The sequence below is a fragment of the Sinohyriopsis cumingii genome, unplaced genomic scaffold, assembly GCF_028554795.1.
Source record: "Sinohyriopsis cumingii isolate HCF-2022 unplaced genomic scaffold, ASM2855479v2 utg002323l, whole genome shotgun sequence".
In the NCBI taxonomy this organism is placed as follows: Eukaryota; Metazoa; Mollusca; class Bivalvia; order Unionida; family Unionidae; genus Sinohyriopsis; species Sinohyriopsis cumingii.
In genome coordinates, this window is record NW_028316185.1 from 112,411 (window position 1) to 184,499 (window position 72,089).

Genomic DNA, 72,089 nt, shown 5'->3' on the forward strand with positions numbered 1-72,089 from the left:
ACCATCCATCCATCCATCTATCTATCTATCTATCTATCTATCAATTTATCTCCAAACATCCTTGAAAACGATTCTTTGAATCTCTTTCCCGACAACGTCAGTTATTTATCCTCATTTTAATAGTTATGTCCAGTTTGAACCTGTCAAGATCGCCATTTTAACCCATTCAATTATTAAATCCACATTTCTCCACGTTTCTTATAACAGACATTCTTATTTATCCAAAATCAATTTAACATAACACATTCCTGGGCACAATTATTTGCTCTGATTTTCAGAATAATAATTAAGTCCTCTAGAATCTATTACGGCAGCAAAGGTTCTAATGTATGTCTTTTGAATTTGTTTTCGGGAATGTTAATCATCCTTAAGATATGTAAAATACTATACAAGCATCATACTGTGTAGTAAAGATCCACCTAAATTCATATTTTTGAAATTTTCACTCAATAAATTTCCAATATGACATTCATTCTTTCTTTTAATCGGTGAAGAGAAACAGAGAGACTATTGTACATTGTTCTCATTGATAAAAGCATAAAGGTCATATGTTCAAATAAAGTTTATAGCCAATCTGCATTTAGCTAAGGTTATATACATGATTATCTCCAATACATTGATAATGCAACGTTAAGCATTTATGCATATGACTATTGAACAGACATAAACCAGTGAAAGTGTAAGGTTTAGAGAGTTATCTAGTAATTATGCTTGTAGAATTTATATGTATATTGTGCTTAAAAACGCATCTATCTATCTATCTATCTATCTATTTATCTATCTATCTATCTATCTTTATGTATATATATCTATATAAACATAATGCCGTCGCAAACCTATTCTAATTTACATCTTACTTAACCTTTATCCACAAATATTTCGATATGATAACCGATCTACACCTCGGAGGAGGGACCCGATATTTGAGTGCTTTGCACTAACGACATCTATTGGATTTCAATAGTTGCCTCCCTTAGTTTGTAATGCCATCTAACCAACAGAATAGCGTGCAGCATAGGTGCATTGTAAATAGGCCGAAAAAGGTGGAGGCAGCCGACAGGTCGCCATGTTAAGCGCAGTTATTTAAATTTTACAACATTTGGAGGAACCTGGGATTGTTTTCGGCCACCAAATGTCTTGGAAGAAATGTGTTTTGTCTGATATTTAGGTACAATATTCTTATTATATCCGTTATATTTGTTGAAAATTATTCTTGAGGTAAAAGAAAACAAAAACTCTGGTTCTAAAGAAAATCGCCGCTCCCTACGTTTCCCAATCTCATACACAGCAAACACAAAGTAAATAGTAGGTCCATAAGTGCGTATAAGCTCTAAATTGTTTCATTGATGACAAGGTAGATAAGTTTTTGTGGACAGCCATTGACAATGGCGTGTTAGGAATGGATCCTACTCTGAAATATGTTGACGCTTGGGTCATTAATCACACATTTCAGACGTACAATTAGGAATTAATTGAAAGGCATCTAAAATCACGAGAGTCCCATCCCCCAGGGGCATCATCAAAATGACAAGGTGTTGGAACAATTTACACACTTAACACTATCATTGACTGTGGTTTCATATGTCTAGCTTCAACGATGTAAGATATAGCACGTTTACTAATGAGTTACATTGCTAATGGACGCATTGATGTGTCACACGGCATCTTCATTATATATTGCTGAATATATTTCAATCCTTAAGCAAAATATGCTTATTATTAACATGAAAACTAGTTCTTCTGTTGGATCTAAAATTAGACACGCTCCGTGCGTCGGGCTCTCAGGTTAGCACTGTCCAGTATTTGTAAAAGATAATCACCTGCCAGAAATATTATCTTTTCATGTGTCTAGAATTTAACATGATTTTAAGTTTTAACTAAAGACAAAAGTGGTCATTTCAAAATGTCCTTGCCATCGGACTAATGAAATTATACAATTACCAGTCAGACATGAAATTTATTTGGCTTGGGGTAGCAAACTGACGAAAATTGTAAGCCTCATTCCATATATATATATATATATATATATATATATATATATATATATATATATATATATATATATATAAACTGAATCAGGTTTCCAAAATTTCAATGTTGTTGACATTCATTGAATACAAAAATAGGTAGATATGAGTATGTCATGGCTTGAAATCAAGGATGAATATAATTCATTCTCTGCTTGCATAAATTGCAAAACTCTTCAAGAAAAATGTTTGAACTTGGAAATGGATAACAATCTTTAGAACAACTTTATTAGAATATGCCAAGAAAAAAGTTATTAAGTCTTGCATTGTTTATAAACGATTATTTTTGGTATCAAAAATTGTAAGTAATAATGTCTACCATATATATTACAAGACTTGCATTGAACTTTGTGTTGTCATTTAAATTACGCTTCATTTATTCTGGAATCAACCTGTACCACAGAAACATAATCAGCATTGTGGCTTTACCAGGGTTCCTACCACTACACTATCATGCTGTAGTTATACTGGAATCAATAAAAAAGGACAGGTTTCCAACATAGTGGCAGGCATATTCAAATAAGGCCTATACCTAAGATTATAATCTATGATAAGCATTACAAACGCCTGTTTTCCTCTATATTTATTGAAGCTTGTGCAAAAATAGTAGACAATAATGATGTAAACTACATGCACTTACAATTACATCATATATCCTTTGCTGGGATCAACTGTTAACCTATCCTGTTTACATACGTCATGGAGAGCTCACTCTACATGCTCAAACTTTGCTCATTAATGATTATGTATTTTCAACAGGTACAAATAACAATAAACTCAATAACTAAATCAACGAAAAAAAAGTGGAAGTAATGAATACAAGTTTACAGTAGGTTTGAAACACTGTTTATCATTATTGCTAGAAACTTTATTAATCAAAGTAAAACATTGGTTCATATAGTTGTACAATACATCGCTAGTTTGTATCCTAATATTTAGAAGTTTATCAGAGTGCAACAGGGTACTGTGATGTTCTGATATGCTTTCAACTTATATTGAAATTGCAATTTTGTACACAAAATATAATTCATTTGATGTCACATTGTATCTTTCTTAAACGAAAGTATAACACATTCCTGGCATAATTGCTGCACATAAAGCAAATAAAGGAGACTTAGTGGGTGCATGATCTGGATCATATCTAATGAATTCTTTAAGAAGAGTCCAGAAATTCAGGCTGATCTACAGCCAGGCACGCTCTGCAGTCTGAGGAATCCCTCACAGACATTTTCTCCAGCATGAGGAAAATTCTTCACATATTTTTCGTTTGTCCCTAGAGACATTTTACTTCATTGCATGACAGAAATCTATTTGGGATGATACTGTCAAATGGTTAGCTACACCCTCTCGTATCTTTCAAAATTGTACACTTTTAGATGAAATACAAGAATGTTCGTTTGAAGTACATTGAACCGCCACTTCTTGACATCCCGTTTCAGAATAAAACCAGCATATTCCCATGGTTTCTGTATGGTTCAGGTAGCATCCGCTGAAATAGATTACAGCAACGTATACAGCCGGGATAAAAAAGTGACTGTTTGGCAAAACAACCTAAGCATTTAGTTTAGTTCAACTTTCCAAAATCACTTCAGATGACTTGTAAACATATCTAAATGTAGTATATATAATAATAATAATAATAATAATAATAATGATAATAATAATAATCCTAGATATAAAAAATTGAATTATTGGAAACTGAAAATTTAAACTTCATGTTCCATCTAATATAACTAATAAAGTTAAAAATGTATACTTTACACAATTTTAAACTTATGATGTTACAGTAAATTATTGTTATTTTTGTTTTACAAATCAAAATGCATTATTATCAGATGGAGATATTTGAAATAAAAATAGTTTTAAAGAGAATAGTTTGAATATAAAAAATTGCAATTAAAAACTAATTTTAAAATATACTTTTAAACTGTAGTATCTTTCAAATTAAATCAAAACGTGAACAGCTTAAACAAGGGGATGTTGCAAATTTTAATGTTCCAGATTGAAATAATACCGTTTTCAGCATACCTGGGGCATAAATGGAATATTGCGTATTATTTCCATGTCAGGCATATGCATTGTACATATGGGATGAAAGCAGGATTTACTTTCAGCGTTATAGCAATACATTCTAGGGATCTAACATGTTCTGAAATTATAACAGTTCAGCATGACTTCAGCTTGCATATTGAAAACAATTTCATGCAGGAAATGAGCATCAGCAAGTGTTTATGTCCGAAATGTACTGCAGTACTGCATCATATCTGCAGTATTTAACCAGCATTAAGTACATAATTAAAACTTTTAAAGCCATATATAAATTACGATCACCAGTCACAAATAGCTTGCGTGAAGACTGGTTCGCTGACTGCTCTCCACTCGGTTATGCCTTGCATCGGATTCAAATCACAATTATTTTCCTATATAGTCTCTACTTTTTTCTGTTAGTACTAAACTTGTCCGCTGCACTAAAGTTTCTTCAAACATACCACATGGTGAAGTTCTTGCCATTGTTTATCAGGCATATCTTTCAAATAAAATAATGTGCATTTGTTCCCAGATTTCATTACCTCTGTACACTGGTGCCAAAATACACATAGAGACCCATACCATAGTGGTTATATTCTGAAGAATAAGTGATTGATTTTAAAATCAATACCAGGAATGTCTAACTCCAGCTCCCTTATCATCACCATAGGGGGACCAGCGCAAGGTGAAGTCGTCTGAATCAGCATTATGCTTTCATTAACTGTAAATGCATTTTTTCACATATCCTACTTGTGGGGATTGTATATGATCTATGAACACAGTTGACTAAAATAAGTGCTCCATGCACTTGAAAAATAACCCTGAATTAATAAAACAAAAAGTCTGTAACTATTAAAACAGGGAAGAAAAATTTTCCAAAGTAGAAATACCAGCTTCAAGTGTGCAATGAATGAATTACAATATATATAAAAATTAGAAAAATGTTATCGGCTCCCTTATTTTACAATTTACCTCTAAAGTTCAGGAAGTAAAAATGACCAAGCAGAGCTAGCAGTTTTTTTTTATAGGAGTTCATCTGCCCAAGCATTATACTCAAGAACCCAAATTACATCCATCAATCTTACACATAAATAAAGGGAATTAACAGTTCTTTTAACGATATCTGTGATATACAAGGTTTGCTTTCAAATAGCCTTTATAACCAGTGAAGGAATGAAATTCCTTTTACATAAAACCCTACCTATGCAAAGAATGCAACTTTAGAGCACCACCGTTCAGAGTCACTGAAGATGCGTTGTCAACTTATTGAAAAAGTAGTCATATTCTGTTGTCAATTGCAAACAGTTAAGTTTGATAAATATATACTTGGAATGTCCTTCCAAAATGACAATTACACATTTAATTTACTACCTCCCTATAAAGAAACTCGAATGTAGCTTCATGACTTCAAGAAAGGATTGTAATATCATTGGGACAGGCTATATTTCTGTCTCGAAGGAAATACATTCAAGAGAAAATGCTCTCTGAAGTACTATATTTATTTTTCACTTCAAACAGTAAATAATGTATTAAGAGTATGTCCTGAGATATGGACTATTATTTGGTCATTTTTACAGTTAAATATAGGGAGAAAAGAGGAAATGATTCCCCAAATATTGAAGTAAATGTCCAAAAAGTAAATTTCTCATGTTAATAATTACTTACATAATTTGAAGAAAAAAAATTACTATTTTTCTTTTGTATTTGTAACCTAATTTGTACTAATGTTTTGATACCAATGTGTTGAAATAAACTATCAAGGGGAGTTAACTCCTATTGAGACCATTGGAGGCGGAAGATAGTTCTTGAATACATTCATAACAATCATGATGGATTATAATGAAAATTAAACGACTTAACTACTTTATATGGTCAAATAAATAGAAACCTCATAACTTGTAGACCTTTTTAAAAACTGGGAGGGGTGAGTCGCTTCTTAATAATTTCAAGCCCAAGCCTGTCTATTCTATCACATCATGAGATCCATCATAACCAAAAACAATTGGTAACTACTACATCAACCTACTTTAGTCCTCACAAAAGAAAACACGGATGCAAGAAGAGCGAGGAAAATATCAAGACATTTTCATGAGTTTATACCACACAGGAGAACTACGGTGTATAGGTATCCAAGATTGACCAATCTAGCTTGCGATCTGTCTCTGCCTCCCCACGAATAAAGCGTCCAAGATATGATGTATCCGCAGACTCACTATCTTCCTGTGGCCCACGTCAACTGCCATCCAAGTTCTGTCCTGAGAAGAAGAGACAAAATTAAATGTTCTTCATTGGCTGACATGAGGCAAACGGTTTTCATGACACAAATGCAAATATGATTATAAACATATCAGTATTAAATATTATATTGGAAACATTATGCAAAATGCATGAAAAATGTGGAGATTGTAAAATATACTATTCACATATGGGTATAAACAAAACAAAAGGACTTTGTACTTTTTTTAAAAGTGAAATGTGCCAAATGCAATCTTTATGAATCAGAACATGCTGCCTTTCCAGAGACGGGTATACACCTTAATCAAACAAGAACATATGATGCTATATAAATGTTACCTGAATATGAAAAATAATAAAATATCATGATAATTAAATCTTTCTGGTTTTGTCATTATCCATACATTTTGATTTGTCAATACAAAAGAGAACCTGTCCAAATTATCTAATTATTCAAAGAAAAACTAATAACATATTAATTGAGAAATGTGAGATTCCCGCAAACATTTCTTAAAACAACTGTCTATTATTACACACAGGTTTCTATTTTCCACTGGTCATTACCATGTATTGCACAATTGCAAGGGACATAACTCTTCTTAAGCCTACCTGCAGCCTCTTAGTCATTGTAGACTTTTGGAATGAAGAAACTAATTTAATTTCTAAAATGCAATGAAGATGAACAAAATGAGTCAATAATAATAATACATAGAAAGTATTTTTATTAACTTCATGGCTGCAGATTCTAATTCAATTTATGGTGGGACACTCTATTGCTATTACTTACTTTTGAGAGCGTGACAGGTGCTAGGCGAAGTTGTTGAATTTACAGCATGAACAATGCAGCAAATGTTGGCTTTCATGCACTGTGGCTGACATTGTTTTACATATTGTACTTATAGAAACTGAACATGATCAAAATATACAGTTGACCAAAATGGCTCATCCCATGTGCTTGAAACATCAGACTGAATTAGGCAAGCGTACACTAACTTCAGCAGTTTTTAAAACAGGGAAAATGTTTTTGCCAGATAGGAAATACCATCTTCAAAAAGTGCAATGGATGAATCACAAAATATGTAAAAAAATAAAAACGGTATTGGCTCCTTTTTTTCTTACAATTTACATCTGAAGTCCAGGAATTGAAAAATGGCCAAGTGGAGCAAGAGGGTTTTCTTATGAGAGTACATTTTAAGTAAGCCTAAGCAGTGTACACGAGAACCCAAATTACACCCATCAATCATACACCAAAATAAAGGACATTCATTGCTCTTTTACCTAAGTTATTAAAGATCGTTTTTAAATAGCCAGTATAATATAGTGGAAATGCTGGGAAATTATTTTTCATTAGGAATCTAAACCTATGCAAAGTACAAAACTGTAAAGTTCCACCAAAATGAATGTGGAAAATAATTTTTCAAAGAATATAGACCGGAACTACATTCGTGGTTACTGAACTTAAAGTAATAGCTGTGACCAAAGGCCAATCAGGGTTAGAAACATTCACATGAATGAAAATATACTTTATCTGGGATAAAATAAATGTGTCTGAAATACTGCTGCAAAGTGTCAACGAATGTGATTCAAACGTACAATGGTTTTAGACTTGAATCTGACTAAAAAGTTTAGAAAACATGGACATTCAAAATGGCCAAATCACAAATACACAATTTTTAAAAGTTTAACTATTATTTTAGTTAGATAAATACATGAAATAAGCTTTAATTAGTATTTGGTATTTGTTCACATCTAGACATTCCTTTCAATTAAACCTGTATATTAAACTCTCCTATGAGAGTCAGCTGGGAAATACTGTTCAGGTTTTTATTTAAAATTATGAATTTAAATGTAGCTTTCATAAAAAGTTAAAAATTGATGTTGATGAATTCTGTTATTTTACAGGAAGTCTCTTTATTCTTGATAAACATCAATAATTTTCCTTATTCGGTAGCTCCTGCTATTTGGAAACATCTGAATACCCTAGTTAAAGGTAAGTAACTAAGGCAATGATTTCATGTTCACCTATACATTGTATAATCGTTAAGAAATTAGGGTTCCAGTAGAATTTAAAAGTTTGGTGGCGGTAAGCTTTTCTTGGTTATAGAAGATAGAGAGGGGATACTTATTGTACTTTTACATGCACTGATTGTAACAAGGAACCATGAAATGGTACATTACGAAGAAGAAAACCTTTTTGAAAACGAGGACTGATGATACTCTACCAAGTTCCAATTCTGCATCTGCTCATGTGATTAGAAGAATGGAAATGAGAAAGCCAACATGTGTGGGTCTCCAGTCAGTTGTGGCATAAGACTGTACTGGTACATTTAGATCTTCCAGAAGCCTACAGCGGTCATTAAAAACAAGACTCGCCCTAAAAGAGTCATAAGTGAATTAGCATGATGGGACATGTATGATCTGCTTGAATAACAATGTTGAAATGTGGCATGATATCATTCAGTATTCCTTGGCCATATCAAAAGACCCACGTGAGCTTGACAGAAAATGATGAAAATATCTTCGTGGAACTAATGAAAAAAAGGAAACTATCTTGTGGTCGTGTACAAAGACAGGAACGTAACACAAACATGCCGCAATTTCAGCCTGTGTAACGATATTTGAGTGTCTCATTACAAAGAAATGTTAATTGTTCAAGATACTATGAGATGGAGTGCTTTTAATAAAACCCAGATTCAACAGCAGACTTGGATCACCAACGAAAACAAAATCAAAACACTTGAGAGGTATATTTTTGCCAAGGACTCTGAGATCGCTGGAACAAATAGTTTAAAAAGTGTACATACCATGCGCTGTATCAAAAACACACAGAAACCAAGAAAAATGTACTTGCAAGATGGGGAAATATGATGCAGGTTTATCTGGAGTACAGAACAGAACAGAGCAATGGAAGTCTATCTACTGAGCAGTCTTTTCAAGAGAGTTCTCTAGTACACATACATTTAGCAGGAACCGAGGACAATGCAGACAGAAGGGCTGCTCTTCTTCCATGTGCAGAATGAAGGTGTCCAAAGTCCACAGAGAACTATAATGAAAGAAAACTGTTGTGGGCAAATCATTAGGTAACACAATGCTTGTTATGTATTGTTGTGTTGCTACCACCTCCGGACGAGACTACTAGAACAGGTCAAAATCCTCTTATAAGAAAATGAACATAGAATTAAAACTTTTAAAACAATCAATATTTAAAAATTCTAAATCGTCGTGAAATGAATGGCTGACTGGCTGAATGGCCAGCTGATTAAACGAGTAAAATAAACACGCGAATTAATTATTCAAGATAAAGCAGAGTGAAACAAAACAAAGACCACCTTCCTTCTTGCTTCTATTCACATTACTGAGCATAAACAATCCACTCTGCATCCAACCATCCACCTACAAATCAATGACCCCCTTCCAGTTTATCATTGCAACCAGCAAGCCAGCCATATCAAACCAATGCACATTTTTGTATGGATGGGTATTTTAGGTTGGTGTTGTTCTGGTTATGATTTCATATTTTAACGTATGATAAGCTACATGGCGGCCATGACAGCTGAAAACCCAAGTAAAAACCAACAATCCGCTGTTAGCTTTCTCACCTACCCACACAGGCCAAGCTCACGACTTGAATTCACATGAACAAAGTTGAGATGGCAGCGATTACTAAAGGCGATTGCTTTAGACCAGTCTCCTAACACAAGCCTTGAATGGTGGGTCGCATGGAGGAAATATCACCATACAAATCATTATCCCATATCATAATTTCTACTTTTGCATGCAGTTTCTAAATTCACTATGCCAAAAACAATTCACATATCCTCTGGAGTATTATCTATTCATTTGTAGATACAATGACATTCACAGATGGGGTGGTCAACATGCGAACACAAACTCTTGTGGAATAAGTGGGATGCATGGAACTCTATTTGGACTGTTAAGACATCTCATCTATGCCATTAAAGCCAGTCCATGGACACATTTCTTTTTCCAAGTATGTCCCAGAGTATCTACATAACAACAGTCAATATGTTTATTTGACTCTGTTCCTTTTAATACGGTACATAGTAATGCTTTTTTTTCTTTTTACAATTGCATAGAGACTGGAAATCTTAAGTCTGTCAAAATGTATTATTGAAGACACAAAACACAATTTATTTAAACTGTGCAAAATAAACAATACTTATAATACAACTGATATCCTCATATTCTATACGTTTGTTTTTATCCAGCTATCAACATGCATGTTATTAATAGAGAGGAACACCATTTTACCAATCAGGCATGAAAACATCTTTGAGTAACATGTTACTACTTATATGTTTTAACGCCATCCATGAATTATATTATCAGGTTCAGAGGAAAATAGACCAGATAGAGAAATCCAGTATGTTAAATTCAAGAAGGATGCAGTAAATATAAAATTATTTGCTCTAACATTATTTTTGTATATGTCTCATTCTTGTAGAAGCATAGTAATGATATGTTTGTCAACATTTGCACTTGATTTTGGAGTGATAATTTAAGGTTTGGTAACCATACAAAGAGAAGGCGTCAAGGCCAGGATCAATTTTAAATTATAAAATTTAACGGCTGGAAAGAAAAAATGCTACGCTAAAACTAGTTAATTGCATGGCTCAGTACAATGTTATTTTTACATCCCATACATATTCAGTATTTCAGGTATCATTAAGATACAGTCGGATCTAAGACCTCAATTGTAAAGTTGAATTTCTTGGTCTTTGTTACGTATACCGGGAATATTTATAGTTTCCATGAGAGTGAAAGAGCAGGAGAGAGATCGATCAGAAAGAGAAAAATAGAAAACTTACCGAAGAGATGATCACTCATAATTGCTGACCATTAATGCTAGATGTTGCATGATATATTTAACCAGATTCGCAGTAATTCAGGAGGTGTAGGTTTGCAACTGATTTAATTATTTTATCTCCTCGAAAACAGGGACGTGATCCCTTTGTGCCTTAGTAGATTTACTCTTTAGGATATTTTTAAAAAAGTAGTTTAAGAATCTAACGCAAAACAACCGATATAATCTTTGAGTCTGTTGAAATAGTGATATCTTGGTACATACGAATTTGGCATTTGGCTTCTTAATAGGTAAAACTGACCGCTGACAAGCAATGGCTTCTCCCAGTTTATAGTTTTATGTCCTTAAGTGCTAATGATGAAGCGGAGCTAGCAGTCTTTTAATACGTGCACAAATGAGGTAATGTCAAGTTCTATACTCTCTGTCCAGATTGCACCAATGAGTCATAATTCAAACTGAGGTGATTTAAACAGTATTAAACAATGCCTATTGTATATAAAGTGTTTTGTATACAATCAGGATCGTCAATGCATTAGATGTACGTCTTTCGATGATTGGGATAAAAGAGAATCAGACTGGTTTGAAACCCAACTTTCAATTCACGTCAAACATAAAATGAACTATATAACCAATACCATTCTGAACTCTAACGTTGATACTTGAAAGACATGTCAAGTAAACTCGTCGTTTAAGTAAGTAATCTTATTCGATCTCGAGAGATTTGCAATCTCAAGAATACTAATCATATGACCTACGATTGTATTATATCTTGTATCAATCTGGACATTATTGTATTTGAAGGTTATAAACGGTTTCCTCACTTGCTAGTGTGGCATTTGTAGTTCCGGAAATCACTTCGCAACTCGAATTACGATCCTTGGAATCTATAGCTTACCGTACCCCAAATTGATAATTCCATACTAAATTGGTGTGCACGTAAAACATTTATCAATCATTAATTATTATAGAATCAATGAAGGGAATGTCATACAAAATACAAATCATTCAATGATGTGCAGCCATTCTGTTAATATAGAAAAACGCCAGATGCTAGTTGCACTGAGGTATATGAAAAGATAATCATTCTTAGGTTAGCGTGATGCTCCAAGCGTACAAGCAGTATCCACTGAAACTCTTTAGTAGAAAAACCACTGACTTCAGAATCTTTCCAGTAAGAGTCTCAACGTGTTCATTTGGAAAAACATAGTTCGTTTCCATGTGGTGTCTGGCGGTTATGGATTATGATGGCAATAATTACATGGAGGTTAAATTGGTATCTGAAAGTTCAGAATCAATGACCTGTCACGGTTGTTGTTTTTTAATATTTTTATTCGCATTTATTAAACAATATGAGATTGTAAATATGGTGTACAAGTGAATAAGGTCCTTTCCTCAGAGGTACAAAAATGATTAAGAATGAAAATCATTTCCACGAAAATTATGACGCATCCAAAAGCCAGGTTACATATTTTTTATTCTAAAAGTCGTGAAGTATTTCAAATGAAAAGGGAAACAAAACACATATAGGTATGAACTCAAATAAACAGCTATATGTTGCTTAATATACATTTGTACATATTACAACATTCAGTTGTGTGGATAAATTCGCACTATTCACAAATATGAGAGTGTTCAGTAAGATGTATATGAAACACTTAAACATTAGAATCACTTCATAATACTTCATATGCTTACAAAATGGTTCACAGAGCAAGGCAATGAATTAAAACTGAATACATTTGTAACACAAATAAGCCCTTTGCCGTCCTAGCCAGATACTAACGTGAAATCAGATTCAGCAATGGAAAACAACAGTGTTGTACAATGTAAGCAATTTGTGTTGCTCCCTTGCAATTCCATTCACTGGATGAGTACCTGTACAGAAAATAGAGACAACTCTTGTTACAGTCTCTTTTGTCCATTTGGTTGATGCTTTCTGGATATTTTCTTAATTTGAATTTAACCTACAATACTATGTGCATCTTATCACTAACCTTTGGTAGCACTTTGCTATGGTACATTTCCACTCATAGCCATTTACAATTTGAACAAGTCAAATTTTGGCACAAGTGTACAAAGGACATATTGTTTTTCGCCCACATTATGCTTCCAGTGAATGGATATTGGAAATAAGGCATGTTTCAGAAAGATCTGCTTAAAAAATATGGGGAAAATTGTTTCTTTTATGTGCCAGTGGTTTTTTGTCATTTATGTAACCCGAATATTAAAATATCTCATATGTTGGGTGCCCTCTTATTATCGCTTCTTCCGAAGTTAATAGTTTTAACTGTCTGTACATCATGTTTTAATTATGTGCCTATTTGCAATTCAGGCGTTTGTTAATTTTGCCAGATTCATAGTAAATTGTTTAAGTAAACTTCAGACTCAACCAATACATAGCTTCATGCGTGATAAACATCCTTTATTGTACTCCTTTGCTTTTGAGAATAGGTTGGAAGCCACAGTCAATACAAGTTAAATATATTGAATGAAGGAAAGACGTCTTTTGTTTCGTCACAAACAAATTATATTCAAGCATTTTATTGATCATACATATATATCTTCTACTGAACCAAGCAATATAGTACAACGAATATTATCTGTCATGGTTTTAATGTGTTATGTTTGCTTTTGGATAGTTGCTAGTGAATATTCTTTAAATGCTTGGAAACATCTTTGAAGACCTTGTCTGCACTTTTAGTCGGATTCCTTCTTTTTTTCTAACCTAGGGTATATCGTTGTATCATCATCATCTTTCCATGCGTACGAATAAGACTGAATTAATATATGTCTGTCTGTATTTCTCGTACATTTTCTGAGGTTTGTGAGTACATTTAATACACTCCTTTAGTATATGTGCATTTTTTCTCATTTCAGCGAGCTTCCTGCTAGATTGTTTTTCTTACTTTATGATCAATTTGTATACCAGGTTATTGGGACAATTATGGAAACAAACTTTCCGGACACAAATAATTTAGATATGGAGATGGAAGTGACAGAAACTGCTCCATCAGAGATGGAGTTCGAGGTAACAGAAAGAGAGATAGCTGAAATGGAGGTAGATGTGGTGGCAGAGTCCGAGACAATTGATATGGAAATGGATGAGTTGGATGACAATGAGATATCTATGCAGATAGACGAGGTACAGAGCAAAATTCATTAGTGGAGGTAGAGAAGATTTAGTACACATCATTATTATCTGAAATAACAGGATATACAATTAACATCATACACATTTATGACACTCATATGAGTCATGTACATGAAATTAACATAATTTGAGAAATGGTTAAATCAGTCATATTTACATTTTGATGATCATTGTGGCTAATATATTTCAGACTTTATATTCTCATCAAAACTTTCACATATGCAACAGCAAGAAAAAGATGAACTTTATTTGAATATGAGCGCTTGTTTCCAGAAGTTCCTACACTAACAAACAAAATTGTCAATGACGATGAAATTGTAAATTCCAAACCTGAGAAACAACACCAGTACAGAATGAACCCTCTCAAACAGAATACTTGCAAAAAGAAATTCAGTATTTTCAGAAGAATGATTTCATAGACCCCAATATTAGGTGTTATCAATGTATACGTGTTCAGAAACGAGATAAACCTTTCCGTATGTGCACTGAATATAGGAATGTGAATAGTTTGCCAAAAACAGATTCATTTCCAATAACAAGAATCGATGACTGAATTGATAAGATCGGAAATGCCAAGTATGTCACAAGATTTGACCTTCTGAAAAGATTTTGGCAAATTTCACTAACGGAAAGAGCAAAGTAAATGTTAGATGTCATCATCTACAACGACACCTGGAAAGAACATTTAGCAATAATTCGGAAATTCTTTGACAGACTCACAAATGCAAGTTTCACAATTAATTTATCCAAAAGTGAGTTCTGTCGTGCTAGTGTAGCTTTTCTAGTACATATCGAGGGACATCGACAAGTTAAACCTATATATGCTAAGGTGAATGCTATATCTGATTTTCCTTGTGTCTGTTAGTAAAAAGCATCTGATGGAATTGTTAGGTATGGCTGGATACTATGGGAAATTTTGTTCCAATTTTTCTACAATTGCTGAACTTCTGACAAATTTATTGAGTTAGAAAAAGAAGTTACTTTGGACAGAAAAATGTCAGGAGGCTTTGGATAAGTTAAAAGTCTTACTTAAAAGAGTTCTAGTTCTTACAGCTCCAAATTTCAGCCGGTCATTTAAATTCTCTATTCATGCAAGTGATGTTGGGGTTGGACCAGTATTGATTCAATAAGATGAAAATGGTATTGATCATCAAGTGTGCTTTTTTAAGACATTAAATAGGCAGCAAAGGCATTATTCAACAATAGATAAGGAATGTTTGGCTTTGATATTGGCATTGCAACATTTTGAAGTTTAAAGTAGTTCAGCTCCTTCTTTGATTATTGTGTTTAGTGACCACAACTCCCTTGCTTTCATCGGCAAGATGAAAAATAAAAATCAAAGACTACTATGGTTGAGCTTGTTGTTACAGGAATATAATATTGACATCAGGCACATCAATAGTAAAGGTAACTTAATATCAGATGCACTTTCCCGTGTATAGAAATGTATTATTTCATGTACACTTTGATTAATTAATATATGGTAAAAAAGAAAGCTTTACCATTTAAATCTTTTTTCTTTATGAGGGGTAGTGTTATGTATATTTGATTCAATTTATTTTTGTTTTATGTTTAATTGTTGTTTGCTAGTTTTAAATTATTTTATTCCATTACATGATATAGTAATGTAATTTTGTTTACTTGAATTTGACATTTTCCAGAAATTAGTTTGACCAGACTGTTTTTTCATAAACAACTAAAAATAGAAATTTGTATCTTCGCGCTGACCTAGTTCATGACCGTGTTTCAAAATTTATATAAATTGATATGGAAATGTCTGTAAGGATATGATTCATGTTTAATCACACATCATATAACGTTACTTTGGCTATTTCTGTTATCTGGCTAAGACGAGGGTCCAAATCTATATCTCTCTCTCTCTCTCTCTCTCTCTCTCTCTCTCTCTCTATATATATATATATATATATATATATATATATATATATGGTATATTTGATTTAATTAAATTGTTACTTTTTTGAGCTTTACATTTTTTCTCAATAACTCCTTGTAGTAATTAATTTTATTTACTGGAACATGACATTTTCCAGAAATTAGTTTCATCTGACTGTTTTTATCGTAAACACCTAATAAGAGAACTTTGTATCTTTATGCTGACCTAGTTTCTGACATTGATTCAAAATTAGTAACAGTTGAAGAAACCAATTTTTTTTACAATTTTTTAATTCCTTCCTAGTGTGGGATTTTAGGGATGAATCGAGGTTGTACTGGGTGTACATGACGTTTTACATGTAATAACCGCTATTTCGAAAATCTGTTTTTATCCAGAATTGCGCTGTTGTCAAGCTTAATGCTGATGTTTTGAGAAACAATCTCAGTCGGGCTTTTAAACACTTGGACGTAGGGTGTTTTTCTGTTGTGACCAGTTGGAGTTTAATACTTTAATTTTTCTTAAAATTATTTGGATTCTAAGAGATTAATTCTTTTCCATGGGAATGTTCAAGTACTCGTACACAATTCTTGTTCAAAGACATTTATTGAAATTGTTTTCGGAAATTCAAACACCGGAATATTATTTTCTGTGGATCAATAAAGAACTCTTGACACAGTGATATACTGAATACGTTATACGTCATCGCCTTCCATTTTTGATTTTAGTCTGGACTCGAACTCAAATTCATTAGAACATTTTATTACTAGGACTTTTGATTTTTAATTCTTCGATTATTCTAGGATTATTTTTGGATTTGATTCTAAAAACCGTAAGTCCTTTTCCTCATTTTTTACCTTGTTTTTCTAGGGAAATAAATGATTTGCTAAATTTTACAAAGCTTGTGGACTTAACTTTTATCTTGTTACTGTTTATGAGAGCCTAAACACGTGACAAATAAAGTTTGGTTGCTCGTCCTTGGATATATGAACTGTGGCGAAATATTTTAAAAAATTGATTTTGAAATTTGACTTCCCCTAGTGTTTGAATTTTTTCAGTTCCCAAGTATTATTTTACAATTGTGAACTTTGATGTGAATCAGCAAGCTTTTTCTACAATATAATCAAAAGTGGAAATCTTTCGTTGAAGTCCTACGCACCAGGAATAACTAGACCCTTTGAAAAAAGACAAATTGACTTAACGTGCCTCTAAGTGGCAAAAGTTTACTTATCGAAGTAAGAAGTAAAAAATATTTTGATCCAATATTTGGTAGAAAAGAATGTTTTGAATAAAAGTGCTTTGGTTGCGGTCAGTAAGTCTGTATCAGACTCTGATATAAAAGTAAAGGTATTAAAATTAAAATACCAGATGGAATTAGAGTTAAGGAAGCTGTAATTTCAGAAAGAAGAAAAACAAATGCAGGTACAATTTGAGAAATAGGAGAGAGAGACAGGAAAGACAGAAATAAAATCAAATGCAATTTGATAAGGAAGAAAGAGAGAAAAAATACAAGTGAATTTACAGAAAGATTAAATATATTTACAAGGCGAGAGGGATGAAAAGGAATTTCAAGTTCGGTTAGAAGGCTGGCAAGTAAAAAGCACATTCCCACTTCAAATTGAATATTAAGTTATGATGTTGCAAGGAATATTAGGTTAGTGCCCCTTGCAGAGAAAGAGAAGAATACAATAATTTTACTTGTTTTTAAAAGTTGCTGAAAATTTGAAATGACCAAGGGAGCATTGGACTCAATTATTATCATGTGTACTTATTAGTAAAGCTTGTGATATTTACCATTCACTGTCAGTTCACCAAAGTGGTGACCATGATGCGGTTAAAGAATGTATTTTAAGGGCTTTGAGTTAGTCCCTAAGGCTTATCGGAAAAAATTCAGAAACTATAAAAAAAGAAGCTGGACAGACTCAAGTCGAATTTGCTAGAGAAAAAGAACAGTTATTTGATAGATGGTGCTTAGCAAAGAAAGTTGAAGAAGATTATGACAGTCTCAAACAACTTGTATTACTTGAAGAGTTCAATAACTGTGTCCATAGTGACATTAAGACTTATGTTGACGAGCATAAGATCAAAACCTTGGAAAATACTGCTCGTGCTGCTGCTGAGTAATCTTTAACTCATAAAGTTCCTTTAGTAAGCAAATCTTCCACTCAACAGTCTTCTGGCAGAAAAGTATTTCAGCCTAATACAAGCCATTCTAAATCTCAAACTGGCACAACTTTTAAAAATCAAGCTTCATATAAGCTTCATCAAAGATCCTTGTCTATTCCTACTTGCACCTATTGCAAGAAGAAAGGACACGTTTTTAGTCATTGTACAAATTGACCAATATCACCAGAATCAAGACAGACCTATTCCAAATGCTTTTATTTCTATGAGGTCAAGGTTACGGTCATGTATTGAAAGCAATTCATTGGTTGGGTCTAATAAACCCCAGTCTGATTTTATTATGGAGAATTATGAACCATTCATATCGAAGGGTTCTATAACACTCTTTGGTGATTTGGCCAATCCAATTCATATTAAAATTTTAAAGGACACATGAACTTCTCAGTCTTTTATTGTCAGGTACTTTGCCTTTTGCTGAGAAGTCTTCTTCTAAAGAGAGTGTCCTTATTCAGAGAGTAGAGTGCGGCTTTGTTAATGTTCCTCTCCATTGTGTAAATTTGTCATCAGACTTAGTCTCAGGATCCGTGACAGTCGAAATTGTGTCTGCTTTACCCGTTGAAGGCATTCATTTATTACTAGGCAATGACCTAGCTGGAGACAAGGTTGTGGTTAATCCACTTGTAACTGACAAGCCTCGTTTGGATCAGAAAGTAGATCAAATTGAATAAGAATTCCCTGATTAATACGCAGCTTGTGCAGTTACCGGAGCTATGGCGATGAAAGCTCTTGAGAATGGTGTTGATAAGGAAAGTATTCCTTTGGCTGACACATGTACTGGTCAGGTTTTTGATGGGGTCACTTTCACTCCATGTTTGGATCAGTCAATATGTATTGATAACAGAGATCCTCTTTTAACTACTCATTCTCTTTATTCTAATCAGGGTGACAAACGACAATTACTTCTCGTTGAACAGGAAAAAGATCCTGAGATATCCTGTTTGTTTCAAAGGGCCATTAGTGAAACTGAAGGCACTGAAGTACCTGTCTGCTATTTCACTAAAATGAAATTTTTATGAGAAAATGGAGACCTCCCGATGTACCAACTGGTGACGAGCGGTCAGTCAACTATCAAATTGTAGTTCCGAAATCTCACATACAGGAATTACTTAGTCTGACCCATAAAAAGCGTTTGGCTGGTCATTTAAGGATTAATAAGACTTATCACTTCTACTGGCCAAAAATAAAAAGTGATGTTTGTAAATACTGTAGATCTTGTCATACTTGTCAAATGGTAGGAAAACCCAACCAGAATATACCCAAGGCTCATTTGCAACCTATTCCTGCATTTGACGAACGATTTATATGAAATATGGTAGATTGTGTTGATCCCTTACCTAAGACCAAGTCAAGTAACCAATACTTGTTGACCATAATGTGTGCGTCAAGAAGGTTTTCAGAGGAAATTCCTTTGAGGAATATTAAATCTAGAACAATAGTAAAAGCTTTGATAACATTTTTTAACTCAATTTGCGGTTCCCAAATTTGTCCAGTCTGATCAAGGATCAAATTTCAATAAAACGAAAATGATGTTGATCATCCAGTGTGCTATTTTTCTAAGAAATGAATTAGGCACCAAATGAATTATTCAACAATCGAGAAGGAATGTTTGGCTTTGGTATTGACATTACAACATTTTGAAGTTACAGTAGTTCAGCACTTTCTTCGATTATAGCGTTCAGGGACCACAAACCCTTTACTTTCATCGGCATGATGAAAAAATATCAAAGACTACTAAGGTTGAGTTTGTTGTTGCAGGAATGTAATATTGAAATCAGACACATCGAGAGAAAAGATAATTTAATATCAGATGCACTTTCCCGTGTATAGAATTTGATTATTTCGCGTACACTTTGATTATTATTCTATGGGAAAAAGAAAGCTTTATCATGTAAATCTTTATGGGAAGAAATGTTATATATATTTGATTTATTTTATATTGATTTTTATTTAATTGTTTGTTTGGTAGTTTTCATTATTTTCATTACATGCGATAGTAATGTAATTTTTCTTTTACTGGAATTTAACACTTGCCAGATATTAGTTGGACCTGACTGTTTCTTTCGTAAACACCTAAATATATAACTTTGTATTTTTGGACTGACCTAGTTCCTAACCTTGTTTCAAATTAGTAACATTTAAAGTAAAAAAAAATTTTATTCGTTCCTAGTTGGGATTTTAGAATGAAACTGAGGCTGTACTGGGTGTACGTGACTCTTTGTATGTAATAACCGCTATTTCGAAAGTCTGGTTCGCCCGGAATTGCGCAGCAGTCGGGTTTAATACCGATGTTTTGAGAAATAATCTGAGTAAGGCTTTTAAACACTTCGATGTCAAGGTCGTGTTTTTTTTTCTTCTTTTGTGAGCAATTGGAGTTGCATCTCAATTTTTCCTCAAATTCTTCGTATTCTAAGAGATTAATTCATTTCTCATACAGCATTCTTGAACCAAGACATTCATTGAAACTTTATTCGGATTTCGAACACCGGAATATTATTTTCTGAGGTACAACAAAGAACTGTTGAAACATCAGTACTATAATGGCTACAGAATACGTCATCACTTCCATTTTCGATTTTCTTCGCGACTCAAACTCATATTCAGTAGAACATTTTGTTACTTGGAATTCTAGTTTTTAATTATTTTAATTTTTAGTTCTTGGATTATTCTTGGATTATTTGTGGATTTTATTCATAAAACCGTAAGTTCTTTTCCTCATTTTTATCTTATATTTCTAGGGAAATAAATTATTTGTTAAATTTTTACGAAGTTTTTGTCTTCACTTTTATCTTCATATTGTTTATGAGAGCCTAAACACGTAACAATTTGAAGATTGTAAGCAGCGTAAGCTTCGAAGTGCTGACGGCGGGAGTTTTCTTCTTAATATGTTTATAATGCTTTGTATTTAATTATTTAAATTTTATTCACGTTTACTTTATAAACATTTTCGAAACAGTTAGTTGTGCTGCAAATTCAGAGTTCATCTTTTGTTCTAAGTATCATTTAAGCTCAATGTAAAGTTACAAAAATGGTCACCATTGATAACGACTCCCGTCGTTGTTGTTTTATTGCTAGCGTGTATGATTTTTGGGTCAATTCTGTCTTTGCTGTATCGGTGTTCCTTCAACATGATTGATGCCAAAAAGACTTTGCTTTGTTTTCTTTTCTTTTCACATCTGTTAATGCAATAGAACATATATTCCTTTCACACAATTTCCTTCCCTGTACCTTTCAAACATTTTCTAGACTCGCAAGAATATCACACAGAAATTATGTATATGAACATTTCAATCAACAAACCAATATCCCTTCATAACAAGATTTGGAACAGGTTCCACATAATTCAAATTGTTAGGCATAGACTAGATATTTAACGTTGAACTTGATACATATTACAGCCTACAATTATCATTGTGCTGATTCTAAATATTTTGATTTGAAAATCAAAATTTTTAGACTGAATTTGTTTCGACTATTTATTGCATTATTGGTATGAAAAATGATGGCTCAACGTACTAATACATCTCTGCGTAATAATCTGGATCATGAAATACAAGGGTAAGTAAAAGTAAGAGAATGTCTTCTTTCATCTTCCCGAGACACATGCAACCAGTACTATGACTATTAAATTTAGAAACAAAGGCAATCAAAACTTTATATTTGTGCAGAAACGTTGATATAAATAAATAACAAGGAGTGATATTAAGTCAATACAGAGCATTTCATCGCCAGGGCCCTTAATTGCGAATTGGATCTCAACAGAAAAGAAATGCAATTGCAAATTTAGCTCAGGAATTACGGATATATATATATATATATATAATTAACACCTATTGTCTGAAACAAAGTAACGAAAATAAGAGAATCAACAAGTTTTGTATAATTCAACAAATAATGTATATCCCTAGAAAATAAAGCAAAAAAATCAAAATATTACTTTTACCATTAATATTTTTTCCCTCAGTTCTGTCTGTAATTTTATTTAAAATTTTTTACCCCTGGTGTAGTTGTTTTTAAAAATTCGTCCAATCCAGCTTCTGCGCTACCGATTAGTTTATAAGAAAATCTTGTTATCAGTTATATTTTGTTCTCTTTTTAATCTTGTATCGTTGTTAACTTGCCAGTATAAGATTGGTACATTGGTCATTTTTTTTCTTGAATTTATAATATTTGCAGACATTTTTATTTTTAAAATTTGTCGAAAAAAGCAAATGGCTGAAAATCAATTATGTTGTCATTATAAAGTATTACAAAAACAAAACTTCGTATCTTTAAATAGATTGTTTTAATTGAATAATTGCTCAGTGATTTGGGAATCAAGTTCAAACATTTATTGTAAGGATCTCGTAGTTTTCATTTTTATATCGTATACTACATTTCTGTATTTGTCGAACTTTCGAAATTTTCTTTTCCACAATTTGTTATTTTGTATATTTTCAGCAAATCTTTTAGAATGATATTCATCATTCTAATTTGTTCCAAGTAATAAATTATCCCATTAGTTATGCTTTGTTTTTAACATTTTTGTGTAAAAAGTATTTATAATATTAAATTTTATATGATCTTTGTTCTTCATGCATTTTCTAATTTGTGTATAGCTCCATTTCGTAAAACAACCGCCCTAATTCTCTATTTATGTATTGCTTTTTATGTGTTATTGTGAGGGACGAGTTACTTAAAAGCCTTTCATTCCTATATTTTTTATTCTATTCCTCCAAGCTTGTCAAGTGAATATCTAGGTTTAATAATTTGATTCTGTCTGAAATATCCATATAGCCTGAAGGAAACACACAATTAACGTTTCTAACGGCTCTGCTCCTGGTGCCATATAAACTAATATATCATGAGCATCTTTATTTGAACATAATAATTTCATCAACAGATGTCCAATTTGTGTTTGCATGTCCTACAAATTATTTCCATATCTTTATGATAGGTTTCAAAAACTCATTGTTCCAATAAATCTTTGAACAACTGATGCATCCTTTCAACAATATATTGAAGAGCTATTGAATATCATCAATATTTATACATTCCATAACTTTTATTGTGAATATATGTTCCTTTTCAAATTATATTCTTTATAATATATATATATACATAATTATTACAACTTAGATATATATTCGTAAATAAATATTGTTTTCATTGCAGATATTTTGTTTCACCAATAATTCAAAACTCACTCGGTCTCTCCAGTGACACATGTATATTACTCACTCTACAATATTTCGCTTACCGTTCAAGGTACATATTTCCAGCTATTTTTGTATTGTTGTAATTACTAGGACTAGCGCCACATATACCCCAAACTAACAGACATATGGATATTTATATTCTAATCAAGAGATATGTGCTGCATACACAACTACATATATATATATATATATATATATATATATATATATATATATATATATATATATATATATATATATATATATATATATATATGTTGTTTTTACACACTTCTAACCAAACATATTTCAATTTAATAAATGCTCATTGCAATTGGTCTGAATATGTACCAATTATTCTTTTTACAATGACATGTTCAATTTAAAACGAATTACTTAGAATCATTTCTCCTCACTTTGTTTCCTTGTTACCTATACTAGTTAGCGTAAGCGCATAACATACCAGTCTGAAGTGGGCAACTGTTGTCCATCAAATATCATCACCTTTTGATACAACTAGAACGAAACGAGCTTTATCTTCCCTTCGGTTGAATCACACGATAAATTTCTTAATAGACTACAAAAAAGAAGATTTTCTTTAAATACCCAAATAACCTCTCTCTCTCTGTCTCTTTCTCGCTCTCTCTCGCTCTCTCTCTCTCTCTCTCTCTCTCTCTCTCTCTCTCTCTATATATATATATATATATATATATATATATATATATATATATATATATGTATATATATATATATATATATATATATATATATATATATATATATATATATATATATAGAGAGAGAGAGAGAGAGAGAGAGAGAGAGAGAGAAAATATGATTATAAATATACATAGAATACCGTTTGAGTAACATCATTTTTTGGTGATGTGTGCTTAGTCGTGGGGGAATATAGTCGCGTGTGTGCAGGCAATTCGATGGGTTCCGTTTACCCGCGGATTATGGTTCGAATCTCCGTAGAGTACGAATTAAAAATTCTCTAACCTGTAAGATATTATTATTTGTATTAAAATAATAATTCTGGCTACTATTATCAAGCATTCTTCTATAAGAATCCAGGGATAGCACATTCCGTTATGTATGGTGTATATAATTGGAATAACATCAAACGTTCTCACAGCTATGTAATTATAAGTAATCTTTAAAATTTCTAAGGTAAAACGTCAATCTCTTTATGCAACCATTGCAGTCACATACTTATCCGTTTGGTTTTGGACGCTAGTGTTTATGCATTTAGGTTCCATATAAAAATCGCATGAATAATGTGTCACGTTTGCCTGCCCGCAATTACGTAAGTCAGGAACAAAGGAATGGGTTAGCGCCATGTGTATGTAGACCCTGCATCTATCGCAGTGATTCGTGTTGTACAAGAGCCCACATCGTTAGGTGTCAAAACTAACATGTAGACGTTGGAAGCTTTGTTCTAGAACAAAAGACCCTCGATTCTGTTGTAAATCTCCCCGCTTTGACAGATGGCATGAGGCTCGTCTGTTAAGGTGGGCCGACTGAGGTAGAATTGATATCCAATTGGAACTGAGGAAGGGTGGGGCCATCAATTCGAACCAGAATGTAACAGTCATTTGGGCTGGGAATGAATTAGTCATTGTGAAGCATCGTGCTGAGAAGTTGTAGCAATAACTCCGAGGAAGCCACTCGTGAATTGGCGGGAAAAAACCTTGGTACATTAAAGGACAGAAAGCTTCGTAAAGGTCAGTGAGTTATTTGCTCGATTGTTGCAGAATGTTACGGCATTGTAATTGTAATTATGTTCAGCATGTATATTTACTTACTAGAATTGTTAGCACGTAGAATTACCTATGTATTGTTTAATTAACATGCGTACTTGAGAAATGAGCTATGATTATGTAGATTGCTAGCTCGTAGTCAGAATTAATATTGTAATTCGCTATCTGGTTACTTCGTCGTAAACTATTGTATTTATTTATGTGATATTCTGGATTTTGCAATTGTTGAATTAAGTTGTAACTTTGGAAATGGTTGCAGTGTGTAAATTTAAATAATATGGATATTTGAATATTTGTGTATACTTGTGGGAGTGTAATGTACAGAAATGCGTCTGATTGTTGTGATATTGTTCAGAATAATGAGATTAAGAATATATTGATGTGACGCAATTTAGTGATGTCTGTATGATAAGTAGGATACCGCTCTTTATTGCAACGTTGTTTTCTATAAGAACGTGTGTGGTTTTCGATGTGCACGAATGCGTGACCGAAAATGTAGATAGCCTTTATCTGATGATTGATTGTTGATTTAGTGTGAGCGAGATGGCTAACGAAACATGCTAACGTCCTTGTGTTTTTCGCAGGAAGCTTTTGGGGCCAGAACTACCGGGTAGTCAAGTCCCGAGTCTCAGAGAGACAGGATAGAACAAGGCAGTAGGCAGAGAACAAGCCTAGTTGCTAGAGAAAGAGAGAGAGAAGAGGGAGGAGAAAAGGAGACAAAAGGGGAAGAGGATAGGAAGATTCGGAGTACGGAGAACGCCGGAAGGAGGAAAGGAATTAGCAGAGTAGAGCACAGATGAGTAGAAACCAAGTACAGGGGAAAGCCATTTCACGCTATAATCACGTGATGAAATAAGTTGTTACATGGTCGAGAGGAAGCAGATTGGTTGAGAAATTAATATTGTTTAAATTGTATTAAATTGTTATTCTTTCGAATTTCACTTTTGTGTTCTTAATAATTTAATTGTCGGTATTGCTGACTGGGGGCTCGGAGCTTTACCTCTCTCTGTCACATATTTCACTTCCTACAAAAACGATCCAGGGAGGGAATTCCATAGTAATTCAAATAAACATTGGGAGCACCCCACCCCCAACTCATAATAGAACGTTCGTAGAACGCCACTTAATGCTATCTAAGTCTCAGAAGTTTGGCCCAAATAAATAAAATTATCGTAGTCACTAAAAAGAATTTTGATACCGATAGCGATCGGATATTTCTCATATCTGACGTTGTCTCTTATGAAATTTGTTGTCATACTCCAAATAAAATCAAAGTTTATCCAGAGAACATTTGAAAAAAGACAAAGTGGTCAAGACGACCGTATGATGTTAACGCTTGACCTCTAAGCCAGATAGTACTTGAAATACTTATTAATCCGGCAGCTTTCTGACGTTTGTACACCATACGAAATTTGTGAGCTAACAATATTATTTTATTTTATTTCCTTTCAATTTGTACTATAGCTTAATATAGTATATCTCCATATGTTAGCAAATGAACTTTCACATTTACACTTATGTAAATACAACAGTGTTAGGTTAACTAATTTTAAGCCATCATTTGAGCAAGTGCACTAAGCAAATCATCCATTTCATTAGTTATTATTTTGTTCTAATGTCTTGACCAAATTACCGTACTTTCGTGGAATGAAGGGCAAATTACGATTACATCTATGAATGATCTATTCAAGAGAACATTTTTAAACAGTGAAAGTGATATTCTACACATATAGGTTTTGACAAAAAATCCATGCAGGTGACTACAATAAAGACCCAGCCTGGTCATATCTTCCCGTTGATATTCAGTAGCACCTCTGTCTCAAAAGTCATAAACTAAAATTGATAGTAGATTAATGCATACTAATGCCTCTAATGTATCCATACGAGGGTTACCTCTAAAAATATGTTATTTTGTCACGTTTTATTTAGTAGCTAATATGCGCCGTTCTTTCAGTTTAATATACTGCAACACATATGCTGCTTCCAGAGAGCATACATATTATTGTTGTCTGTGTTCTAGAATTAAATTTTGCTTTGATAATAATTATTCAAAGCCATCATCACTTGTTCTTGCAAAAACATAGTTGTTTTGAAATGACTGCTTTGCAAATGTATTTCAATTTGATCCTGCTGAAATGATACATTTATTGACAACATTTTCCACAAGTATCAAAACTCAATAATCAGAATGTCCCAAAACACGATCAGACAAACGGAAAAAGTATACACACCACAGGCGACCTGTGAATGTCAATTATTTTTGTAAAAACAATAAAAGAGAAGAAAGGCACTTTGTAACACTTTGTATTTGAATTGTATAGCCTCCGTGGCAAGGGACATAAGAGGTGAGCTAAGAATACGGTTTGCCTTTGTTGTTTCGTGAAGGATGAGCGCAGACGGGAATAAGTTTGAAATCGGACCAAAAAAAATCATGTTTTCAGGTGTGCTGGTAGTTTATGGGGTCTTTTTAAGATTTGGTTATATGACGAAATTTGCGGTTTTGACAAATATACGAACAAACTTAAATGTTTATTTCATTGTTTAATTATGCCAGATGTAGTCGTCTTGCAGATGGCTTATAGACATTTTGGTATATGCAAAAATTGGTATTTTATTATATGAAAGAATTATTTTATGCCTTTATTATAGCAAAAACGCCAGCTTATATAATTTTAATATTTGACCTTTCTAGAGTTGCAAGCTACCAGTTAACACAAAAGCACTTAGACTGTAAAAACCAAAATAATATTCTAGTAAAAGTTATTCAAGCATACCTTTACATTCTGTAAAATTACGAATTTGGTTCCCGCGTGTGGACCTCTCTTATTTCAAAACAAGTTCCCATTTGAGCAAGTTTATGTTATTGTATAGCCAACTGTGACGTCATGAGCACACCCATATGACGTCATATCAAATAATTGTAAACAAATCAATAGCAATTTAAAGTTTTTTAAATGTTGATACTTTTTTTGTAGTCGTATTATCTGATCAGCAAAGTTTTTGAAAATTTGTGAAATTTGGGGCCAAAAAGAGAGCTTATACCTCTTTGTTTAATGTCCAATAGAGGAGCCATTGTGCAGAAACCAAAATAATTACGTCTACTAATAAACGGCATCTTGCGGTTATATTTATATATAATACTTCAACCCAATGGCAATTATTGTACCAAGAAACTCAATGGTGAAACACTTATTTACTTAGTTTTTTGCATATTTATTCAATCGTACAAGAAGTCTTTCTCTTGGTCACTAAAATCATTGCTTCCGTTCACCTGCGGTTTCTATCTACTCTAATATACACTCTTTTGAAAGGGAACTGTTATTTCTCGCCATTTTGTTCAAAAAATTGTTGTCTTTATTTAACATTTGTTCAAAAGGGCTCCTGGTGGCCGAGTGGTCTACCGCACTCGCCTTTACTGATCAGTGCCATCACCCCTGTCAGCACGGGTTCGAGTCTCGGCACGAAAAACGTGGGTATGTGAGAAAGATGCTAGTAAGTTACCATGGACCGGTGGTTCTTACCCGGTTTTCCCTGGATCTTCCTCCATCAAATACTCTCGCCACCATGTGTCGCCTATCTGATGCTGAGGAATGCTGCTGAACCCAAACAACAACGTGTTCTAAACATTATAACATTATATTTGATTGTATTTTAATTACTTGTTTTAAGGTATATACAGTATATTATAGTCATGTATGTCTCCAATTTGTTAAAGAGTATATTTCACCTTCTATATAAATGTATAATTCTTTTTTGTTCTCTGATCTCAGCATTTCATTTTTAAGAACAATATTATTATAAACCATTTTTCGTGTTAGTGTATGTTCTGACTTAATTTTTTATAACAGATAATATACAATCATATCCGTATTAATAGTCCTTGTAATGCTGTATAAGTGTTTGTTTATTACTGATTGTGTAATAAAAGTATCACAAATTTTTTTTAATTTCCCCATCAATGTTTGAGACGTGTACACTCTTACATTATGTTTCTATTATTTCCTCGTCAATGTATACATAATGCTTTTTATGGTAATGCATGTCTTCTATAATTTCGATTTTAGTATGAAGTTTCATCCTTTCATATTAAGTTCTGTTAATTATTTATCGTTACGTCTTCTCATTTCTTCTCAGTTATATTCTCTCTCTCTCTCTCTCTCTCTCTCTCTCTCCTAATCAAAACCTCTCTGTGTTTGTTGTTCAAAATGTTTCCTGGCGCTGCCGACTGACATCTCTGTCTTTGGAAATACCTGTATTTAAGAACACCCTTTTTATCAGGGTTTGGGGAGATTCGTAATGCCAAAATGTTTATATTTTAATTATATTTGTGAATGTGACAGGTGTACATGATCTATAACGAGTTTTATTTGGACTGTAGAGCGGAATGTCTGCATTGCACTAGCTGAATAGCATGGCTGGTTTTCTTATTTCTGCCATATGTTAAGTTTAGGTATGTAAATGTTCTACGGGTCTACTTATGTTTCTGATTTTGTTTGCTCTGAGACTTATATAGACAAAATTCCAACGTACGTGACATTTACTGTGCCTTTATATGATATTAGCCCATTTCAGTCCAATGGCCGATTGAAATAGAAACTGTATATTCCCATCCAGTCAAGAACATGAATACTGCATACGAATGTCTTTAGCTTATTTGGACGAATCAGTTTAAGAGAAAGTGATATGTTAAAGGTCTTTCATGTCGAACAAAAAAGAGATCGTAAATAATATAAAGGCATATAAAAATTATTTTAAATAGTTACAAATATACATCTGACACAGCAGAAAGTACAAACTCTGGATCCTACCATAGGATGTGTGACAATATAAAGTATTGAGTACTGAGACTGAATTGATATCTGCAATAGGAATATGTAGCGATTTTGAATCAGAGTAGATATAATTATTGGATACACACTAGGGTGTCTGCTAGGACGAATACTATGGCGTCGGCTATGTTTAATTCAAGTTTGGGGAAGTTAACATGGTCGAGGGGATATTGTTGCCTGCCGGAGAGACGTTTTCTTGCGTCGTCGCCAATGGACCCTGGCTCAAATCGCAATAAGGAAGACTTATCTAACTAGTATGATAATATTCTTTCTCAATTTAACTTTTCAATCTATATTATCAAGCATCCTCATAATATAACATCCACATGTCCGTGTATTGGATGAGAGTTTAAATAGCGGGACGTCATTGGAATGTGCTACACACGGATGCCTGTATAAGAGGCTATGTCCCATCTCATGTTGGGAAAGTGTGTGTGGTAGAGAGGGGATAGGTTTTTATCTTAATTTTGTCAATTCTGTCAACTTCTAAGTAAATACACCCGAAATATATACAAGGGAGCGAGTAGGATATCCCCAGGGGCGGATGCCAGATCCACATCTTAATTTGTCCTTTCATTTCCACTATGTCTATATACAATTACAGAGAAATGATATTAAAATTGTCAACGTTTAAAATCTCACGGACTAACTCGCAAGGGATAAAGATACAGCCACGTAACCAATGTCGACCGCAAATCTGAATTCATTTTTCGTATCTGAAGACACATGTTCATGGATGGCAATTAATATATGCAAAATCGAATTGAAAAGTGTTTTAACTTTCTAACAGTCCTCTACAAGAGCCCAAGAGTCGGGTGGGATGAGGAGCTAGAAATACAATATATGTTCTATCACTTTAAATGGCTAAAGGCATTTCCACAAGCTTTCTTGGTCTTCGACCCAACCGTTGGAATACTTATCCCGACAGACAGAACATGCGGTCACCACGTCTCGACGATGTTTTTGTTTTCAAAAGCTTCTTCTTACTTTGATTGTTTTTCTTAATCTGACCATTAAAAATATTTAATGATTTTGTCTGTGAAAGAACTTATTTAATGTACTAGCAGTACGTGTACTAATTACAAGATAGTTATCTTATTAATTTCTAGAGGAAAATAAACTTTGGTTTATTGTTCCATCTAAACATTGGTTTATTATTTAAGTTCAAATTGGCTACCCTTTAAAAATGTAACTCGGTTGTATTACTTTGTAATTAGAAATGTGATAATATTCAAAAGGGGGTATTGTTTGATTAACGTATCAAGCGTCAATAAGTTGAAAATCTTTTACACATTTAAATTTGATTTGGCTGCCCCAGATTTCAACCTGGGTCAAAATTCAGTCTTGCACAGCTGGTTCTATTGGCCGTATGTTTTTGACCACATGGCTAATACTGTACCACATAAGTGTGTGTCAACGGTCAGCAAAGGATTCAAACTTTAGTTAATTCAAATTAAATTTATTTCCAAAGTCAAATTGCAAGTCGAAGAAGACGCCAACAAGTTTAGAACGTACACTTAGAATATCGATCTGTATGCGCTGCTAATTTTAAGCACGTGGGACAAGATTTGTTGATGCTTTTAAGAACAAAAGCCTTCTCTTATTCAACTGTTTTAAAATAGGCAACATTTGATCTTTCAGCGCCGACCATTTCATCTTATACTCCAATTAGCCCTTAATTTTTTAAACAACAGAGCTCCCACCGATGCGAAGATAAAATTGAACTTTTCAGAATACCACAAAAGTGAAGGTAATATGAACCGCTAAGTTATATTGTTAGCATAGAATGAACGAGTCAAATGAATATTTGTTTGCTAGAATGAAAATGGCCCATTATATATATATATATATATATATACATATATATATATATATATATATATATATATATATATATATATATATATATATATATATATATATATATATATATATTAGGCTATTAGACTATTAGACATCTCTAGTAAAAGAAATTAATTTATCTGAATAGAGTATTTTTCTTTGTTTGCTAGAATGAAAATGACCCGTTATATATATAGTGAAATGTATCGCCTTATTGCACTTGTAATTAAAATAGCAGAATCTGTATCCATCTCTCAACGAATATTAGTAAAGCACAAATCAGTGTAGTTGCGGGTGAGGATGGTGCTTTGATTGTGAAGAAAGGGATACAAATTATGGTAATAGTGATGTCCCGTTTCTTTCAGTTAAGTATCATGCACCATTTAGCAATGAGTGTGTGAACGATAAGATTAACTTGCATAAAACAGTTTCAGACGTTATAGCAAACAGACTTTGATGAAGCGTGCAGTAATATGGAGTCTATAGTTAAAATAAAATGAGCTGACAAATATGCATAATCCATTTCGTGGTAAGACGGGGATTTTGTGTAAGACTTGGAGCAATTGAACATCAGCTGTTTTTATGCAGCACACACTCTTTGTACATAAAATGTATTCTAGTTAGTCCTTAACAACCCTGACATTAGTTCTTAAAAATGTACTCGCCATAAGCAGAATTTAACTATGAAAACATTAACAAAATTCTCCGTGGATTTTAATAATACTAATAATGACAAAATTTCAGTCTCAGACGTTATGACGATCCTCAAGATACATAGTCTGGAATAATCAAATTATCTGCTAACATTCTATACAAGCTGAACTATATATTGTACCACTATTGGTAATTCGGGTTTCTAAAATGTATTAATGAATGGATCTTGAGTTTAAATCACTAACCACTTTCTATGTATTCTAATAATGGATTCACAAACAAAGGTACGAAATCGAAGACTTTGATCTAATATTTCCCATTTATGTAAACCACCAGCCACATTAAATTGCCTCCGTATATCAAACTTTCTAAAGCACGTGTTGTCTTTAAAAATGTCTTCACTGTACAATAATAAAAACTAATTTATAATGTGTTCCAATCACATGCATAAAACAACATAAATAACTAGTTATCACAATCTAGAAATGTGTCACTGAAGCATCACTTATATGTACCACACTAACTGTACTAATAAGTGTCAGCTCTTTCCCTGTACGTGGTTTATTCAACCCTCCGCAGAATTCAATCTAGAAAAGCACATGAATATATACATAAAAACATGTGATATTCACTGTAATTAAGCATGTTGCGCTACAGTTGTTTGATATTCACTATTAGTGACAAACATGGTTTCCGGTAGAAATGAATGAAATGCCATCTTGTAAAGTATGCAAATGCTTGAATATCTTACCCGAGTAGTTTGTAATTTTGCTCAAATTTGTCTTTTTCATAATTAGATAATGTATGCATATATATATATATATATATATATATATATATATATATATATATATATATATATATATATATATATATATATATATATATATAAGGTTTATTTAGGACAGATGGTTAATAAATGTTCATTTCATTATCTTTATACGAGTATTAAGAAAGGACGACTGATGATACCCGAAGATATAAACTTTGGCAGATGATATTTAGAGAAATACATGCGATAAAAATTTAGATGACAACAAGTAAAATGTAAACAAGCAAATAAGTCATTTTATGGTATGTATTTAAGGAATATTTAATAATTATCTTTGCTACTGTCAGTACTGACGGTAACCGTACCTTCATACTGTCAGTACCAACGGTAACTGTACATTCATACTGTCAGTACCGACGGTAACTGTACCTTCATATAGTCAGTACCGACGGTAACCGTACCTTCATACTGTCAGTACCAACGGTAACTGTACATTCATACTGTCAGTACCGACGGTAACTGTACCTTCATATAGTCAGTACCGACGGTAACCGTACCTTCATATAGTCAGTACCGACGGTAACCGTACCTTCATACTGTCAGTACCAACGGTAACTGTACATTCATACTGTCAGTACCGACGGTAACTGTACCTTCATATAGTCAGTACCGACGGTAACCGTACCTTCATACTGTCAGTACCAACGGTAACTGTACATTCATACTGTCAGTACCGACGGTAACTGTACCTTCATATAGTCAGTACCGACGGTAAATGTACCTTCAATATTATATGTTTGATAGCCATCGGTTTAAAGGATTATGTGAAATCTGAGTGTGCGTCAAGGGACCAGCTTGATTGAAAGGAGACCAATAGGGCATCTCCATTACTTGGCATCGTGATATTTGCCACTTACATTGTAGGCAAGACCCATTGTATATGACGGATGTAACTATCATTGCATCTTGACTAGTCTTCATGCAACATGGTAATTACAATGCAACAGCTCCATATTATCTCAATGACGTGATGTATAGAGTGTACAATACAATATTAAATTTCTTTTTGAGCTCATATAAATGCATTTACCGTAACAGTTTTTCCTCGAACGGTTAAGAGACTGATCGAAATCTAATAAAAATCTTTAAACTCAGCCCCTATTATACATGATAAGTGATTGTACCACACTCACCCACCCATCAAGCAAATTCGAATTACCAATAGCCCTTATGACATTTAAGTATTCAGGTTACTAATTCAATTCCTATAGTAAACCTATGCAAACAACATAATATGAAAAATTCAACAACTTTAAATTTCTGAGAGCTTATGATCAAAGCTATCTTTATCAGTATGGATGCATCCCGAATGGCAGCTTCTGTGTAGAGAAAATGATAGGAACCGAGGCATTTTCCGGAAATACATGTGTTTGAAACATGTTTTCCATTCCTCACCAAAGAGTCAAGTGCTAATTTCAGTAATGAGTGTTCCAAACTAAGGACTTTAAAAAAGCGGTAATTCCAACATAAAAACAATGTCTCGATGTTGTTTTCAGCTTTCATAGCACCGTGTGACCTTAAACATTGTAATTTAATGGAAGGGAGATAACATATGAAGCATAACTGTGATTTTATTGAGGGTAACTTCCCTTGGATGAAATTTTTATTTCATAACTTACAACCTTATGTCACACATACCTGCGTTGTACACTGTTTAACCTTTTATTGATAAAGCAATAAATGGTACTAAATTTTATTTAGTGATTGCATTGCATGAAGATTTGATACCTGTTGTAAAACGCATAGTATTGATAAAGGTATTGGGAGTAAAGCAAGGCAAATTCGTTATATTGACTTGACCACAAAGCTACAAGCTGTTCTATATCTACTGTTTTGATTTTAACAATAATCTTACTTTATCCCACTGGATTATCCTAAGACCAGATCCAAGACTGGCTAAGTACTTTAACATCTCAGATCGATATATTCTATTGATTTTCCTCTCTTGTATTTTCATGCTTTTATTATACTCCCTCCCTCGATTATCATTCCTTAGCTATGATATAAAGAATAGCGCATGTGTTCAATTTTTGTTTTTATGGATATTAATGTTAACAGACGTCGAACTAATTTCATGCAGAGTTTGTATAGGTCATCAAATAACTGTACATATTAACAAAACACTTCTTATAATTGTTATTAAATATTGCTAGAATATTTTCATTATTCTTCAATTCATGTCTTAAATTAAACTTGTTGATTTAGCTTCTTGATACATGTAAATATCACTACACAGCACCACGTTTTTATCAAACTGCGCAAATGAATAATTGCATGGAGAACGGTATAGCTGATTGGGCAACTATTCCTCATCATGTCAGTATAAGGAAAAGTTCAGAAACAGCGCTGGGTCGTTAAAAGGTCAGGAAAATGGTCCCTAAGAAGAGCAGCCGTTTTGTAGCAGTGTGACTTGGAGATGTTTAATGACCGCGATATGACGTGCAAGAACAACTCAAGCAGCAGAGGGGGTGAACCCATCACGTTTTAGGATATCCATTTTGGAAAAGTAAGGCTTTTACGAAAACGAAAAAAAAAAAAAAAATAAAAAAATAAAAAAAAATACGCCGTTACCGTGAAACCGAAGCTTTTAACTTTCCAAGAGTCTCTCCGGAGTGTCTCCATGAGTCTCTCTTACGGGTTAGTATTTTTTTTGTTACTTTTTTCGCGTTAGTGTTTTTTAAAAAGTATGCGCCCGCGTTTTACTGCGTTGTCGCTATTCTGTGGTCACGCACTCACTGCTGCTATTAACCAAAATTGTTATCAAGGCCTATACGATATCGTGATCGGGGGTCATGTAAGTTTATTGTTATAAATCCATGCGGGGATAACTGAGCAAGACTAAATAAATTTCTAAACTTAATTATGTCAGTATCTCCGCTACACCAAGTCTGCTGAATGGTTCGTAATGTATGTGTATCAACTCCGTTGAATACAGCTAAAATATTACAATTGTCTCTGATCACTTTTGGTATATGTGTATACCCTGAGTAACATAAATCACGTCAGTGTTTTTATGTCTTCCGCGCGAGAATATTCTAGCTGGATTTGATTGTTTGTCCAGCATCACATCGTCGTATACAACGCAATCCATCGAGGTCATCTACGGATGGTGCTTCACTGATATCAGTGATAAATTCAATAACGTCTTCGTTTAACAACCTTTCGTTTTCATTTAAGTCTTTCGGCACTTCGTAACATCTCTGATCATCAACTGATGGTGCAATAAAGTACAACTCATCCCATTTCAACCATCTCATTATCAAATTAAGTAACAATAGCGTTTTGCCAGACCCAGATGGACCTATTATGATCATTCGGAAAGAATTTGGTAGCGCTGCATGATGTTTGATTGGCTCCTGCTTTCGTGTCGCTGAGAAATCAGTTACATCCATGTTGTAAAAATATAATAAGTAATATGGATTTATATTGTGTGAAATGCACAAGTGGACTAACAACTATTACAACAACAAAAAAAAACAGATCAGCAGCTACATGTAAGTGTGAACGATGTGGTACAAAGAAATTTAAATTTGTTCCCGATCCAATTAGTATTTAAAAAAGGGGGTCATATTTACACGCAGTTAACAAAGTTACCAGGAACACCATGGGCTAAGTACCCAGGAGAAAAACATCCTCCAGGATACAATTACTGTGGTCCTGGTGCCCGACTTGATATCCGACTTGATAACCAAGATCAACCAAAACCTGGAGAGTATCCAGTAAACGCTATTGATAAAGTGTGTCACGCTAATGATATAGCTTATAAAAGTAAGGATCTTCAGCAACGACATATTGGAGATGTGAATTTAATTCATGCGTTAAATTCCATAAAAAATAAATCTTTCAAGGAATCATTAGCTAATTGGTTGGTAAGATCTGCAATGAATGGTAAACTAGCATTAGGAGCCGGTAATTAATCAACCGATTAGTGTTATAATGAAATCGCTTTATTATAGCCCAAGAGGATATTGGAAAGGTAGAGCAGCGATTAGTAAGCTCGCCGAAGCAGCAAATGTAACACGTGTTGCTGCTGAAAAATGGTTAGCACGACATGCAATATGGCAAATTTAACTACCATCACCTAAAATTATTCAACATTCAAATTTTGATGTCAGCGTGCCAAATGAAGTTCATCAAGCAGATATTTTGTTTTTACCACATGATACTATTAAAATTGGTAGACATCAGTGCACATACAAATACGCGTTAACTGTCGTTGACGTTGCAAGTAGGTATAAAGAAGCGGAACCATTATTAACTGAAACAGCTATGAAGTTGCTTCTTCGTTTGAACGAATTTATCAACGAAGGTCTGGACCACAAGGTGGTCTACGATGGCCACATTTATTACAAGTTGATCCTGGCAAAGAATTTCAGGGTACAGTATTATCGCTGATGAAGTAACATAACGTCCAAATCAGACGCGGACACATTGCAATTCATCGCCATCAGGCAATTGTTAAACGATTTAATCGAACACTTGCTGAACGGTTATTTGAATATCAATATGCAAAGGAAATAATTCAAGATACAAGATCTCGCGAATGGATTTCAAGATTACCAAGTGTGATAGCTGCATTAAATAATGAAATTACTCGAACAACTTCTATGAAACCTATTTATGCAATTACGAAGAAACATATACCTGTACAACGACATGATTTTTCAAAACAACCAGTATTAGGTAATGTTATTTTCAGGTATTTATATGAACCCGGTGCACTTGAAGGTGGTAAAAAAAAAGAGCAACTGATCCTATCTGGAGTATTACAACGCATAAAATTTCTAGTGTGGTTACATCTACGGGTAGACCCGCAATCTACAAACTAGATGCAACTGCTCCTCAACGTGGATTTACACGTGAACAATTGCAAGTAATTCTTGAAGACACACAGTTACCACCACGATCACTTTTGTAAGCTAGCACCTCTACGCCGATTACGCTCAAGACAGGTCCGCATCACATTTTCGCGTGTATGACCAAGACTACTGTCTTTTCTATCTACGGTAAATTGCCTTGGATCATTATTTAATACCGCCATAACATTACGGAGTTGCAGCTCGCAAAATTATTATTCTGTTGTTGTTTTAGCGCCAAGACAAATTCAACATCGAGAGCGAAGTCTCGTTTTTTTACACATTGTTAATAACCAGCTAATTTTTTCTTACTATATCACTATCAATAACATCATCAATGGTTTCTGTAGCGTCTATGACAATTCTCCGCAGCTGAGATATTCTTCTGACTCAAGAAACTGCGAGATAAAGTAAATTTGACCACTCGATACGATCATCAACAATCCAAACTCGCGTATGAGAGATGGTTAACCCCTTAGATGAATGAATTGTCATTGCGTATCCCAGCGTCCATGGAGTCTTGTTCGCGCTCAGCGCATCCTCAACAACACTAACATCAATTACAACAACATCATTTAATACTAGATTCTGTTTCTCAGTCTGTCCTGATATATCAACGTCGATATTCTGTCGTCTTGTATCAGCTGGTCTATAACACAACGGTACACGTTGATCTGAAAACTTTTCTTTGTGCAACTGAAATAACCGCTGTTGAAGTGTATCACGAACTATCTTTCTACTTGCCACTATTAAATCATTTGGTCTCCACACTTGCAGAAAATCGTTCATAGACGTTTCTGAAATTATTTTACCCATTATTTCACACTGAATTTTATTCGGTTGTAGTCTGATTAATTTCTTAAACTCCCTTAATTCTGGATCAAGAGCTCTATGATCATCAGTTACTGCTTCATAATAACCTACAAAATTCTTTAGCCATTCGTGTGGAGATAACCCAACAAAATGCAATGGTTGACCATGATCACCGCACATTATCACAGCTGTATTTTTCAATAACAGCCAATCGAGAAACATTTTTAATGTATCTTTAGATAGTGTACATACTTCATCCCAAATGATGATCCTTGGAATATATTTCTCACCCATTCGGTCAGCAGTCTATGTGTCTCCCTTCCATCGGAAGAAGATATGATATGCACATTATTTTACTCCTCGTTGTTTCATTTCTCTCGCAAGTCATTTTTTTTTTGTGTAGGTGTTAAAACAACCATATCATTTGAACTCTGCCGAAATAATTCATTAATTCGCGTTGTTTTACCAGAACTTCCGGGTCCGATTAGATAAACAATGTTGCGCCGGGATACTGGATCATGTACGGACGGTGCAGGTGATCAAAATATTTGATTATTTTTGTAATAAATATATTTGATTTCGACGTCGGCGGATTCAGAATAATTATGTAACATTTCTTGTTTTATTCTCCATTCGCCCCATGATACATCGTACGTAGTACTTGTAAATTGAGTCAGCAATTCTAAATATTTTCTTTCAATATAGAATGAATCCGTAGCAACTCTGACCGCGGTGTCAGGAAATCTGTCATGGATAATAAATTTATCGAAGCATACTCGAGCATTGAGGACCTTAAATGAGTAAACTGAGGCGACTCGCCATCGATAGAACCAACAATTGCACTTAATCGTGTTCCGTTAGACAAGTAAGCGTTTTCTCGACTTACAAATATATTTCTCTTCGTTGCAATTATAAAATCGAGTTCAACATCGTCAATAATTACTCGTGTATAATGTCGTTTATGATCATATGCTCCGCCTTGGGTGAATTTACCGATTATTCTTCTCCCAAGATCCTTTGCGGTTTTATTTTCATCAGGTGGTGGTAACCAAACTTCTTTCTGAGAACAATATGATATATTTGCCTTACTTACTATCAACGATATCAGTATTTCACAGTCAAACATATATCGTAACAACACTTTTGGTGCCCACATTTTTTCTGAAAAGTGTCTACCAAACCAAATATAACAGATCGGATGAAGACCTTCAGCAAACTCGAATGACTCAACAAGAGCAAATCCAGTTAGATCAAAATCCGGAAATGGTCCATTTATCGATACTCTAGTCATCTCGTGTGTGGGATGTCCAAATCTTTTAAAATATCCAGAACACTCTCCCATACCAAGAAAACTTCCCGGATAACACGCGACCATATCCACGGAAATAACGTCGTTGTGGTCATAATTGGTATTCCACAATCCACCGTGTACTTATTCACAGCAACTTAGCTGCACGTCTTCAAGAAATTCAAATCGTGTTGGCTTCCACAAGTTTTTTCTCTTGCAATGTGAGCAACAACTGACGGAACGGTGAAACAATTATTTAGCAATTGTTCAGTATTCTGCGATGAAAATTTCTGCCCAAGATTTTTCATTTCTTCGTTGAGAGATTCTTTACGGTATATTTCGGGGTGTAAAATCGTACGGTTCGATTTCGTGGAAATATTGTTACTGCGCCAGTCCACGCGTGCACATTATGATCAACAATATTTATCGGGGCTCCCCCCCTTTTTATAATGTTTCGAATCGTGTAAAATCTCTCAAGTTATCGATTTTTCTATTATTGTGAACTTTAGTGTTTTTTCTAACTTAGCGACATCATTTATTGTAGCTCCGGTATCCTTGACTAATCCAGCCCATTTGTTTATTTTTTCACGTCGCTGATCCGTTGACCCATTTCCACGTATCGCGTTTGTAAAATGTTCGATTACTCGTTCGGCTACACAATTTAGTCTTGACAATTTCATCGGTGCAAGATCATCGACGCTGGGTTGTTTATCATTTAGCGAATAAATTCCATAAATAACCTCTGTTATAGAATACGCTCGTTCGTAATATGGTTTTTCAAAACCAGCAAAGATTGTAGTCTTTGAATTTATACTTAATACAGCGGTTTTTCCATTAGCAAGGACAGGGGCACGTTTGTCACAGATAATCCACCCAGCGCTGGGATTGTCTGTTTCTGCTAAGACAATAAACTTTATTTTGAAAAAATATTTTTGATCGTTGAGATAATTAATAATCGTTTCCGCCCGCTCATCGTCCATTGTAGCATCGATGACTTTATCATCGTATATAATTTTGAATGTCGACCATACGTGAGATGCATCATGTTCGCGAAATTCTTGTTTAGCATCTCGAATATTATTAATCAGATTATTCGTCGGATCAGCCAGAGTTCGCCTCCGCAAGTCAGGGGTTCTTCTGTCAAGATCGAATTTGGATTCAGAAAACGAAGTTTTCCAAGGCTCGATTATTGACAATCTCTTAAACTCTTCCATATTGTATGTTACGCAAGTATTTAAACTAAAATATTATATATATATATATATATATATATATATATATATATATATATATATATATATATATATATATATATATATATATATATATATATATATATATATATATATAATGATCCAAAGAACCAGTGCAAGTGGCTGATGATAGGGTTTCCAACTCCTTGTAACAAATCTTGTGTAAATGAATTCTGCGGACAACATTTGCAAAGCGTGTGTCGTGGAAGTCTTGGTCCAAAACCGTGCTTACGGTGTGGTGTTAGAGTTGAACGGAAAACGTAGTTGTGTGTGCAATGTGGTGGTGAAAATATAGAGGACGAAAACGATATCATGATAAAAAATAACAACCCTGACTTTGTCACGGACTCTGCCCTTGATAAAAATGAACTGGATAAGATTATTAAAAACACCGAAGATTATATGGCAAGGTTCTGTACAATATTAATTTAAACAAATTAATATTTAGACAAATAATATTATATATAAAATGGAGGAAAAAGTATGTGTCAGACATCCTATCATTAAGAATTATGAAGCATCTCGTGATGGTGTAATTATGCACTCTCGGCTGATAAAACCAGTTGGTTTTGTTAATAATATTGGCTATCTTAGATTTACTGTTAGGAAGAAAAGTTATTACAACCATAGGTTTGTATACGAGACTTTTCACGGGGTGATCAAAAACGGTCTTGTGATAGATCATATTGACTCAAATCCCAAAAGTAACTTTTTGGATAACCTGCAAGCTATTACACAGAGTGGAAATTGCAAGTTCGGTGGTACCGGAAGGCATAAAAAAGTTCCTAGAGAAAAGAATATTTCAGTCAATGAAAGCGGCTGGCAAGTATTTCGGAATTAACCCACGCGGGGTACAACGTATGGCGTTTTCAAAGAAGTATGAACAATGGATTTTAATTTACTATGTTCCAATGGTGATAGATAGGGACAATGAAGGGAATTAACTCTGCAGTGGATATGTAACGCGGTTAATAGAGTTATCGTTGCCCTTGACTCTCAAGGACATACATTTCACAATAATATTGACTAGTAAATACATATTTTTTTTTGGTGGTTAACTCTCTGCCCCCGGAGTGTAGCTCTTGTCATGTATTCCTAAAGTCACAGAATCTAACTGTTGGAAAAAACACAAGAATCGGGGCGAGAAAAGATACACCTGACAGACCGAAATTGAGCGCGGAAGTAAATTACTGTGGTCTTAATAGAGCGGTCTATCGCAACAGTCTAGCTTGTGTGCAGGTACGGCATTACATTTCAAGGAAGTACAAACAATATTATCTACTTCAAGCGATGACACTTGTCTCCGTTGTTTTTATAACATTATTACCCCTTTGACAGAGTCAAGGACTGTCATTGAAGATAGGTATAATTGTTTATTTAAGATAAATGGAGTTTTTTTAAGAAACAATATTCTCCTTTAACTGAATCCGTCCGGTTTCCTGGTTCATCTACATATTTCTGCGAATATAATTAACACAAAAAAATAAAATACAAACAGCAAAAAAGCCACGCCCATCGCGTGAGCTATTTTGGAGTTCCAAATATTGGTTACCTTATATATTTTAGGACCCGTTCTATTATTGGGGATCCTCTCCTGATTGCTCGATCTTCAACAGACAAACACACCTTCCCACCATGTCACCACGTGGTGGGTACTCTTTTGCACTCTCTCGGGGTTGACTTTGGAGCAGCGTGTGCAAAAATCTGTTGAACGTAGAGAATGGCTCCCGTGTATGCTCTGCCGTCCTTAGAATTTTATATACTGTAAATACTATATGTACTGTGCCGTCCTTAAAATTGTATATACTGTACATACTATATATACTATACCATCCTAAGAATTACCTGTCTCAGTGTTGTTTGGTCGTTGCGGTAATTGATCGCGCATAAAAACAACTCCAAAAACTTTTATTTTTAATATTTTATCAGCTTCAGGTAAATCAAAATTTGACATTGGAAAAATTAACGAAGTCTTCCTGGAAGTCTTAGACCCTTTCCGTATCGATTGGGGGTTCCTTGAAGTCTGAGACTTTTCCCTGTTGCTTTATTTACTGCCATTCTAGCAGCGGTTCTAACGGCACCTAACGCAGCTGCTTTTGCAACGGCTGGAGCTTCAGCAGCTATCAGCATTGGTATCTCCGCGAGAAGTGGAAATATGCCGCCGGTTTTCGCAGTATCTTTGATGGCTCCGACGGAAAGTTCAAGTCGTATTCCAGTCTTGGATTGATTGGCTTTATTAAGATATTCAAGTTGACGCGCTGTCAGTGACAACTTATTTTGACCGCCTGTAATCTAATTTTAGCGTTATTGTGGTTCCTGTTTTTTTTTACTGATGCGGATTGTAGTTTTTAATCTGACCAGGAGTCAGACTGACATTAACATGATGGTATGATGACATTTATGATAATGCTTGTATTTTTAAATCACCGCGCGATTACATGTTTTCCACTGGTGCGTCAATGATTCTCATTCAGCCATCAGCACCTTCATGCAACACTGCTGTGTCGCTGAGTATGACCGCGATTGCTCTGTAATTACCACCACCACCTGTAATTACGCTGACTCGAAAGTGAATATCAACAACAGATTGTCTGGATAAATCAAGATCCTCCAGCGAAAAGTAATAGATCGGATACAGAGTTTTAAAATCTAATTGTGATATTTGCAAACCAGTGTCTATGTTTTGATCGCGTCCCATAAATGTCATTAACCAATGATACACACGTGCTATATGATTTTTCTCATAATTCAGTATTATGCTTTTCATCGGTTCTTGTTGTCCATTTATTCGTAAAGAAACTTCACTGATTCCAAGTTTGTCATATATCATATGGCTACGAGTTTGTGAATTTAATCTTGCAGTCTCCTGAAAGGCAATAGATACATATCGCGGTGCAGAAACGCCTTGCTGTGATGCTATATGCCATGTAAATTGTCAGTTAATGTCAGTTTCCATACTGTCCGTGGTTACTTTCAACCAATGATTTACCACCTTGATCCATAAAAGACAGTAGTTGCTGTTCTTCGGCGATCGTTGGAGTCATCACCGGTATCCACAGTATTACTTTACCAGCATCACCAAGATGTCTCCAGATAGCGTCGTTGTCGGTAGCCTTTCTCACAAGAGTAATTGTGTGTTTAGCTCCAAGATAACGTTTCTAAGATCTTTGCAATATCCAAAGATATGTGACAGCGGAATCGCGCATGAAAAGCTCTACGGTTTCTCACTAACATTGCTCGGCGCGTTGTAAATCCTAGGTTGAATTCTGGATTAGCACCATGAACCACCGGCGTCACATCAACGTCAGCGTTGTTGGCGAAGTTTCTTTGTCGTCTTATATTATATTGTATGTCGCTAGGATGATCGGAAGTGTCCTTAGCAAACATCATTTTGTGACCGGCTGATCTTGTAAAGTCATCAGAGTATCTTGCTAAAACTATTATTGTTGTGGCAACGTCGACGTATTGAATTGTCTCAATGATTTTTCATCAATCGAGTACGTGGAACTACTAAACAACACAACACAATAATGCCGTTATTGACAAAGCCAGATCTAATATCATCTGCGTACACAGTATTGTCTGTTTTTATAATTTTACCTTCTACCTTAATAAAAGCCGCAGCGGGTAGAAAGGATTTACTTGTATCATAGAGCTGTAAATGAATCTTTCCATGATGATCTTGTAGTCGTGAGTCATAATAATAAAATTGATAATCACGTACTGATTCGTCTTTGAGAACCGGTGCATCCATGTCGAATGAGGTGTTGGATATGCGCTTGAACATTTTGTAACCGCGCTGATCTAAATCATGGTCGTTCGGCACGAAGACCACTTCGGGAAACTCCTCTTCCTGCTATCAAACTTGAAGCAATATTGTTTTCTGCTTCACTGACCTGCTGATTTATCGCTGCTAGTTTTTTATTTGCGGCTTGATTTATTATTTTACTGACAATTGCAGGCATGGTTTCAGTGGATGGTAATTTTACTGGTTGTGGTGAACCGCGTGGCGATTTGCGTATTAATCGTGCTATTCTGTTTTTGAATACTTCACCAGCGATATCACCGATTGCACCAGGAGCTTTTTCACGAATAACGTCAACAACTTTCGTTGATAATTGTTTTGCAATCGGTACATCTATTGGAGCTATCCTTGTAAATAATCCCTGAACAGCATTACCGAGTCCATCTTTGTAAAACGTTTATAAACGGGTAATCGTGAGTTTACTGCTCTGACCATTACAAGTCTCCGTTGAGAACTGTGTATGATCATCTTATTTATTATTCATTTATCTAATCATTGTGACAACTAGTCGCTATGATAGTCATCAACGAGTTCATTGATAAGTTCTCGGTAAATATAAAAATCCATGATACCACCTGTAAATAATCGTTGACAAATATCAGCTGCATCATTAATAACTTCCGGAGAATTATTTCCAGCACGTTTCTCTCCTATGAGAACTTATAGTCTTTGCACGTCATCATGAATGTTGCTAGGACATGGAAGAAGACCACTTCCGGTTTTTGAAGGTTCTTTAATCAGTTCAGTAGGTGCATCGTGAAATTCTTCTGGAGATTGTGGTCGAAAAGGTTATGATTTTTCTTTTGTTTACTTAGTTCAAGTTGATTTTCGGTTATATCATAAAGTCTTTTTACTTCATTTGCAATACTTTTGTAAACTAAATCATCATCTCTGGCTTATTTATTGTTGCGAGCTGTGCGATACATCCATTTAGTAAGATTATCATCGGTTACATTTTCATGAGCGGATTTTACAAACCTAGATTTATTAAATAAACTAATATTTTTTAGGTAATTCTTTTTCTATAATATTTTTAAGTTCGTTGACAACATCTTCATTAAATTTCTCAATCAGTTCAATGTTTTCTTTTTTAGGTTTAGGTTCAAGTTCTTTTTTCACGTCGGGAATTTCAGCACGAAGTTTACCAATACCCTCAAGTATTTCTTCATCGGCGGGTGGATGTTGTGCGGCAGCTATATCAGTTGGAAGATCTCGTAAAATCTTTTTTGTTTTTTTAGTTCTTTCTGCTATTTTTCCAGTTTGTTCGTCGCTTTGTTGTACTGCTGGAAGAAGATCATCCTTGGTAATCGTTACAAGTTTTTCAGTAACCGTTGTAACGGGTCTAAATAACTGTTCTGTACCTGTTGCGAATTCAACTTGTCATTGTTGACGAGCTTATAGTTTTTGTCTGACAGAATCTCTTACGGGAAGATATTTTTTGATTGCTTCTAGTCGTTGTCGAGCTAATCTAGCTGTGTGAGATTCCAACGCTGGGGCCATTATTTGTTATAATTTTATTTAATTAACAGCAGCAACGAGTGTGTGACCACAGATAAGCGTCAACGCAGTAAAACGCGCGCGCATACGTTTTAAAAAACACTAAAGCGAAAAAAGTAACAAAACAACTAACCGTAAGAGAGACTCTTGGAGACACTCTGGAGAGACTCTCGGAAAGTTAAAAGCTTCGGTTTCACGTTATCGGTGTATATTTTTCGTTTTCGTAAAAGCCTTAGTTTCCCAAAAAGGAAATTCTAAAATGTTATGGGTTCACTCCCTTTGCTGCTACTCAACACAATAATCTTATAATTCAGATCAATACTCCTTTGTACAGGGATAATCTTCTAAACCCACGTTTGTAAACTGACTTAGCAGTTGAAATGCACACGTTACCTATCAATTCCGAATGACTAAGCTGTGCAATTTACGTTTTACGATGATGGAAGTGGAAGAATAAGTATACACCAAATCTATAAAGCATATAATCCATGTTTATACGTAAGCTACAAAACTCAATCGCGTGTAACTGTACATGGTCGGATGTAAACTATTTACCAGGAAGTAATAGTACTATTACTGAAATTTAGAAGTTTAGCATTAATTGAAACCGAAGTTTAACGTGCTACTTCAATTCTGAGCTTAATATATATATTTACTTGAGTAACTTTCGTAAGGTTACTTCTGTTCATAGCGTACAGACAATGTCATTTACATTGTTACCACCACGTGTCTATATATATAAAAGAAGTTAAATCCTTTTGTCTATGTTGGGATCTTCATTTTGGAGGTTTCCTCTCTGTTTATCTTTTTCTATCTCTCTCTTACACACATAAACGCACAAACACACATACACGCAAATAATTTGTTCAAACCCAAATTGACACATTTATGCTACGTTTCTGAAAACAATTTAACTGCCAAAGTCAAGTGGTAACGATGTATTAAAATGCTTGTTGGTTGGTGTAGAGAAATGTGATGTCATAGGTGGATTTGATTATCGCAAGCAACATGTGATAATTGCCTACGCTTATGTATCACTCGTGACTACCCAAGCGGAGAGTTCCTCGTGTGTCATGAGAACACGTCACACAAATATGATTTCAACAACATAATTTAACAATTTCCTACATGTCTATGAAGTGCCCTTTATTGATGGATTGTGCATTGAAGGGAAACTCTTATAGGAATATTCAGACAGCATGCTGGGTCACCCTAGCGAGGAAAAAACAAACAATTACTGCGCTCTCGGAAATTAATTAAGCATGTTTATTCACAATTATATGAAGCGAAGAAATCTTCCTACAGGCGCACGTGTGATAAAGGGGCATTGCGGGTAATGGCTTGTAGCTTGCGATGACTGGTGGATTCAGCAGTCGCTTTCTTCTTATAAGATATATTCTGTTTGAAACACGGGCACTTAGAAGTGGCTATTTGCAAGTTTTGATAAAAATAAGAGTGGTGCACGTTTATTAAAGCCACAAAGCCACTGTTACGTGGATAGTATAAAAATGGATGCTGAATAGAAGACAACTAGATAATGGATAGTTAATTATTTGAAATTGGTATACATTGGCTACCTATTCCAGTGCAATAAACATATTGATTCAAGTTTTATAAACAGTAGAATCAAAAACTTTTAAATATAAATATATGGCTGAAAACGTTAAGGAAGAAATGCTATTAGCACGAACACTTGCTGGTGACTAACTTTTGAACAAATGACATTACAAGTTTAGTACCATTGTTGTCGACACATCTTTAATAATTTCTTTCCCTAAAATCAACAAGAAAGGTCACACGTGAGAACATACTAAAGTAGCGAGTATACGAATTGTTTCATAGTCAGATTTACTCATACCTTTCTTACAGCGAGTTTCCTAAATTAGGATAGCAAAGGATTATAGACTAACTGATATACTATCTCCTTGAGAAACAATAATAAAATTTATGAATTAAACAAGGAAAAACAATAAAATAAACTCAATATATAAACAAAAGAAAAGACATAAAATATCATCCATGTACACGTGGAATAACAAATCGTTAATTTATGTTTGGTCAATATAAGAGTTTTAGTTATTCCTTGTGCAAAGTCGGCATTGGCGTTTGAGATATTGATTGAAGCAATAAATCACATTAATGAAAACTCAGAAGTTACATTATTTGGAAGTCAATATGATCTACCTAACATCGAAGATAAGCAACAAAGGTTAACTGAAATATGTCTCACTTAACAGGATAAGGTCTGTGTCATGACACAAAAGAGAATTAACTTGTCTTATTTAATCTGTAGTTTAGTTGCACAGGTGAAAAGAGAATGTTTATTAAACTCTTTAGTATACATAACTGATATTCGATGGAGTTGATACTCTGAGGAGTACAATATTACAAAAGATATTAAACTATCACGTAACATATATAATGTTCAATTTGACCACGCTGTCACTAGTTAGACATTTGACGCTTCCATGTCACATAGAGGTGACAATTGTTTATTATGGTTGGATGCAGCAATAACAGACTTAAATATCTGCATTTGAACACTATCGTAGATCTTAAAAATGATGTAGAAAAGACAGATTCTGACGATAATGCTAATAGTGTTTGGTCTGCTAATGCGCTTTAGGAACACACGGAGCATGATCCGTTGCTCCAACGTTCAGAAGACACCAGACAATTTTGAAACGTCAATCACTGAACAGCGCAGACAAAAGCTCGCTATGAAATAAAGAAACTATTTTATTTGGATAATAATAGTTGCGGTTGTTGCTATAGTTTATCTTTCAAACATTTCACGTTCTATGAAAGAAAGACATCATCTGATTCCTCAACGGCTAATCTCATACTCTCCTAGATGATTTATGTCCACCTTGCTACAAATTGTACATATTAAACCACCTATTGCCTAAAATGTACAATACAATTTTCACCAAGGAAAGAAACAATTTATTCAGCACATCTGATCAAGCACCTTATCAAACACTAAATAATGTCAAGTAGTGCTGATCCGGCTTGATGGATACATCAAAGAAATATTGGATTAAATTTTGCAAACTAATTTGATAAAGAAAAAATGATTTGATATGAGCAGGATGTTTAGAAACTAAAGTATGACGAACAGTACTTCCTACCAATTCGCCATTGCAAACAACATTTCATATGCTAGGAAGCAGCATTAAATGTAGAAAATATTTTTTTATAAATGAATAATTATTGTTTATAATTTGCTTTGAACGGCTAGAATAATAACTATTTATTTTTTTTTTAGACAAGAAGCGACAAAAAGATCAAATACAGAGACAACTTATGTAATAGGTTCTTGACTTGGAAAAAAACTATGAAAGCAATCAATGTAAAGTGCAAGACACAAGTCTGAAGCTAAATGAAAATGGTTGTAAGAAAACTAAGTTTTAGATAGAGAGATATTTATGTATACTTTTATGTATAAAGAGAGCATCTGCATGGCTGGATAATGCTAATTGAAAGTAAAGTAGTAACAATGAAAAGGAATGGAGAATTCTGGGTGCGTAAACCACCAGTGTAAATATAAAATGCATATCAGATGTACCTGCCATGATAGTCTATTTATTTACCACAGGTTTGCTAGCTTCAGACGACAACTATCTCAATAACTTGCAATTATGTGACTGAAGCGAAAGTGCATCATCATAATCTTGATTTAGTGCGGGAATCACAGTGATGAACATATGTTTGACAAGCTACGTAAGTGCTCTCGTTTTCTAGTAGCCTATCATAGGTAAGTCCTGGCCAAGTGGGTTCATGACAGTTGACATTGCTGATACATACTTGCCAACCAATCAACCTTAGCTTAATTATTATAATTCCATATATATATATATATATATATATATATATATATATATATATATATATATATATATATATAATTACGTCTTACGCTTGCATATTGATTAGTAGTCTAGATCGACTACTTTCGAATTATAACGTATAGTCACACCATCGCAACGAGAAATACAATATTTTTCACATTTTAATCCATATATATATATAATAATAAATCTGACAAGTAAGTGTATATTCGCTTATCGCTTTCATAATTTTATGTTGAATAAATTCTGTAACATTTGACTTTAAAACTTTTTGGGGTAGTGTGTCTCTTTTTTATGCTTTATTTATATTAACACCACCTTTTATACAGTTTGCTTCTCTAACGAGCTGTACATAATAAACAATTCATTGTTTATAAATTCACTTGGATATAGCAGTTCATGTCAGACTACACATTTGATCATTTCGTACCATGTTTTTTTCATTATTGATAATAAACTTTGTTTTCTCATTCATTTTTCACCATAGTAATCATTTTGCAATTTTACCACTATAATATACACTAAACATTTTACATGGTATATAATAGGGACTATAGACAAAAAAGGATCTTTTGCACCAAATGCTGAGTTATAAAATATGATGTCGAGATTGTGTTTGCGAACATCGCTGAGTGTTACACTATACCTTTGTGTGGATTTACAAACACGACTGCTGGACTGGGACCAAAATAATTGAAGAGTAATTATTCAGACAAGCATACCAGATATGTCATTCTACTAATCGAGAAAGTGTATTATGTGAGCAAGCTGTATGCATTTTGTACTTACGTTAAATTCATATGAACTATTGGGATATACTGAATGAACAATAACTGACTTACCGATTTCTGTGGTTTCCTTCGTGCAAAACTTGAGTAAGTAGACATTTGGAAGAAGGCATCTATTGGCAATATGAAGTCCATACGAAATCTACATTAATGTGTTTAGCACATTTTGTTACTGTAAGTCTTTTTTGGCCATGAAATATATTATAGTGCTTCCCATTCTGAAGAATATGATGATAATGTAGTGTGGCAGTAATTTTTTCCTCCTTGTTTAGAAAACTTCCGTAATATCCTTACCCATCAACTTCTATGCAGGAGATCAAATCAAGCTGTATAGGCACGATTGCATTACTTTGAGAGGGAGAAAGATTTTAACACTCATTTATAGATAATCGGTCTATAGGTTTAATTTCGACTTAATATTTTGTAAATTTATTTCCTTATTAGAAACTAGATGATCTAAGATAAAAACATATATCTATTAATCAGCGACATACACGTGTTTCATTACAGGCATACAGACATAAATGATAAGATCGTAACTTTTATAAATACAAGTACAAAAGGATATATATATATATATATATATATATATATATATATATATATATATATATATATATATATATATCACACTCGAAATAAATTTAAACTCTTGAATAATTGCCCTCCCTGCCTAGGAGTTGACAAACAAGATTGCCCAGACTCTGTCAGATCAGCAGCAGGAAATTATTTACAAAAGCAGGATTGTATCTCATTTGTATAGTCATAAGTCTTTAAGTGAGGAAATCTAATCACTATTACAAGGAGTATAGCTTGGGAAACATCATCTGTCGTTTTGATCATTTATTGCAATATATATTAGTATTTGTATATATAATGGTTTAAAATCTTAAGTAAGTGATTTTGAACAAATAAAAATTCCATGGATATCTCAGTTTGTTTCATCTGTGTGTCTTCAGAAGGTCTGTATTTTGAATTACATGGGTGACGTTAAATAGGAAGATAATTTTGATGAAGTAGCTAATTTACATACCAGAGTCATTGGAAGAGAAAACAGATAGATATTGTTCAGTTGTACTTTTTTTTAATTTTCAGTTGATACTAATGGTCTTTTCAATTGAGAGCATGACAAAATTGTACGAGCAGGAAATAATCTTCTCTGAATTCGCTTATTTACGTATGTATCAATACTAGATGTTTTGCAAAATATTGTGGCTTCATCAATAAATGTGAGGATTTTACAAGTGCTCCTATTACTTTAATATAGCGATATATGTTTGTTGGGTCTTTAAATTACTGATATGTAGCAACAATGAAATAGCGAAAAGTGGCACCCCACCCTACGAACAATATAGTCGAATTCGATAACCCCAAAGTCACAATCTATACTATACTATATTATCCAAAACGTGGCAATGGGAATTTGAACCAAGCGCCGTCTATGGTTTTTGAAGATACACCAAACGTACCTGTACAACATCAATGGAGTTTTCCGTACTTCGATGACAAATTCGATGGGAATCAGAACTAAAATAATCGAATACATTTGGAGAAAACATGTGCTCATTTTATTGTCAGAAATGGTAATTTTACGGTTGAGGTTGTTAAAATGCTGAAGACGGAATGAACAGTGGATAGGTGATTGGGGAAAGAAGCTGCAAGAAATACCTTGTCCTTAGAAATACACGCTTGTAAAGGTTGTGATAGTCGGATAAAATGACAAAAAGGAAACAAACATTTCCAGCATTTAAAAACACAACTGCATGAAAGTCAAAGACAAAGACGAAAATAACAATCGCAACACGTGCTAGTGCGAAAATAATCAATTCAGCATCAGCATCATCATCTTTTATTGTTATATTCAAGAAAGAAAGATAAACATTTGTTCATGGTAACAGTTATATAAAGTAGAATGTTTGTTTGGTTTTAAAATAAATTTGTTTTTGACTTTTAGTTTTCCTTTTGTTTTTGTTACCATCCAGCTAAAATACGGACCAAACTAATTGACGAAAAGGATATAAGATCACATCCGTTTATTTAGCATACATAGATGTAACTAAAGGCTGTACGAGACTCATATTTTTATAATTTGCGATCGTTTCTTCATATACGGTAATAACTGAGCAAAATCACAGGAGATCTATTGCGAGACTGTAATAGTGTCAGCATAGTTGATGACATTTTATACGCATGGGAACTTTCACCTGGAATCGGTTTGAATGATGTCACGGAATGAGTGATGTGCTGCTGGGAAGAAGTCAATAAGCACACCTTCCCGGTAATATATATTAGTACAAGCGCTGTCGGACTCTACAGATTCATTTTTTAAGGACACGAAGCCAAAAAAGACGATTCACAAACTAAACAAGAGCTAAACACAAAACAAAGTAATTACTAGACAGAATCTACATGAGACAAATTATATATATTAACAAGTTTTTGTTTACTGTTCGTCAGACCTAAGAGACCTACCCGTATAGGCAATAACACTTGTCCTTTAGTAGTATCTATTAATGCCTGGAAAACATGTCTACCAATACTAAACTATGTCATGCTTCTGACTAACTTAATATTACATACAGCTTTCTTTACATTTATGACTTATAGTTTCCATAACCATAGCCATTTAGCTTCTATCCGTGGGGATTTATACACGAGCCCCCAAGGCAGGCTCATATCCCGATCTTTTGCTATAGATGGTGTGTATGGTGCACAAAGACATGCAGCTTTGACGTGCCCCGATTTGTTGCGTTTAATGAACATTGCATTCTTGGCATCTCCAATCTGATGTATCGTGTCGCTACTCACCTCCGCAACATGGGAGTGTTGTGTCTCTTGAATCCACAGCAATTGCGACCTCGTTGCTACCCTTTTGCTTCTGTAAGCATCCATATAATAATATTTGGGCCTCAGTTATTGAAATACTGCTTCCAAGTTCATGCTGTCCATCTACCTTTTTAAATGCATTGTCCCCACCGAATAAGCCATTCTTCCATATCTCACCCCATCCACTAGTGATTTGTCCTTCTTAGCCAAGAAGAATGATCGGGCACGTGGTTAAAGTCAATTTATTGTAAGATAGGGATTTCAGATGTTCATTTTCCCAGGTCTATCCACTTCGAATTTATTTTCTCTCGAAAACCGCAAAGATCTTGCAGTCTGCAGTTCACTGTAGGTACAACAATTTGCTGATGATATTGTGATGAAGTAATGTTTCTTAGAGGGTTATAAGCTGGCTACCTGAGGCAATCAACAAAAGTTTAGAAATTGTAGAATAGAAACTTGACAGACTCATATCGAATTTGCAAAGTGAAAAATAATAACGTTTTCATAGATGGAGATAAGCCAAGAAGGTTCATAAAGATTACAATAACTCCAGACGTGAATGGTGTTCATAGTGACGTCAAGACATATCTTGACAACCAAAAGGTATAAATATGGGAAATGCTACTTGCACATAATATACACAGAACTACTCGAAATGGTCTTATTTCTAATAGGTCAAGGTCATGGTCTTGTGTTAAAAGCAATACATTGCTTGGGTTAAATAAATCCTAGTTTGATTCTAATATGGAGAATTATGAACCGTTCGTGTCGAAGAGTTCTAGTTCACGTACTGGCCGATCGATATTCAGAGTAGATTCCAGTTTTGTTAATGCTCCTTTTAATTTATCAGTTTGAAATCGGATTTTCTTTCCAAACCTGTGACTTTCTTAGCAGTGACTATTTTTACGAATCGAGGGTATTCGTTTATTACCAGGAAATGACCTAAGTCGTGGTTGATCCACTTCTATCGAACAAGCCTTGTTGTAGGTCTAAAAGATGATCCTCTTGAGAAATTCCTGATTTTTATCTTGCTTGTGCAGTTACCAATGCTATGGCACAAGTAGCTTCTGAGAATGATGTGAATGAGGGAATTATCCATTTAGCTGATACATGTATTAGTCAGTCTTTAATGAGGTCACTTTTCTTTTGGCATTGATCAATATATATATCAAAATAAATGACTCATTGTTGAAAAGTAACAAGATCGTGACAGCTCCTGTTTCTTTCAGAGGGCCACTGAAGCAACACATTGCGTTATTTTGGGAAATATTGGATCTTTATGATAAACTGGAGACCACCTGAAGTACGACCCGGTGACCAATGGCCATAAAACGTTAAGATTATTATTCTGAGGTCACATCGACAGACAATATTTTGTCTGGCCTATCCAATCTCTAATGGATCGTCACTTAGTGTTTAATACGACTGATCTAAGGCTCTTGAATCCTTTTTATTGGAGAAACATTAAAAGTGACGTTTCTAAATACTGTTGATCATGTCACACTTGTCAAATGGTCGGAAAATCCAGTCTGAAGTTACCTAAGGATCATATGCAACATATGCCTGCATATGACTGACAATTTAGCAGACAGATGGTAGACTCTGTCTGTTCCTTACCTAAGATCAACCCAGGCTATTAATATTTCTTGACTATAATGCATAATACTACAAGATTTCAAGAGGCAATTCATTTGATAGATATTACAACTAAAACTATGGTATAAAAAGGTTTAAAGACTTTGGCCTTCCATGCTCTCTGTAGCCTTATCAAAGGTAAAATATTATGTCTGGAATTGTCCATGTTTTTATGAATGAAACAACAAACAGTTTAAACCTTCTGCATTTTGCAAGTCAATGGTCCTGGGAACAATTTCCTCCTACTTTGAAGAAGATTATTCGGTCATATTACTTTAATACAGGTAAAGATTGGAATGAGAGTGTTCATTTGTTGTTGTGTACTGTTAAGGAATCAGCAAAGTAATCATTAGGGTTTCGATTCTTTTAAACTGTTATTTGGACAGATTGTCCATTGACCATCGAATTTAATAAAATAAAAACGTTTTCGAAATGAAGACACAACGATTAGTCTTCTTGACTGTCTTTGATTTCAAATATAATGTGTCATGGCTTGTTGAGTAGCAAGAACGAATCTACACTCTACTCAGAGAAATTAAGGTATGACCGAGATAGTTTTTGTTTTATTTCCAGTATGCTACATTAGTGAACTGATCTAGAAATGAGCTCTCAAGTACTCAGAAAGTATATTGAAGGAAGATCTAACCTTACCTGTCTTTTCATGGTATTGAAATACTACATGGGTTGTTTGACATCATCTTACGTTTTAGTTTTCACAACAGTAAAATTCAAAGTGTAATGAAGGGGCTCTGGAAAGACAGCGTTTTAAGGTTGATTGTTTCAAAGAAATATCTGAAAGTAGCCACTTATAACGTTTAAGAAAACAAATACGTTTATATTAACCACACAACTTGCTGTAATTGTGTTTTCTTTTAGTGAGTTAATCTAAGAGCTCTACTGACATAATACAGAGACCAATATAATACTAGATTTTACACAATCCTCAAGAACAGGACTACATCGTCGAAAATTTGTCTTTGTGTAGATAAGGGTTATACTTGTTGCCTCATTAGCAGAATTTATTTTGCGTCGCTTTTTCTCCAGTACTACAAATATTTTTTCATAGATTAGTGATCGCTTTTTACGCAGACATTGCTAGATATAAAAAGAAATTACGAGGATTATAATGACAGTACAAACAATCATGACACTCCTTCTCGTCCTACTATACTACTAATATTACTATCACTTCCACCATCACCACGATCATCACTTTAAGCTATCACCTAATTGCTGGTAATTCTAATTCATTTCTTCCCTCCTTTTCATCTTGTTATTTGTCCAAGAGTTTTCTCTTTTTTTACTGCTTCCATGGTTTTGCATTTAAATCAATACATCAGAGCAACATATCAATTTATAATTTTGCTTTTTATTGTGGATAACCATTAAACAACACAAAGAATGGCATAAAGCTCTCGTGAAACAAAACACACTGATTTAAATGGTAAACAAAATTTTTGAGAGAATAGACTGTTTAAATTTGCATGTTTAATATTTTTGCTTGTTAAATTTTTTTTCTGTTTGCTAAGAGCGAAAATAGCAATTTTGCAATAATAATGGTATCGACTGATGTGCTATAAGGCAACAGAAGCACGCCTAGTAATAGTGACATAGTGTGAAGTTGCTTAACACGAAATTATTATGATAAACAAAATTAAATTTATACCTGATATATTACAGATTAAAACGTCTTGAACTGGATGAAATCTCTGTTTTCATTCCATTTCCCACAGATAAAGCATTTGTAATCAATATCAAAAGCACAATCAGCAAAAGAGTAAAAACTAAGTATCAGCAAGAGACAGGTTGGCAGCTTTTCGGAGATGATTAATTATTTTTTTCAGAGAAGTTCAGGTCTACTACTAATATTACAGAAACAACACAATATGTCTTCAAGACGTACTTTATTAAAATCAAAATCAAACTCGATTGACACCTATTGGTCTAGAACAAATACCAGAATTTCGGATGGACTGAAACAGATGGGCGTTCGAGACCTTTTCTTTACTGAATCAGGGAAATTGATAAGTGATTAGACACCACGTCTACACAAGTCAACCCTCGCAACACCCCCACCAGACAAGTTCTTTTAATAAGGCCTACAACCAAACAATGCACATCATTCATGAGTAAAATAAATGTGCGGTTTGTTGTCCCTTTTCCCTACTTACGTGTCTACCTACCTATCTATCCATGCATCTTTATATATATATATATATATATATATATATATATATATATACACACACACACACACACACACACACACACACACACATATATATATATATATATATATATATATATATATATATATATATATATATATATATATATATTTCAAGTGCACTGGATCCAGCATGGGATTACGTGTGTCACGGATTGATTAAGATAAATGCTATAAACTGACAAGGAACAGTGCGAAACTAGTATCTAACCAATCCCCCCACTCTCCCCACGCACTTGTTTCTGTATTTTTTTCTTCCTCTCTCCATATCAGTTGTTTAATTTTGTATCATGATTTTTACACTGAGAATAAGTCCTATTAGTATAAATTTTAAAGATTTTCTGTTCAAGCGAAATAGTAAAAAAAACTCAGACAAGTGACTAAATGACTAGAGGTATTAAACCATAAATAGCTAGAAACATACAAACCAGAAAAATAAAATATCATTATTGTTAAAAGTAAAACCGAATCTTAATTTAACTCTTTTAAAACACTGTCATTGCTTACTTCATTTAAACCTATTGAGGTGATTATCCATTATCATTATGTAGATGACATTGACCAGCGAGCTTAACCTTGAAAATAGGACCCCAAAGTTATATGCGGTACACTTTGTAATGCAGATGTTCAGGTATAGCAAGTTCCATCTGTTAAAGTTACTGAGTAGAAACTAAAATCTGACTGACGGACAACCGAAAGGACAAAGGAAACACGGATACGTCCCCCAATTTTCGTGAAAAGTGGTACAACAATAAGAACACAAAAATACATCTTTTTCGGAAGAGTGTGTGCCTTCACAAACCTGGATACCGAGCAAAAAGCAAAATTCTAATACATGACAGATAATACTGATTAATGCAAAACATTAGGATGCTCCATCCTTACTTAGAAATGACATTTACTTTGTTTACTACTGTGATATTGCAATCAAAACGTGTCAGTACGAATGGAAGACATACTACCAACATAATACGATACCGCTTCCTCTTCTTTTTAAATAATTATCCATCTCTCTAGTTAATCGTGTATGAAAAACGTCAATAGACTTCTTTGATCTTGCTTCAGGTATGACATGTGCTGTGTAAAATTAGAAAATCACGTTACATCACCTAGTTTGCTTTGCAAACAACCAGATCCCTTTCTAAAGAGAGTTATGACGTGTGGCAAAGTTGGTATAGCTAAAACCATTTACATTATGGAAAACGTCAATAAATTGCTGTCATCTTGTTTCTTTGATCTTGTTTCAGGTATGATATATGCTGTGTAAAATTAGGAAATCACTTTACATCACCTAGTTTGCTTTGTAAACAACCAGATCCCTTTCTAAAGAGAGTTCTGACGTGTGGTAATGTTGGTATAGCTAAAACCGTTTACATTACACACAACGTCTTTTACCATCTTCCATAAGTAAACACCCGTCGATGTTGAAACCATTGAAATATGAACGCACGTCTTCTCGCGTTCTAGATGATACGTGGCATGAGTGTGGTTTTAGTTTCATAAATACTCAGAAGAAAGTCTATACGTAGCTTTGGGTAAATACTAAATAACTCTTCATATATCCCTTTGGCCTTATTGGATATATACTGGAAGAGCTAATAATATAGTATATTTTCTTTCGTCTGTTGTCCGTCCGCCCGTCAGTGCAAGATTAATATTGCTACTCCTATTTAGAGGATTACCATTAAACTTTAAACAAATATTCATCCATTTATCTACTTTGTATTAAATTACATCCAATCTGGCCGTGACGGCACAGATCTGAAAAATTTTGCTGTCGCTAATTCTCCTGATGGGTGACCATAGCATCATTAGGTTTCACTAAAAGACTTCTTGAGATGTCTAGTTGGTTCTAAATGAAATAGTACGGATCTGACGTACAAGATGGCCGCCACATCGGACATCTCGAAAATCATTTTCATTGTTACTGATTCTACATGGCTGATCATATTAACATGGGATTTGCACTAAAAGTTTTATTATAATGTCCAGGTGGTTCAAAACATACAGACGGCCGATCTCACATCCAATATTGTTGTGATATCCATCTTACAATCCTGTTTTCACAACTAGTTTTGAACAGAAGATCATATTGATGTGAAACTTTCATTGGTAGACTTTTTGTCATGTACACTTGGTCTTAAATGAAGTTGATACGGATTTGACATCCAATATGGCCTCCAAGCACCATAAAAGCTCTTAATCGCTACTCCTGCTGAATGGATGGCCATATCGACAAGATGTTCACTGAAAGAATTTTTTAGGTCTTCAGTTGGGCTTAAATGAAACTGGTAAAACTATGACCACCACAGCAGCCAACTTGACAACTTTTTATATGCTCTTTATGGAAAGGTCATATCTTGAAATATTGTGAAGTCGCATGTTTTGTAGTAAAAATGGTTCGTGTAAAGAAACATGAAGAAATTAAATTGAAATGTAAGTTTGATAGAATTATGTTTTATACAGTTTCAAACTCTAAACAAGTATTTCAATTTCCTTATAACAAACAGTTCAGTTTCCTTCTAATAAATCAAATGGCAGATGCAATGATGTTAGGTTGCGTAAAAAAAGTTAACGATACCTCTACATCGGTCCACAGTTATCGGTGATCCAACTGAGCAAAGATATCGGGCTTCAATGACTTTATTCAGAGAAGGTAACTTTAAAATTATTATAGTTGGACTATATAGGAACAAACAAAGAGCGGTGATATGTTAAACAGTTTATATGGACATATATAATTTAATATGAGGCCTCCATGTTGGTTAATGGGTTTTTCTTAGAATGAGTCTAACAGTGTAGCATGTCAGCCCTATTTAGGCGGGAAAATGTTAGTTTGCTGATGCTTGACCTCGTAACAATTCCATCGGATTAGAATTATATTTGACTAAACTTAGTAGTTATCGGATTTAAAGGATTAGTCTGTTTATATGTAGCAGTGAAGCATGATAGTTCTGTTTTGGTTGAAAATGTGAATTTGTCTGCCCTTCGACTGAAACGAATATTACTCCGAAAGTTGATCATGCGTGCTGAGTCCTTTGGAATGACAAACATTGACTCATCTACTGGCCACACAGGGTAGGATGTTAAAGAAGTGTTACAAAAATAGAATTTAAACCCCTACTAAATTCAATTGCAGTCCATATCTGCGATTGAATTTAGAAACAAAGAAACGAAAGTACAGACTGGATGTGCGGACGTGGGTCACTTAAATCCAGTTTCTTGAACAAGGAGAAATAAAACTAGTATATTGACATACGTAAGAAACTAAAAAGGATAGACCAAAGGTCACACGTTTCATTGTGGAAATTAAAACAGTCATTAGCTCCAAACGTTGATTGATATATGAGATTACTTTTCCTTTCTCAGCACATTATAATCGATAGTTTGGATAGATAATCATCTAAATAATAATAATAATAATAATAAAAAGAATTATTATTATTATTATTATTATCATTTGCTGTTGTTATTGTCGTTGTTGTTTTAACGTGTTTGAAATTATATATATATATATATATATATATATATATATATATATATATATATATATATATATATATATATATATATATATATATATATATATATATATATGGTATTCAATATGAATACATTAAAAGAGGTGATCTTGTGTATAATAAGCTTATTGTGTTTCATATTCTTTACACTAGCAAATGAACTTCAACATTTACTCTTAAATAATTTCAAGAAAGTCCGGTAGTTAACTATCAGCCATCTCATGAGCATGTGCATTCAATGTGTTATTCATTTTATAGTTGTCACTTATTATTATGTGGCCTTTATATGCAGTAGGTGTTTGGACCACTAATGCCTTCTACTGAAGTGGGGTGACTAATGTATTATTACTTTAAATTACTGACAGAGAGCAAAACACAAATATCCTAAAACTGAGCATTGTACCCTATGCTAATATTTCGATATAAGGTAAATTCCTTAGCTTACGATACACGGAATGTACTAGTAACCTATGCAAAGATTCTAACATGTATATAATTATAAAAACAAATTTATAATAATTGGTTGTGTTCTAAAAATGCAATTGACAAATACTTCTCGTAATGAAATACTCTCTTTTGTCTAATGTGATTCTAATTTAGCAAATGTAACAGTTAGAAATCCTGAACTTTAAAATAAAAGCATTCTTATGACCCTTTTTCCAATTTGTATTGTAAACTTGTGTCAAGTGTGCTTCCTCCTTTGTATTAGTAATAACACGTTTCACCGTACCCATAAATCAAACCACGTCTTCAAGTTTACCGACTAGGGTATTTTCATATAATGGAGCGCATTTCTTTTCTATTTGTAATTTGTCATTTATATATTTTACATCTGAGTGTTACATTAACACCCTCTAATATTTAATTAATGTTCACCACCTTTTTCCGAAATAATATCAAACAACTCTTAAACAATGGATGGTATAAATATCTGCTACATACCTAATTACTGGGAATAAACTGGTAGATTTTGTTACGATAGATGAATTTTTAACAGGCAAAATTAAATAATTTGCGTGTGGAAAATAAAAACGAATAGACACTACATTATCATAACAAAACATCGAAAGAAGCATCACTAAATTCATCGTGACAGGTGGATAGTCTCTGCTATCGCTACTGAAGGTAGGTATGTAAAAGGCTATGAAACGGATTAATAGGGTAATAAAGGGTTGATGAGGACGAACAAAACATATACATACACAAACAAACAAGCAAACAAAAGAAACAAACAACATAGCAATGAGTATATCTTTTCAAGGCCATTGAGTGGTCATGAAAGGGGCCGTTCGTTTCTTCTTCTTCTTTTATTTCTTTTATTTGTCCCACCATCACCTCAGCTTGTCTACAAACTTCTCTTTCTTTTTCTCTTCTTCTGCGATCCAGTCAGGATGGCAAATAACTCTGAACCTTTCTTGCGCCTTCATTAAATTATTATTTAACCTGTCAAAAATTTGCCTTTATCTTCTTATTTTATTTGTCCTTTCTCTGCTTTGCCGAGGTGGCCTTGATGTTTTTCATTTCCTCTTCCATGACTTTTCTTACAATACTCTCAGCGCTAATTAATGCAAATGTCCCCTATTTTTAACTGCTTCGGTTTGTGTAATACCAATCGACGCTGGTCTCTATCTTCTTTAAAAAATGCATTGCCTCTTCCATCCAATCAAGCGCCTCCATTAATTTTCCACTCTAAAATGTTGAAAGGTCTAGAACTCTTTCATCGTCATCTCTTCCTCCAGCCATACCTCTTTGGCAAGTTCCCTTGCTCTGTTTAGGGCTGACACTTCCTTCGTTATATGCTGTACGGTGTATGGGTAACTCCAGTACTTCTCTATCTTCTCTAAATTATACCCCACGTCCAACATCCAATGCAAGCTTCTCTCAGATCATTTATGGAGCTCATTTTGACAGTTCAACGAGGGTAGCCAGACTGCGATTACAATTACGATATGGAGTAAAGTCGCTTTCGACCACTGGGCATTAGCGACCTGTTTGTTCCCACAGTGTGGAATTTAAATAGAGAAAGCGGGTAGGAATGGTGCCGTTACCAACCTGCATTTACGTATGCAAAGCATACTACACCATTTAATTGTTATGTCTAGCCGAGGCAAGAGAGGCAGTTGCTAGGGAGGCAGCCCGACCTAAATGTTATCTCCTATGCAATTTTGAATTGTCGTCTGTGCCTTTACCGAGGATTGATTAACGATGAATCGGTGTAATCGTGGTACTTTGGAGGGGGGGGGGGGCTTACCGAAGTGTTAGTGCTTTGTGTGTCGATGTGAGGTACCTTTGTGGGAGTTAATACTTTTAATTCCGCTTCAAGCGGCGGGTATGATTGTTTGGACTGTTACCATCTTATTGATTAATTGGAGTGTTAACTGAATCTTTTGTGGTTTGATTGCCATCTTGAGTGGTGGGGCCTGGTGATCCTGGGTTAAGATCACCTTATATTATTTATTTGGAGTCCTACATAGTGTGTATCCGAGTTTAGTTATTTTCCCAATCGGTACCGCAATGTGCAGCAGGGCCTGATGGCTGGGGGTATTAGCCAACTTATATCATCTAATCTGGGATTATGTTTTAATCTGGATTAGCCAGACTGCGTTACGTTACATTTTGGGATTTAAGTCGCATTCTCCCTAAGGTATTTGCGACTCGTTTACTATAACGAAGTGGAATATTTAATTGATCGAGTGGGTAGAAATGCCACTAGCCCATTGCTTTTACGTAAGCAAGACATAATATTCAATTGTAATGTCTGGCGGCGGCAAGGACAATGAGCGACGACGGCGAGGGAAGTACACAAGCCGCAACAGATGCTCAAGACTTCCAAGGCACTAAAGTCTAATGATGTCGCCTATGCAATTTGGAGTCTGTGGCTGTGCTTTTTCCGTGTTTTTGAAAGCGATTGTTCTGTGGCTAATAGTTTTCGTTTTAGGAGTGAGTAGCATTTGTGTTGTGTGTTTATTTGAGGGTTTTGTCCTAATTATCTTAATTTTGTTCTGCCTTGTGCAGGAGGCATGATGGCATGGGCTGTGCCCTCTTATTAATTAATTAAGGTGCTATTTCTAATTTATTTAGTGTGTTGATGGACCTAGTGTTCTTGCTTATTTAGAGTCTGAGTTAATGTATATGCCTATTTAATGTTACCCATAGGTGCCACCTTGCGTGAGCTCCCCAGGTAGTTCCTTGATATTGTCGTTGATAGATTTAGGTCTTTGTTGCATCTTCTTTTTATGTCTTTGGTGTGTGAGTTCCAGCCTAGTTTTTGAGCAGCATTCCTAAGAAAAGAATTTTTTGACGAATTTTAAAGGGGAATTCGGTACTAAAGGTATAGGATTCGGCTGTTCTTTTTTTTTCTTGAATGGAGAAAATAGCATTCTTATGGTTTTGTTGCTTGACATTTTGAAACCCCACTTATATGTTTGTTTTCCAAGTGCATTTAGGCTAGTTTGTTTCTCGGCGATAATGCTGTAGGTTTTCGGATTTCCCTCTCTCCAATTTCTACTAGTGTCAGCGAAATGGGATATGTCTTTTCTTCAAGTTTTATTGATTTCCCAAAATCATTTATCGTGATGACGAATTATGTCGGGCTTATAACATTGGGGTGCCTTTATCTAGTTGATAAGTGTCTGAATTTTGGTCACCTATTCTTGTTTTGATTTCTCTCCCTTTTAGGAAATGTGATGTCCGTTGATGCATCCTACATGATATTCCAAACTGGTTTGTTTTGAGATCAGGCTTTTCGTGCACACTAAATTAAATGCCTTTTCTAAGTCAAGAAAGGTTGCGCTTAGGTGTCGATAGCATTTGCGTTTGGCGTTAAAGGCAAGGTTTATGCTGGATTCTAACTGTATTAGTTGATCAATCGTTGGTCTTTAACTCCTGAATCTAATTTGGTTTGTTGAAATTAGGTTATTTCTTTCGAGATGATGTTTAAGTCTTTTGTTCGTCATAATTTCGATTATTCTACAGATGTTATTGTTCAGGGAAAGTGGTCTGTATGAATTTAAACTTGCTAGGTCTTTCCACGGTTTTAGTATTGGCTTCACCACTGCTTGTTTCCATTTCTGTTATATTTCCTTTTTGCCATATTAGATTAATGCGGTCTAGCATGATGAATTGACTGTTTTCTGATTTTGGTATATTTTGTATCCCAGTTAGTCTTCTCCAGATGATGTAGTTTTCTTGTCATTCACTGCTTTTTCTATTCATAGATTGTGAAATTGTCATTAAGAAGGAACCTGTCACTGATTGGTGAACAATTGGTGGTATTGCAATTTTAAAATGGTTCTTGAGTTTTGAAATTTATGAGTGTGTTACTATTACCGCTCATCTCTGCAAAGTGTTTAGTGATCACGTTTGCTTTGTCCGTGAATGCATCTGGCATTATCAGGAATATTCTTATTGTTTTACATTTTTATTTTCCATTATCTGTTTTGCATTGCTTTTAAATTAAGTGATGAGCAATAGTTACGTCAAGAGTCTACTTTGGTTTCACTACCTTTTTCTGCAAGTATTTTTTTTTGCTTATATGTTAAGAAGTCGGAGGCTAGTTTGGTAGGTTTTAAGCGATTTCATTCCTTTCTTTTATCACTAATTACTTGTTTTCACATTTTTATCAAAAGTGAAGGGTATTTTGGCCCCTTTTCCACTAGTGTACCATTGATACATGCCAAATTGTTCTGGGTATAACTGAGGCAAGAAAATGTACTCACATTTATGAAAAAGGTGCAAATCAGTATCTACTCCATCCAGGGAGTTCTTACTAAATATGTAAGCTGTAAAAACGATTTCATCAAGTGGATAAGTGATTTTCCTAAGCACTCTGGCCACTGCAGTGAAATTGCATTTTCCAATGAAGCCTACTACAGAGTTTGTTTCTATAATATTAATACAAATAACTTTCGTTTTTATTTTAAAAGTTAAGACTATTGCAATAAGGAACGTCAGTAACATCAGCTGTGACATTTCCTTTCTTAATACGAAGAAAGCAACTCAGTTAATTTCAGTTTTTGCTTTGATTTCAGTCAATAACATTGATTATATGTTTAACATTGTTGTACCTGTAAACATTGAAAAGTCTTAATTACTCCATCTTCCAATGAGACCACTTTTTGCGTTTGCACGGACTCACAAAGTACAATAAATATTGTTCGAGATCGATTAACTCAGTGCTTGATGACATGCACATCAATTACAATGTGATCGGAAACTTAACTTTATATACACTGAAGATGTACAGCGTGTGACAAAACCAACGGGAATGAAATAATCGTAAACATATAATATTGAAATTTATATCGATCCCAAGTTCATATTACGTTGAAACAATTGTATTACCATTCAGTATGGGTGAGCCGTTGAGACTTGGATCACTAGCTTGTTTTACTTAAATAAACGTCCATTCCATTGCAAGACTTTCCACTCACTCAGATAAATAGACATACACACAATATATATATATATATATATATATATATATATATATATATATATATATATATATATATATATATATATATATATATATATATATATGTGTGTGTGTGTGTGTGTGTGTGTGTGTGTGTGTGTGTGTGTGTGTGTCTGCCTGAGGTTTGTTGACAGGGATGGTCAAGTAATATGTGTGCCGAAGTTTCAAAATGACATTAATATGAGGAAAAGGATTGTGTATTAGGTACACTCTGTATATGTCTTCTTATACACTATTTCAACTGTAAATTGTATCTCATGTGGTCAAAGATGTTTATGTCAAAATATTGGTTCATATTATGACCCAATAGCGATCATATTTCGTTTCTTACTTAACAAGACCAACGATGGGGATCACACCATTCCAAAGGGAAGGGATTTCCACATTTAATTTTACTTGGAAAAGAAGAGTCATAAGTACTGAGGCCGAAAGGAATAGAAGTTATTTGGTGTCAATATGGAGAGAGTAATTTCGGAACCTCTTTTCGCCTGTGAGATTTATTGTCTAGTTCTGTTGAAAAGGAGCTAACAAAAAAATCTATCTTCCAATTAAAGTGTTAAACGAATGGAAAACATAAATGTAAATGTCGAACAAAGCTGTAACAATGTAATTTACTTAGTCTTTAAAATGACTTCTAAAATCCAGTTGTCCATATCACGAAGTAATCGTGAACTGGAACTTGTTTCAGATAATCTACCGAATATAGCTGCAAAAATAGAACCTGTACGGGAAGAAAACCCAGCTTGTGACGACGGAAGGATAATCTACGTTTTACTAAATAATTGTTTTGTCAATGTTAATATTTTCTATAAGCAAATTTAATATCACACTAATTATGATACAATCATAGGAAACAAAATGCGCAATATAGACAGATCATTTGTATGAGGAGTAAATAAGAATAACGGGACTGCATGCATATGTAGTGATATGTACTGTAAGCTCAACTGTGTGCGTTTGCATATATATATATATATATATATATATATATATATATATATATATATATATATATACATGTGTGTGTGTGTGTGTGTGTGTATATGTGTGTGTGTGTGTGTGTGTGTGTGTGTGTCTAATTGCATGCATTCCATGAAGTGGTGTTCAGAAGGTAAACATTTCATCATAAATGCTTACGAGGAAAATCTAATTATGTAATTGTGATAAGAATTTACTCACATCCCTCGTCTTTCTGGAATGACAGAATCTTCCTCTCTCCCATAGTTTAGCATTGAATTGCAGTGATGAAACTTTTAAGACATTACTTCCATACACGTTCTACCCAAATGACAATGCATTTGGTTAGTTAGCATTAGTAAACAGTATAATCAATATAATGTCATAATTATTTCTACCCCTTCACAGGCTCAAAAATTATGTCAAATCGATGGAGCGTTCCGTGTGAAGAAAACAAAAAACTATTTAGGACCAAGTACCGTAACCGTATATGCCAGAAACATATTTTCACTTAACTTAAACGCAGAGAGAGATGAATAAACGAATTATCGTTATAGAAATAGAGCGATATTAACTGAAAAGGAAACCAAATGTATTTCTTTATCAAAATAGCTAAAAATGAATAGAATTCAAATACTGTATTGACCTAAATAATATAAAATACGATCCACATAACAAAATATTTATAATATCTGGTATATTGAGTTCATTTACATTTTGAAACATTTTATTACTTTGTAAAATATATTACTGGCATGTAAATTATGTGATGTGAGAGCTATATTAATAGTTTTGGTAATTCCTGGTACATGATTTTATCTAACATTTTATATTTTATTCGTTACTATAAATCGTAGAGAATGTCTTTAGTTAACTTTTGCATACATTACCCGGGTATCGTAAGAGCGTAGTAGTTACATAAAGATCTATCAATAGATGCTTATGTATGTGGTGGCAATTATAAAAAACATAATCTTAATAAGCAGACTTAATTGTGCCAATAGTTTAATTTCTCTTCGGCTGATGGGGTTTCGACGTTTTGAGAATAGTTCGATAATTTCCCATTGGTTTGGCTAGGTCACATGAATAGGCCAAATCGACGCTAAATGAGCAGTGTTATTTGTTACTTGGGGTCCATTGCAGAATATAGATTGTGTGCATAAGGAGAGAACTGAGCAATCAGATTCATTCCGATTTTGGAGTCATTCACATTGCTTGTGTTCCTGTTGTATGTCTGCAGAAATGTTTTATGTTTTTCTTGGATATTATCCGAGTGGAACAGTACATTTCTGGTTTTGAAAGTTATGTGGAACGTTTTATTCATTTAGGTCTTTCATAGGCCTTTGAAAGGATTAGTTATAATTCACTTCATATTATTGTAAGTTCCTGTTACACTTTAATGAATAACGTTGATAATTAAATTGTTTGTTAAGTTTTACAGACCTTGTTGATATTTTTTCTTCTTTTTTACTTAGTTGGTAATCAAAGAATAGTAATATATGAAATACGTTTGCTTTATCGCCACAAGCACGCAATAGCGTATCTCTCATATATTAGAACATAATTCATTACATAAATCGCTCCAATTATTTCTAATTATAGTATACAGAATATACAATTTCAAGTTACCAGCTAAAAAATGGGCAGGAACTTTTATCGTCTATGGTTCTTTTTCACTTCTTAAAATCTAATTGTTATTTTCATCTTTTATTCAGTGTGAGAGCAAATTCTAAACATGACTAACGTAGTGTAGGAACGACATTCTACCTAAGTCGAATCTGTCTTAATGTATTCGTATGTATAAGATTATGCCTCTTTGTCTCACCAGTCAATAGTAGAAAATGATCAATGACAGTGAATTTGATTTTAACACAAAAGCGTAGCCTGCTGTGATAATAATCTCGCGACATCAAATCTACGATCACGAGAAATTTCCGATTATACAGCTCACGTACATCGGTGACAAAGGTTCCATCAAGCACCTCTTTAACCTACAGATCGGTTGGTCTAGAACCGTTAACCTCTTACACTGAGTATACTAGACCAGTCCTTTTGAACCAATATCACCAATGATAGCAGAATCTGTTTGCATCAAAACAACACCATGTTCGATGATCATCCGTGAGCGGGTCTACAGCTGAAGAGATTTTCCCTAATGGGTACAACTTTATAACAAAACTAATATGTATTGTGGCGATAAAAATAATGTTGGCTATAAGTATCATGGTTTTGGTCAAATAGAAAATAAAATCAAATATGGGAGGCCAAAATGTTTGTGCATAAATCGTACTACAAAAAATACTTGTTATAGCATCTGTGCGTGTATGTGTGTGTTCTTTGGAGAACAATCGACACATCGATGATGAAATTAGCATCGAAATCCAGAATATATTGCTTTGAGATATTGGTTAATTGGCGGATGACAACGGTGTTAGATAATATTTCCTTAAATGATACATTAAATCGGTTTGCACAATTGTTCGTAACTAAAAATAATTTATTTATTTGGCTTTGGAATTTGCAATTAATGGCAATTATTAAAACTGTTTTCGAAAATATGTTTCTTTCCAAGCAACTAATCAAATTAAATAAATTAAATTAGATAACTTGGTTTGTGCTAAGTGTTGAAGGTCTAAAAATACTTCAATCTTCTGTAGAATTGTCGGTCAAGGGATATTTTCTAGATATCAACATAGTTATTTCTTTTCAGCCTCTAGATGTATTATTTGCAAGGAATCAATGGCCAGCAGACACATTGCTAATATTCACCTTTCCTTCATAAATACCACTATACTGTCTAATTAGTTACATAGTCTTAATATACTGCTGAGGTATTTTGAATTATTTTCAACATATGATGAACTATTATGGCCAATTTGCGTCCTATGTATTTTAACGTACATTGTACATTCTGTTTTTAGAGTTGATATGTAGATTAAGGTGTCTTCTAGTCTTGAATGTAAATCTAAATACTGATGAAAATTTAAAACAATACATTATGTATTGAACATTTCCGCACCATAAGATTGATGATAAAAATGATAGGAGCTTGAGTGTGTAAAACAATAATGCCCTTAAATGACATTTCTAACTAATGGTATAGTTCTGGATGTGTCTAGCACTGAGCCTTCTTTCATAACGGATGATAAAATTATGAATTTCAAAAGAAAACCTAACATAATAAGAATCGTCCTGTTTTTCAGGCATTAACCTCGACCGCTGCACATTTAAATAATGAAATCAGAGCCATTCACATGCATTGGTCTACAGTGGATATTGTAATCAGACATATGTGGCATAATGTCTATATGTGCGTTCATAGATTGTGATATTTGTATTGACAAGTTCTTCTGTGTCCAAACAGGTGGATCAGTATTAGACTTTGAATAGGAATATGTGCGAAGTGAGGAACGTTAATTCTACCAAGCAAGAGGACAGATATAATAATTTGGCTTTATTACAAAGCGGTTCAGACTAATTCGTTGACGATATTCGTCCATTTATCCAAATGGCATCTACACATGGGTTAAGATTTGAGGTTTGCTTATATCCTTCTCGATAGCGCACATGGAGGTATGAATTTATAGTGTATATGCATTGTGAGGAGTATTAGACTAATCCACGAAAACGTTCGCACTGTGACATATATATCACTCTCCGGTGATATTCCCATCAGTTTTCTCAGGTAAATCATGTAAAAATGTTTCAGCTTCTTGGTATGGCGCCTATATGCCATTTAGGTTAGCAGGCCAGCATATTATGCACTTTGTCTGCTAAAGGACTCGTTTGCTTTAGCGATTATGGCGTTGGTTTCATCATCAATGTGTGTTGTACGTGACAGAGTGTTGCAGTGATAGGTGA

The 72,089-nt window shown here is 34.1% G+C and overlaps 1 long non-coding RNA gene across 2 annotated transcripts; it reads right to left on the minus strand.

Annotated features, from left to right (window-relative positions):
• Nucleotides 1-2,699: 2,699 nt before the first annotated feature.
• On the minus strand, nt 2,700-51,822 carry LOC149770793 (uncharacterized). Of its 2 annotated transcripts, none has more exons than XR_016418469.1 (3): nt 51,641-51,822; nt 6,156-6,310; nt 2,700-3,516 (listed from the first exon to the last, which is right to left on the minus strand). It is a non-coding gene; the product is annotated as an uncharacterized LOC149770793 (long non-coding RNA). The 2 variants fall into 2 exon arrangements; XR_016418468.1 differs by lacking the exon at nt 51,641-51,822 and adding an exon at nt 9,249-9,333.
• Between the last annotated feature and the right edge of the window lie 20,267 nt (nt 51,823-72,089).